We start from the raw sequence: 72,089 nt of genomic DNA on the forward strand, positions 1-72,089 counted from the left end.
AGAAGGGCAGGTGATTGAATGGCTGGCTGCTGACCCGCATTCCTGAGGTGGTTGGTAATTGGTCACTGGAGGGGAGCTTTTCAGGGAGCTGGGCAGAAAACCAAAGAGCAGCATTCTCTCTGGCTAAGGACCAGCCAGGTGATGGCACAGATGTTGGCTACTGTCAACCACTGAGGAGATGCTTTGCTGAAAGCCACTTGCGTTCAGATTATTATTTTTTTTTTAAAAAAAAGAAATCCTGCTAAGCTTGCCATATTGAGCCGTAAAGTTTGGGATTTAAGTGTAGATAGTGAAATCGAAAAGTCCCATTGATACGTTTCAGTATAGCTGTGAAATTTAATTTAAATTAGAAAACATAATTAATTTCACTGAAAACATAATGGCAGATTTCCTAAACAACAGCAAAGTCCTTTTTTATTTTAGTTACCACCAAAATGTCTACTGTGCTATATATTTTAAAACTGTCAGATGAATTTTCATTATCTGTAACTAACTCTCGTCACGCTTATTTGTCATCTCTATATGAATGCAGGGCTCTCTATTGCTAATTAAAACTGACTATACATTATTATCACTTATATTTTGAGCACATTTTTCTTTAGTATAAAAAGAGTTTATGAAATTAGATGTAAGTACTCTGAGTCAAGTGAGTGACTGACAGAGCTTAAAGTCTTGTCGTTGAAAAGGAACAAAGGATGCTTTGAGAATTCTACAAGAAAATACCATATTCTGGGTAGCTTAAGCAATAGAAGATACTTCTCTCAGCTTTGAGGTCTGGAAGTCCAAGGTCATGGTGTTCTTCCGTGTTAGTTTCTCCTAGGGCCCAGATGTCTGGCTTCTCACATACTCTGGGTCCTCATGAGTTCTCTGTGCACATAGGTGTGGGATCTATCTGAAAGTCCACATTCTCTTCTTAGGACAATACCATCCTATAGGATTAAGGCCCACTCTATTGTCTTTATAAACAATACAGATTTTAGGAGCTCTTTCTCTAACTACAGTCACATTCCAACAGATTCAGGGATGAGATTTTCAGCGAAAGAATTTGAAGATATGATTCAACTCATCACAGGTAATGGTATTCTATTTGTTGACTTAGAGAATGGTTTTGGAGGTATGTTAGTTTCTTTTTCTGTTGCTGTGATTAAACATCCTGGCAAAAGCAGCTTAAGAGAGAAAGGGTTTATTTATTTGGCTCAAGATTTCACAGGAAATACAGTCCACAGTGGCAGAGGAGGCATAGTGGCAGCAGTGTGAGTCAGGAAGCAGAGAAAAAGAAAAAGGAGTGGTGTGGCGGTGTTTAAAACCACTTAGTTTGGACCGCCTAGCCGGGTAGTGGCAGGGGTCTTTAATCTCAGCACTCGGGAGGCAGAGGCAGGTGGATTTCTGAGTTTGAGCCTGGTCTACGGAGCGAGTTCCATGACAACCAGGGCTGCACATAGAAACTCTGTCTCAAAAAGCCAACCAGCTAACTAACCAGCCAGTCAACCAAAAGCCCTCAAAGCCTGCTTCCAGTTCCTTCCTTGGGTAGGTCCAGAACCTTCCCAGTCAGCACTACCAGCTGAGGACCGAGGGTTCAAACCCAGGAGCCTATGAGGACCAGACACTTCTTGTTCAAACTCTAGCAGGAGCTTTTCAAGATAATTATTCATTAAGCGATTTAGTCACACTTTGTGGACTTCTGTGATTTTTTTTTTTTTTTTTTGGTCACAGTTTTTAAACACTTAAACTGGTCAGCTGACCACATCGATCAAACCACCATGGTGTTTTGAGTCCACTGTTTTGGACTCTATCAAAAAATAAATTCCAGCTGGACAGTGATGGCAATCCCAGCCCTGGGTGAGGGAGGGCAGAGACAAGTGGATCTCTGTGAATTCAAGACCAGCCTGGTCTACAAAGCGAGTTCCAAGACAGTCAGGACTGTTACACAGAGAAACCCTGTCTAAAAAACCAAAACAAAAAAACAAGTAAATAATAAACTCAATCTCTCTGAGAGTCAAAAAGAGGAATATGATTAGTTGAGCCTACATTCTGAATTCTGTCTTTTTTTCCAGGGAAGGTATGAATATAGTACTTTATACCTGTCACCTCAGTGCTTGTGAGACTTGAGGTAGGCGGATTGCTGTCAGTGAGACAAGCTACCCAGGGCCACAGAGTGAGACCCTGTCTCAACAATCCAAAAACTTATAGCATAGAGTATTTTAGTACATTTACATGAAAATTTTACTTTATACCTTAGTAGATTTTAATGTATATATGTTCATATATGTATCCATACATATTCATATATGTATATACATATATATTCAAATATATACACATATGTTTTTATATATATATATTTTCCAACTGTGTTAATTTAAACTCCATCTCCCCAAACCTGCAGACTTACATGTTCCTTCTTGTGAACTATGAACTACTCTTTGAATCTGCCCAGTGGGCCATAGATGACCCAGTAAAACCAAACTGTAGGATTCAACCAAAGGAGAATGGCATCTCAGTCATGGCAGGAGCTAATGGCAACTGAGGGGTCAGAGAGCATCCACTTTCCCAGGCACCCAGAGAATGTGCATCTACAGAGTAGATGTTTATTCTGGGTGTTCATTTCCACATTCTGCCATTGAGGTAACCTAACATGTAATTGGGTTGTGTATTATCTTATCAAGAAGGAGAAGCATTAGGTTATGTGATCTTTCTTTCTTTCTTTCTTTCTTTCTTTCTTTCTTTCTTTCTTTCTTTCTTTCTTGAAGGGTAAGAAGAGCCTTTTCTTCCCCAGGAGAACTTCCAAGAAGAGATTCCCATCACCCCATTTACTTATCCGCCTGCTCTCCTGCAGGGCTCTAAGTATTGGAAAACACAAATGAAGAGCAAGCAGTTCCTATGCTCAAGAGGCTCTGCCTACTGACAGACAGATGCAGGTGTGTAAACGGGTAATTATAATGAGTCAGGGAGAAGTGGGAGCTGAGGCCAGTCTCTGGGAATACAGAAAGGGAAGCATATATGCAAAGCCATTCGGAAGTGCAGGGGATTCTTCCTGGAAGGGGTTCTGTGCTCACACATAAGAAAGGAGAAATTAATTAGGTAATAATCAGCTGAGGGGAGCCACCCGAGAAAAGCCACCAGAGCCAAAGGCATCTCAGGCTATATGACGGCAGTAATTTCTGGGTTTGAAAGACAGAAATGGAAAATGTGTCTCAGAGTGGTGAAAGCGGAGGAGACTCTTGGTTTATGTAAAGAAGAATGATGCTGTGTTTCCTTCAGCCATATTCACTGTGTCCGTACAACAAGATAGACTTGAGAGAGAAAAGGGAACAAACAGAGATGGTAGAACAGTTAGGAAAGGGCATGAGAGTTTGAGGCTTTACCGGTGTCAATGAGGATGGAGCAGGTTTGTGAACCAGGAAGGCTTACGAGTGATTAAATGAAGGGTGAAGGAGGGACCAAGGATGAGCCAAGGCTGGGATGACTCAGAGGTTAGAGACGAAAGGTTAAGAGCTGTGGTTAGTGACTCAAGGGTCATGCCCTGAAGATGACAAGGAAGGGGTGCATAGGCTCAAGAGACAGAGTGCTCTGCCAGAATGTTTATTAGAGAGAAAGAGAATATCCTCCCCTGCCTGGGCAAGCAGGAGGGTTCTAAGGAAGTACTGGGTGTACTTGCTGACAGAAGTCAAAGGGGTGTAAAAGTGCTTTGTGTTTTCCATTGCATGAAATGACTGGTCTCCTCCCTGTACTTCTATAAGCCTTTATAAGGTGGTTATCTAACGTTTGTTAAGAAGAGGGCTTTGATCCACAGAGCACATGCAACAGACATCGTGAGAGTTTGTCCAAGTGATGATCAAAGTTTCCAGGTAGTCTTCAAAAAGTATAGGACACCTGGAAGCAAGGTTAATCATCCTAGATGGGGCCTGAGTGCGTGTGACATGAGTATTCAGACATGCATACAAGATACATTCAAGAGAGAAGTCCCAGCCTAAAGGACTCGTTTAGTCAGTCTAGTAGGTGGTTAGTTCATGGATGTCATTTGAAATCACGAGAGTCAGAAAAGCAACACACATTGTTAGATTTCTAATTTGATATCCTTCCCCTTTTCCCTTCTTTTCCCTTGATACTTCTGTCCCTATGGTTGGGTAGCTAGACAGATAGTAAGTAGTCTTGGATGCCATTGAGAATGGATGTTTCCCTCATAGACTTTGGACTCAGCTCCTGATTACCTGGTAACACTTAAAAAAAGCAGATGCCTGTTCCGAGCCCCTCCCGTGTCCCCTCTGCCCGTGAACAAGGACACGTGAGGCAGTATTCGGGTGGTTACCACAGACGAGGCTTTACTTGTAACAGCAGAAGCGGAAAAGGCAGAAAGACAGGAAGAGGCACAGCTTAAATACACCCTAGAGTGACGTATTCACTTCTGATTGGCTGTTCACTCATTACCCATAATATGCCCCGGGATGGACAGTGACTTTTGGCACGCTTTTTGCCTTTTGCACCTGCGCAGTCAGTTGTTTACTAGTGGGAGGACAGGATGCCCGCGCCATCTTGGAATGGCGAATGCTGACACACTCACTGCGGCTCCCAACAGATGCCCTTTCTTTGGATTTAAATGACAACCTTAACAAGTAGAAGTGTCTGTGAGTTGTTGGTGCCCATTAAAGAACAACTACTTCCTCCTGGTCAAAAAAAAAAAGAGAATACCTGGGTACCTAAGACACCCCAAGTTGCCTCCTCCCTTTAAGAGTTTAGTCTAGCTGCTTCTGTCAATAAGTTGACTATGAGACTTACCCCCAAGAAAGCTGATTAATCCTTGACATGCTAAGGATGGGGAGGACTAAGTATCCTTTTAATGATACAATGTTTTATCCTTCCAGAAACTTCTTTCTCATTGCTTTTGTTTGCAGAGCTTCCATCTTGTTGCGCTGCCTACCGATTTTTCTGGCTTACTCAGAATATAGTAATGGGATGACTATTCCTGGTTGTCAACTTGACTACATTTGGAATGAACTACAATCCAGAAATGAAGGGCACACCTGTGATCCAGATCTTGAGGCTGGAAGACACAGGCTTCTGACCTGGATCTTGTCGTGGAGGCATAGTGGCTATAAAAAGCTTAGGTCCAGGCAAAGTAGTACATGATTTTAATGCCAGGAGACTGAGGCAAACAAATCTCAAAATTCAAGGCCAGCCTGGGACAACGAAAATTCCAGATCCCAGTGTGGTGGTACCTTGAATCTGGGCCATACCTTCTGCTGGACATTGGAAGACTCACTCTTTGCTGCTTGCGCGTAACTGCCAGCACATCTGTTGGAATCTACCTCTTCAGGATTGTAGTGTATACAGAAGGCCAGCTGAAACAACTAGTCTCATGAAAGTGATCAACTACTAGATTTTGGACTCTCCATTCACAGCTGCCCATTGTTGGGTTAGTTGGACTACAGACTTTTAAGTCATTACAATACATTGCCCTAATATATTGAGATATACCATAAGTTCTGTGATTCTAGAAAATCCTGACTAAAACATGTGACTTTTTCTTTTCCTGATTTTTTTAAATATCTTTTTTTTTTTTCCTAGACACTGGCCAAAGCCTGGACATACTTTGATGCTCTGGGCTTTTCCACTTTTTCTCTGAGGTTCCTGTCTCCTATCTACACTATGTGTCTGCTTGTTGAACTCCATTGTGAAATGCATGCTTTCTCCCTTTCTCTTTTCTCTCTCTCTCTCTCTCTCTCTCTCTCTCTCTCTCTCTCTATCTCTCTCACCTCACGCCACAAGCCACAAGGTCTTACTGGTTACCTTTCTTGTTTTTCTCTCAGACTTTAAACTTGTCCTGGAGCTTCCTCCTCAGCTTGCTTAAAAATTCTTGCATTGAGGAGATTAAGATTAAGGACACCAAGAGGAAGCCCCAGTTTCACCAGTAAACACCATGAAAGGAATATTCGCTATTTTCTAATGAGTTATGGTGAGGGCTGAAAAGGTGATGACTCAGCAAATAAAGGCATTTACTACTGGGCCAGATGACCTGAGGTCATCTGAGGGAACCAACTCTCTCAAATTGCCCTCTGATGTCCAGTAGTGAGCCATGTTCTCTCTCTCTCTCTATTTCACTCTCTCCCTTTTTCTTTCTCTCCCTCTCTTCCTTATTCCCTCCCTCCCCCTCTCTCTTTCCCTCTCTCAATATATAAATGTTTTTAAAAAGTTTATCACTCTTTAAGGAACCAAAAGGTTGTTTTTTATAGCATCTACACATTTAAATTATTTAAAGCTATATTATGCACTCCCAGGCTATCATAAAAATTAATCGTATCATCCTCATCTCTTGGTTGAGATTATTTGGCAAAATTCCACACCCTATGAAGCTAGCCAAGTTTTAACCATCCTTCCCATGAAGTGCACAAAGCACATGCCCAACAATGGCTGTAAATAGTCACTTAGGGGATAATTGCAAAGAAGTTATGTGCCTTTAAACTTTGTATAAACACAGGTGCTTCCTAACAGATAAATGCCATATTATATGATCTGTCTGTCAATATTATTTTCCATTCATTATAAATATACTATATAACATTTTGGCCACAGAAGAGTCTTATAAATTATATCTTTTATTCTCTGAACAATGTGTCAATGCTTAGCTGAAAACATACAATATAAAATGTATTTATTATGGGTATATTAGTTACTTAGTTGTTTCTGAGATAGGATAACTCAACAACAACAACCCAACAATAACACAAAGCAACTTGGAGGAGAAAGGGGTTTCTTTTGGCTTACAGTCCAGAGAAAAGGCTTTGAGCATGAGTGTGTGGTCCTGGAGTTAGCAAGCAGGGCATCCATATTTCATTCACACACAGGAAGCAGAGAGTTAGCGAGAACGGGCTGAGATGGGTAGGCTGGAGACTCTCAAAGGCCACCTTCTGTGAGTGATGTATGTTTTCCAGAGAAATTTGGTCTCCTAAAGGTTCCATCACTCCCCCGAACAGCACCACCAACTGGAGACTAAATGTTCAAATACACACGCCTATGTGGGACATTTCCCATCCAAAGCACAATATCTATGTTTTATATTTGAGGTTGATAATGAAATCCTGTTAGATAGAACCTAATTTAGAACCCTCTTTCTCTTGACAGGTGATATAACACACTGGTGATATAACAATTAGAGACACAATTATGTATATGAAAAAATTATGTTTGGATGCTTTGCCTGCACGAATGAGTACATGCCATATGCCTGGTGCTCATGGAAGCCAGAAGAGAGCACTGGATCCCCTGGAACTGAAGTTGTGAGCTGCCATGTGGATATTGAAAAATCAAACCTGGGTCCTCTGGGAGAGCAGCAAGTACTTTTAACTTCAGAACCGTCTCTCTGGCCCCCAGAGACACTTCCGGAAAGACCTCTACTGCCTTGTTACACAGGAACAATGAATAGAGGGCAGAGGGCAGATGAGCCAGAAGTTATCTGTGGCGTTGCAAACTGAACACCCCTCAGCTCATAACGGCAGTACTCATCACTGGCTCTGATATACCTAGATTCATTTTCTGTTTTAGCCATTTCAGGTTGCACTGACACTCCGACCACTGGATTTGGACTTTACGAACATCTTATCTAGGTTTTACGGTCCAGGATATGAATGTTCCTCATAAGCTCGTACACTTCCACATTGGGCCCCCTACCTGCTGAAGCTGCTTTGGAAGGTTGAAGAACCCCCTAGGAGGCAGAGCCTAGCTAGAAGAAGTAGGTCTCTGGGCTCAGATGTCCTTCTGTAGCCTGGCCCCTCTTCTTGTCTATTTTCTGCTTCCTGTTTCTCTAAGACGTGAGGCAGTGAGGAATTCCAGCAGCATGTTCTGTAATGTCTTCTCTACCACCAAGGGCCATGTCCACAAACTGTAGCCAAAATAAACACTCTCTTCCTTTGTTCACTTTTATAGAGATTATGTCACAGCAAAATATCAAATAAGGATCAAGTCATCATAACTGGAATATTGGCTTGAATAATGAACACCAAATATTTAGATAGTCTCATTTGGAGAAAAAAAATCTTTGCATATGTCATAAAATTGTTCAGATAGCCGAGAAGTGGTGGTGCATACCTTTAATCCCAGCACTTGGGAGGCAGAGGCAGGCGGATTTCTGAGTTCGAGGCCAGCCTGGTCTACAGAGTGAGTTTCAGGACAGCCAAGGCTATACAGAGAAACCCTGTCTCGACCCCCCCCCAAAAATGTTCAGATAATTAAAGATTTTAAAATGAAAAGACCATCACAGATTACCTGAGTAGATGCTAACCACCATCTCAGGCTTTATAAGTGAGAGGCAAAGAGAAATACAAACAGTGGAGCAGACCATTTGTAGAGAGACCAGTGACTACAAACCTAAGGAAGGGGCTGGGTAGAAATATCAGAGGCAGCCTGGATCTCGTCAAAGTGCAGCTCCTCTGGACTCCTGGGCACTCAGCTCTCTGGTCTGTCCATCCTGAGGTTCTGGAATGTCCTGTAAGTTCATGAGATTTCAGCTGTAGGGTTAAGAGTGGAACTGAGAGATTGGTTTCACTTGGGACAGATATAGAACATAAACACAAGGGATTTGTTTCCAGATTGCTCGCTGGGGGGAAGCTTCACTCCTGTCAGGGGAAGGAGGGGACCAATCTACAGATGACAGACGTAAAAGGAGGCCAGGTCCTTTGTTCATGATAGACCACTGAAAGACAGTACATCAATGGTGGGGCCCTCTTTGAGATCCCTTTCACATGTGGCCTGAAGCCTATATTAGAATAAGGGTACAGTTTTTTTAGGAGCTGGCCATAGACACATGGACTGAGGACAAATACTTTGAGAGTTATCTGTGGAAAATACCTGCTAAGTTATAAATTCAAAATAAGTGCAAAAGTGAAGGTTTAAAAGGATTTTCCTTTAAAATTTTTCTATAACATTTTTTTAAGGAAAAGAAACTATCACAAAATACATTTTTTTAAAAAGCTGGTTGATATAAATTTTTTATATATAATTGATATATTTGATATGTTTGAGATTATCATAATTGACACGTTGACATATTTGATATGTGACAAAATCAAGAGAATATGTGCGCCTTCTCAAGCGGACACCCTTCTGCATGTATTTTACTACATTTTCTTGGTTATATTCCATGAGTGGACTTACAGTTCTGCCAGGGTCACACCCATCAAAGATAATAATCTCTGTCAGTTTCAGTGACATCATGGCTAGTAAGCCATTCCTATGAGGCAAGCTAACAATAATATAATAACCCGGCTCTAACAGGAGCCACAGAGGGGTAGCCAGTTTATTCCTATCCAAATGTAATCCTGCCCACTTATTCTTATCCAAATGCAATCCCACCTTACATCTCTGTTAGCTGGATCATCAACATTCTGGTGATCATCTGATGTTACAGAGGTGTCATGTAGGGAAACAACAGTGACAAGAGCTTCGGGCCTCACACAGTTTCAGCTAAAACAGCTGACTTCTGTGGATGCCACAATCCCAAGCCTGATGTGATGTCCTCAGGTCCCTCCAGGGCCTTGAAAAGCAATAATGGAAGGGGGGGGGCAGGGCACTATGGCTGGTGCTTCCCTGTCGTTGTAGTGAATCCTTCTGTCTGTTCAGGGCATCAACTGAACCTGAAGGTGTGATCGAGACAAACTCCCTTCACACGTAAGTCTCTTCCACAGAGTAGAGACCCAAGAACCACCGAGTCTTTCTTCACACAGTCTTTCCACAAAGTATCATAAGATGCTAAAGGAGACTGATAGTTCATGATACCTTTGTGTGATTTGGACTGTGAAAACAGACGAACAGCACTCACAGCCCCCTCCCTTTTCTCTTCCAATGTTCTCTTTGAAATTGTTTTCTGGGTTCTAAACTATCCCTGCATAAAGCAGATAACAGTACTATTGGGGGCATTTCAAAATGGAAACATGCATACCCGAATGCTTCTCGCTCTAATGAAATATCTGTCTTTAGATACACTATTTGTATCTAAAACTTTCAAAGAACTTGGAGCATGGATTATGAAGTGATGTTTAAGCAAAAAAAAAAAAAAAAAAAATGTGCCATTGGAGAGGACATTTTGCATTCCTGGGGACACCCTGCTGATTACAACGAAGGGAAGGAAAGCTCTGTGCTATGGCTGAAGACACAGCTGCAGGCAGAAGCAATCTTTCTTTTTGTTTTGCTCATTTCGGCATTTGGTGGGTTTATTTTTTTCAATGCTGTCTGAAAGCGTGAATGTAATAACAATATGAAAATTAAAGTCTTTTATCCTTGAATTCTGACAAGTTGCCAGAGCTGTAGCATTACTCAAACATGTAATCACTCATGCAAAACTCAGAGGTTTTGAAATACTGAAAATAAATCAGAAAACAGTGGAAATGTGCATATAATATACACCCTCCTTATCTCTATTGATTTATATTCTGAAATTGAAATTACCCTTGAGGAATATACTTTTGTGGGGTTTTTTTTTTTTTTCTGTCAGTACTTACATATAAAAGTAATATGAAGGAAACATTCTCACTTCTTGAGTTATTTTGGAATAAACATCAGTCTGATTGGCTCCATTTTACTAATTTGTGACCATTGAATGTGTGTCTGTGCCTGCACATTTGAGTGCATGCATGCATAAGTGTGTGTGTATGTGTGTGTGCATGCATGCATAAGTGTGTGTGTGTTTACAAACATGTGAACTATGGGACAACCTTTGCTGATCTTCAGATGCTGTATACTTTTCTTTTGAGAACAGGGTCTTTCACTGGCCAGGAACTGATAACAAAGGTTAGGCTGTCCAGCTAGCTGGCATGCATGTGGTACTAAAAATCAATAAGTAAATAAAAAAATAAACAGAAATTTGCTGGAAAACATTAATTCTTTGAAAACTTAATATTTTGATCATATTCACCCATCTCTTCCTAAGTCAGCCCCACTTCCTTATCCCTTCAACTTCATGTCCGTTTAAAAATTTTAATTTGATAGATCACTGACTCCAATCTCTTCTGTCCACATACTTCTGGATAGGGGCCATACACTAGAGCATTATTGATCTACCAGGAGCCATTTAAAAAAAAGCTGGGTTCTTTCCATCCCAAGAAGCCATCTACTGTCTTTAGTTCCCAAGTCAGGGGTAGAACTTTTTAACTCTTTCCCACTCCACATTAGAACATTTTTGGCTCCATCTTGTTTAGGTCTTATGCAGGCAGCCACAACTGCTGAGTCCATGTGAGTCCAGTGGCCTGTCATGTCCAGAAGACACTATTTTCCTCCAGTCCTGTATACATATGTGTGCATGTGTGTGTGAGAGAGAGAGAGAAAGAGAGAGAGAGAGAGAGAGAGAGAGAGAGAGAGAGAGAGAGAGAGGTTCCCATTTGTGACTGAGCACTCCACAATCACTAATTCTCCATACTTTGACTAGATGTGGGTTTCTTCATTAACCACTGTCCACTGAACAGAGAAACCATGTCTGATAAGGTCTGAGATCCACACTGTCTCCAGGTAGACACTTGGATGTAGACAGCAGTTAGATCCTACATCCATTCAACAGAATAATAGGAATGGGCCCAACTGTGGGAGCCGACAGAAGGCAGCTATCATCCTTGCAGCCATCTTGAGCCGTATACCCTGAAAAGAGACTTGATTACAACAGCCTACAACAGCTGAGCACACTCTGATAACATCTTGTCTTAGATACCCAGGATCTTCCCTTGGGTGTGTGAGACTTAGAGATCAGATTTAGAGCCAAGACTTAAGGGCGTGACTTAAGGTGTGATTCAGAGATAAGACCTAAGGGCTTGACTTAGAAGTGAGACATATAAAAGGCGAGAGGCAGACAGAAGAAAAAATGAATAGGAATTAGGCATTGAGGAAGAAGACACTTGGACTAGAGAACTCGGAAGAAGGATTATTAGGTATTAGGCACTTGGAACTTGGAGGCACTAGGGACTAGGAACTAGGGACTAGGAACTCAAGACTTGGGACTTGGACTAGGAAGAGAGACTGAAGAATAAACAGGGTTGAATCACACTCTGTCTGGTCTCCATTCTTCGTGTCCTTCCTCACTCTCTCTCTTGCTGAACCCCGACCCGCGGACCTGAGCAGCTTGAGGGTAGTGCAGGCTCTAACAACTTAGCCCCCAAGGCTTTTGGCAGTGCGGGTTTCAACATTGACAGAGCAGTCCAAGACATTTTGGCCCTCAAGTGTGGGGCAGAGCGGCTCTCAACATTTCTGGCCCTCAAACGTGGCCGGGACACAACATCCAACCCTGTGGTCTGTGAGTTGTAGCTTCTAATACAAAGTTAACAGATGGCAAAATTGGATACCAAGCCATTAAATAGCTTAGCTAAGTATGTATATTAAACTAAACATTAATGTCAAACAGATAAAAATTCTCTGCAGGAAATGTGATTTTTTTTCATGATTTTTTTACAATAAGTCTAATGAAGACATGTTTCATTTCAAGGGCTATAAGTTAGCACTGGGAGTGTATACCTTGTACTGCAAACTTGGTCAAAAACCCACAGATAGGGAGCTCACTCAGATGATGGTGGTGATCGAGGTAACAAAAGTAATCTCAGAGTGAGCTCAAACTATGTATCTGGTAAGGATGACCTCCTCTCCCTACATTTGATCCCTTCTCCGGCCATTTCTATTATCATCTCAGACATAAAATATGTTCCAACAAGACAGAGAAATTCCCCAACCCCCTAATGAAACAGCCTGATTTGAGTTTTAGCCGTGTTTGTACCATTCCACCCCCGAGCTCTCCAGTCTTGGTACACATAAGAATTCTTCCAGGAGCGCAACATACTCCACATTCAGTTAGAACTGGGTCAGTTGTTTTAAAGAACCTTTCTAATTTGCTTCAAAATATCACTATTTTGCATGTGCATGTGGAGGAATCAACGTTAGCCATACCTCAGTAATTGTCAGAGTTGGGGCATGCATACATGGGGTTTGGTATATTATTCATTCTGGTTTTTTTTTTGAAATGTTTCAAATTTTTTTAATAATACTGTCCCTTTTTTTCTCTCATTTTAACTCATGACTCCAATGTATAATCAGAACTCAGTTCCGTGGGGCTTCCACCAGTAACGACTATGAAACAACAGGGAACAAATGCCTATAGAGGCTTACTCTTATAGGACTAATGCTGACCCAGTGACAGGGCTTTAGTGGCATGTTCCCTATAGGTTCAGACATTTGAAAACTTGGTTCAGAGTTGGTGGAAGTTTGAGGGAAGTTTAGGAGGTGTGGACTTCCTGGAGAAAGTGTGCCACTGGGGGTGAGCTTTGAGAGTAGATAGCCTTGCTTTCTATCTCTCTCTCTCTCTCTCTCTTCCTCTCTCCCCCCGCCTCTCTCTGCATTGCACTTTGGGGTTAAACCATGGGATCTTTCAGCTTTTTTCTGCTGCCACACCTCTCTACCATCAGGGACTCATCCCCCATGGGTGGAACCATGAGTTCAAACACACTCTATAAGTTTCCTGGGTCATAATGTTTCATCTCAGTAACAGAAAAGTAGCTAATGTTCCTTTAAAGACCTTTAAAGATCCTCTGGTTTGGTTAAATGGAGACATATGTACCAAGAATTAAGCTACAGTAGTGCACAGGAGTCTGCATGTGGAGAGGGATGGAGGGTCAGTTACACTTCCTGGAAGCATCAGGAACTACTTAATGAAAAGCTGGCCTTTAAAATAAATTTGTAAAACTTAACTATCTTTAAGATTCAGCTTTTAAATCCTTCGTTTCTGTTGAACACTGTTTCTGTTGTTAATAAAAAATATCAAGTTTCCTATCCATTGTATCGTTGGTTTCTACAGTTCATCTCTATAACATCGGATCTTATGTTATTCATTATTTTACCATATCTTTGTTATGAAGAATTGTTTTATTTATTTTTGCATCCTTCAAACCCTTATGAAAATGACTTGGGCATTCTAAGGATCCAATGGGAGTATGCTGCATTAAATAAGATAGATTATACTTAATGACACTCTCATAAACAATCTTGTCCCAGCACTTGAAATGTGAGTGTTCACATGTTGCTTAATTGGGAATCAATGTTAATTTAGAAAAGAGTATTTGTCAGAAAGAAAACTATGGCGAGTTGAAAAGAGACCCCCCCTTTTTTATTCCCTCAAAAATGGACACTATTCTTTTCAAAGAGAGCTATAAATAAACACCCCAGTCTGCTCCCTGAAAGAGGCACTCGGTCTGGCCAAGTACAGCCTTGAATGTTAATTCTGTTCTATTGAAAGCACCTGGGATTCAAAGACTTCTCTAGCGTGGCTGGCACAAGAGCAGTTTTATCTTCCACACAGGCCTTGGAATGACCCAATTCTGTCACTTTAGTGAAACAAATAGAAGAAAGTTAGTCGACAGAGATAAAAAGTGCATGTGGTAGTGGGGGGGGAGGGACAGAGAATCTCAAGAAAAGTATTAGTGGAACACTTTCTTGAGACTATGTTACTTTGCAATGAGGTACCAGCTCTTGCTTTGAAGTGGATAAATTCAGGCCATCCCTTCTGCTTGGTTTTAATGTTTCAACATGGCTCAGAATTATGCCTGAAGGCCTGTGCCACAGAGGAGATTAATGTGTCCAGTAAGCAAGAATAAAGCTAGCACAGGGATGAGGAGTCTCTGTCTATCTCTAGGGTGATTGAGAAAATCCTTTTATTTAGGAACATTGCAGCTAGAGTCCTGAAGCAAGCCAATTAGACATCAATACTACTATAAAAGTGAGCAGAAATTAATGGGTATTTTTTTCCTGTTACCAATAACAAGTCTTAACCCTCCCCCCCAACACATACCTCCTAAATTTCAATGAGGAGAAAACCATTATGCAATGTCTTGAGGCTCAAAATAAATCGGTTTCTTCTATTTTCCCATAAAAATATCATTTGCCAATACCAGAAAATTTGTATTTGCATAAAAATACCACCATTCACTGCAAACTTTTAAAATTACTCTGTCAGCTTTCTGCTCACCAGTAGTCCTGCCAAGAATAATTAGTAATGCCAAATACCATATTATGAAATACCTATTGCAAAGCACCAGCAAGCTACCAGAACATCTAGACAAAGGATCTCACTGCCTGAAACCCACAACCCCTAGGTTTGACCTCTTATGACACTGGCCAGTTAATGAGTGGCACTGGGAAGCTGGAAAGCAGAGCAGACTGGAAGGAAATAAAGATGAGCCAGGAATCTGTTGAGGTCTAACTCCGCCCCCCACCCACCACCCACCCCCAGCATAGCTGTAGCCATTTTGTGCCATGCCTGCCAGCCTTTTCATATTGTTGCTGTAATATGCCTGCCAGTCCTTGACAAAGAAAAATAACTTGACTGAGAGCAAGGTCATGCTGATCACATATCCTGTTATGTTCTGTATGTTTTGTATGAGGTTTTGTTAAGAAATTCTACAAAACTTTGGGCAGGACCCATCAAATCAAAGGTCAATGTGAACTCTTATGTCTAAAATGGCTGAAGTCAGAGCTGACCACTGGGAAGCACTTCCTGCACCTGCATATGAGCTCACTGTGGCTTTTGTGAGTTTTTTTCTTTATAAGCTGACAGAGAAAGCTTATATGATGTTCATCATCATAGCTCAGATTCTGGGTAATGCCCCTGATCCAATTAGTATGGTACATTGAATAAACTGTCCCTGTCTGACTGAGATCGGTGTTCACATGGTTTGTGGAGTGACTTATAGACCCCAACAGAATCCATCAAAGAAGACAGTTCTGGCTTTCATTGAGACTGTGAAAACATGAGGAGCAGAAGAGATGAGAGGTGGACAGGTTCATACTATGACCGCAGGACAAAGCAGCTCTGAAACAGCCCAGCCCAAGTTCAGATGAAGGCCATCCACATCACTGCCTGCTAGAAGGAAAAGAGGCCATTGGGATTCTTCAATTTTACTGAGAAGTTAAAGCCCAGCAGGAAGTCAGAGGGACTGAAGAGTGAGAGAGACCAGAACACAAAGTGACACAGAGAGGAGTAGCTTTGGGAAATCTTCAGACCTAGAGTTTAAATTAGCTATGGCTAATAAATTCAAGAAATTACATGATGAAAAATTTCAGTAGGCTAAAAGCCTGCGTTAAAATATCAAAAGAAAATTCTGAAACTGAGAAGTTTAACCCTTAGTTTGGGTTTCATTGCTAAGAAGAGACATCATAGCCAAGGCAACTCTTAAAAAAGAAAACATTTAATTGGGACTGGCTTACAGTTTCAGAGGTTCAGTCCATTATCATCATGATGGGACATGGTGCTGGAGAAAAAGCCAAGAGTCTTGATCTGAAGACAACCAGGAGAGACTGTCTCTTTCACAAGGGTAGAGCTTAAGGACTAGGAGCCCACAAACCCATCCCACAGTGACACACTTCTTCCAACAAGGTCACAACTATTCTAACAAGGACACACCTCTGAATAGTGTCACTCCCTGTGAGCCAAGCATTCAAATCCATGAGTCTATGGGGACCAAACTTATTCAAACCACTACAATAACTGAAACTGAGAAATAAATATATAGACCCTCTAAACATATAACGGTGTGGGGCTCAGGAGTCATCTGGGACTTCACTATTCTTCTCTTCCTTTTGGGGTGACATGACATATTAGGTGGGGTTCTCTAGAGGAACAGAACTAGTAGACTGACTGTGTGCACACATCACAAAAGGAGACTTACTAGAATGGCTCACAATGTAGGGGATGAGCAGCCCCACACTGGAGAGACAGGGAACTCAGAAGTTTTGCAAGCTACCAAATATTTTAGTGGTATCAGTCTGGGGCTGAGTCTGAGTCTGGAAGATTCCTGGGGATTGGCTAATTTTCAACCTACACTGAAATGCCAAAGAAGCTAGACTCTAGTGTCAGGGGAGGAAAGATGGTGGCAGCGGCAACAGTACCAACATATACTCTCATGGAGAGAAGTAAAGGCCAGCAGGTGGGAAAGCAATGCCCAGGCCACATACCTGGGAGGAGATTCTCTCTCTGAGTTAACCCTTTCTGGACATGCTCTCACAGCCGTGTTCTCTTAGTCGATTTCAGATCCTGCTGGTGATGTTGATGAAGCAGGTGGTTCATGCATCAAAAAAACCAAAACCAAAACAAAAGCAAAACCAAACAAACAGATAAATGCATTTTCAGAAAAAAAAAATGCTTATTTATGTATCATCCACTGACAGTTTCATATAGTCTGTAATGTATTTTGGTAATTTTTACCCCATTACCTACTGCCTCGCATCTACTTCTGAGCCCTCTCTTCTCTTCAAATTCTCTCCTGTTTTCACGTCTTTGCTTTGTTGTCAACTTACTGAGCTGCACTTGGGTTGCTTGTGTGAGCGTGGGTAGGAGGTTATTCCTGGAGCATGGGTGGATTAACAATGGCTACACCACTGAAGAAAATGACTTTGCTCCTGCCCGACAACAATGGATTGCCAGTAGCTCCTTGGGCTGGTTTGAAAGAAAATGGTTCCCGTAGGCTAGCAGGATTGACTCTGTCAGGAAATACGGCCTTGCTGGTGTAGGTACGGTTTTGTTGGAGGAAATGAGTCACTAGGGGGTGGGCCTTGAAGTCTCAGAAGCTCAAAGGACACCCAGCATGGCATTCTTTTTCTGCTTCCTTTGAATCAAGATGTTGAACTCTCAGCTCCTTCCCCAACCCCCACACACCCCCACCCCCCACCCTCTCCCACCCCACCCCCCCACACCACATCTGCCCTACACATTGCCTTGATCATGGACTGAAGCTCTGGACCTGAAAGCCAGCCCCAATTAAATGTCGTTCTTTATAAGACTTGTCTTGGTCACGGTGTCTGTTCACAGCGATGGAAACTCTCACCGAGACACACAGTGAAGAGAAACTCTGACCAAGGGTGAGAGCAGCACACATCTATGGGTGGAAACAAATACTTAGAAGTCAGTTTGACACTGTGTCCTTTTGGCAGAGCAAGAGTAGTAGATCCCTGATGGGGTGTTCGAGCCTGAAGTGACCTCCTCTGATAGGCTGGCTGAGTCGTGACCTCCTCTGATTGGCTGGCTGAGTCGTGACCTCCTCTGATTGGCTGGCTGAGTCGCTGCCATATACATTTCCTTTGCCAAAGCTTCTGAAAGACGCCTATGGAAGGGCAGAGTTTGAAAAAAGGCTGTTGCCCAATATCTTTAGGCTTATTCAAAAGTAATTATTGTTTATCTCCTCCTACTACTTTAAATATCTATCATAGCTCTGACTCTTCCTCTCTCATTTAGAGTGAGCCCTGTGATTGTTCTCTGACCAAATACAGATAATGAAAACAGCCTCAAGATTCAGTAACAGAAAGGCACACTATAGGACCTCTGAGTCAGCTCAAGACAGCCAAGACCAAGTTCTCAACACAAAGGAGAGACTTATTTGCTCCAGAGGGACAGAGGGCAGGGTTAAAGGACAAAGAAAGAGATAGAGAAAGACGGGGAAGGAAAAGAGAATGAGGGAGAGGAGAGGAAATGGACAAGAGACGGGGCTAAGGGATATTTGTCCATCGGGTGACAGAGGACTGCCTGTGGATAGCAAGAAGACCAAAGTGGCACATAGGAAAATGGCCCTTTTACATTTGTAATGAAAGGCAAAAGGAGAAAGCCCAGGTTAGGATGATCTGTTTGATGTTAATTGCACATGTTAATTAGGTCAGCCAAAGGAGCTTTTGATTCCTGGACTTGAATACTTCGATAGCTAGACCTTGGTAGTCAGCCTCAGGAGGAGGTCGAGGACAAATGAAAACAGACCTTGGTTGCTAGTTTAGGAATGTAATCTAATGGTTTAGCAAGGCAGAGGGAGTGGGGTGAAAGGTCTGCCAGAGCCAAAGTTGCCATGCTTGGGCTGCAGAGAGTCCCCTCAATCCCTGCTTGCACTTCATTCATGTCTGGCAGCTCTCTTTGCCCAGCTCAGGGCTGACTGTGAAGGGAGCTGCCTTCTGCTACCTCCATTTCCAACCAATTCTTTCTGAATCAGAACTTTAAAGATGCCTAAGTTACTGCTCCACTGTATTAAAAAAAAAAAAAAACAAAAAAAAAAAAAAACAAAAAACACTACAACTAAGGAAACACACAAGAGAAAGCATTCAGTGGGGGCTTGCTTACAGTTCCAGAGGGTGAGTGTCAGGGAGCAGAGCAGTGGTGTGACACTGAAACAGTGGCAGAGAGCTTACATCTGCAGGCAGGGGCCAGGGAGGGAAGGAAGAGGTAGGCAGGGAGAGGGAGAGAGAGACAGAAAGAGAGACAGAGAGACACACACAGAGGGAGGGAGGGAGGGAGACAGAGAGAGAGGGAGACAGAGACAGAGAGAGAGAGAGAGACGAGAGAGAGAGAGAGAGAGAGAGAGAGAGAGAGAGAGAGAGAGAGAGAGAACTGGGATGGGATGGGATGGGATGGGCCCACCCCGGTGACACACCTCCCCTATCAAGGCCATCTCCAACAAGGTCACAGCTCTGAGTCCTTCCAAACAATCTGCCATCTGGAAGCCAAACACTCAAATAAATTAGCCTGTAAGGTCCATTCTCATCAATACCGGCCCCCTCTCCCCACATGGAGATAAGATAAAGGACCAGGAAAGAAAAATCTTCCACTCCAGGGACTTTCTGTGGACTTGATAGGCATTTGAAGTTGTCTCTCTCTAAAGACCATGTGCAGAGTTTTGTTTTCTTGTTTTTTTTTTTTTCTTTAGATTCCTGGTCATTACTGGAGGGGTCTCAGCCACAGTCCTTGTTATGAGGACATTTTACTTCCTTTAGCTGTGCACCTAGTCTGTGCAAATGGTGGCCCACTCTCTGGTTTGGGTCACTTTACCTTGCTTCAAACAGGCTCTTCCTCAGGCCCAAGACTCATGCTCTGTCCCTGACCAGGTCTGTGATACAAGTTACCGCCGAATGCAACCCTTTGACTCCAGGGTCGGAGCAGCTGCCCAGCCCTCTTTTGCCTATAGCTTCATTTGTCGTCCTCAGCTGAGAACACTATTCCAGAACATTCTTTAAACCTTCTGACACATCTTGTTGTCTTCAAATATCAACCCAATGGGACATAAATAATTCACACCCCTCACATAGTTTCCTGCATGGCTGGACAAATCATAGAAGCCTACCTAATTCACTGCCTTGTGTCTGACTGTGTAAGTGCTCACTAAATATTTATTGAATTACGACTTATTGTGCTAATACAAGCTTGCTGTTGGCAGACATGATTCGGAAAAGTGGGTATGATGGGAGAGGAGACCTTTTCCCTCTGAGGCCTTTCAAATTGGGTGAAGTTATTGTGTTAGAAGGATCTGCCTGTCTAGCCTGAAAGAGACAGTGGGGAGGAGTAGCTCAATCCTGATGCCTTAACTCAGTACCCCAGAAGCGACAGCGGTAAATGCAAAAGGAATCTGGTCACATTGTAGAAGCATTTCTCTGTATCTTACCCTTTCCCAAATCTCATCAGCCAATTCTCAGTTCAGAGAGTTTTAGGCTTTGAGAAAAAGCATCCAAAGCCCCATTCACTGTTACCCTCTGGCTTTCTGGCTGCTAACTAACCCTGTAATCAGTAGATGAAAGAAGTTTCACTTTACCATCAGACTCTTCAGACCCCTGCAGGAAGAAATCAGTCCTCTACCTGTGTTCTCTCCTCATTCTCTCCTGTGTTCTTTATTTACATTTCAAATGTTATCCCCTTTTCCGGTTCTCCCCTGGAATTCCCCTATTCCATACCACTTCCCCCTGCTTATATGAGGGTACTACCCCACCCACCCACTCCTGCCTTCTTGCCCTAGTATTCCCCTACACTGGGGCATTGAGCCTTCACAGGACCAAGGGCCTCTCCTCCCACTGATACCAGACAAGGCTATCCTCCACTACATATGTGGCTGGAGTCATGAGTCCCTCCATGTGTACTCTTTGGTTGGTGGTTTAGTTCCTGGGAGCTCTGGATGGTCTGGATGGTTGATAATGTTGTTCTTCCTATGGGGTTGCAAACCCCTTCAGCTCCTTCAGTCCTTTCTCTAACTCCTTCATCAGGGTCCCTGTGCTCAGTCCAATGGTTGGCTGTGAGCCTCTGCCTCTGATAGAGCCTCTCAGGAGACAGCTATATCAGGCTTCTTTCAGCAAGCACTTCCCAGCATCCATAATAGTGTCTGGGTTTGGTGACTGTGTATGGGATGGATCCCTAGTTGGGGCACTCTTTGGATGGCCTTTCCTTCAGTCTCTGCTCCACACTTTGTCTCTGTATTTCCTCTTCCTAGAAGGACCAAAGCACCCACACTTTGGTCTTCCTTCTTCATGAGCTTCATGTGGTCTGAGTTGTATCTTGGGTACTGTGAGCTTTTGGGTTAATATCCACTTATCAGTGAGTGCATACCATGTGTGTTCTTTTGTGATTGGGTTACCTCACTCAGGATGTTGTTTTCTAGTTCTATCCATTTGCCTAAGAATTTCATGAAGTCATTGTGTTCTTGTAGACCCAGAGAGTCAAGAGAGCCAAACTCCTACCTGCCCACTCTTTCATCAGCCAGAGGGACAGGCAGTTCCAGGAACAAAGAGGGAGGTAGAGAGAGGTAGGAGGACAGAAGGGGGAAATGCGTTCAGGAGAACCAGCCTGGAGATGGCTGGAACTGACTCAGTTGCTGGCTCTGTGGTGCAGATTGTTCCTTCATCTCTTCTCATACATCCTGTGAGATGTCCCATGCTCTGCAGCCTCCACCACTGCCAGAGGCCATGCAGTTTATGTAAAGAATTTAGACTCACAATGAAACACAAGGGAAGAGGAGCCAGCCAGAATCTTTATTTACATTTCTTGAGGAAAGGACACATGAGCTAGTGTTGTCAGCAGTGGGTGACTAAATTAATGTTTAATTGTTTTGATTAATAGTAAGGACTCAAATGTGCATCTTTTATGTGTAGTGCCATATATATTAAGTATGTAGGAGCCTCACAAACGTTAGGGACACTTGATGTCTTTGTCTGTCATTATGTCTAATGAATGTACAGTCAGGTTTTACTCCATAACTAATTCATCCACTTACAGCTCTCTTATGTTTATTCCCCGCGTCTCTTTAGAAATACAGGATGGCAACAGCCTGAGCTATCACAGCTGACCAAGTTGGAACTCTCTCCTTGCTACATGGCCAAAGAACTCCCTCTTCAATGCACCCAGAACTACCTCCATCTGACAAAGACCTTCATCAGCAGAAAACAGCTATAACACCCCGGCCATGAATTTTTAATATCCTTTCGGCATTAGGAATGGTAGTCTCCCGCTGAAGGAATACAATTCCCATCTTCATTTTCAGACTACAAAAGTCATTTCTGCCACTATAAAGGGTGGCATGCCACCTTCTGCAGTAGGCATTTGGACCATCCCCACACGTTGGTGAGAAAAATGTCCACATACTGTCAATCAGTGTAATCCTGCCTAAGGTCAGACCATACTTGCTTTCCACCTACTCTCTCTCCCTATCTTCTTAAGAAATAATCTAACATATGGTGCAGGATTTGTTTTATATATATATTATATATATATATATCTCACATCATATATAACACATCTCATGAATTCTCCTAATTCCCATCAATTTCTGCTGCTCACTTGTTCTTATCTTAAAATGTTAAAATGTATTGACCACTTTACAAGCTACAAACTTACTTGTTAAACAGAATTAATCTCAAGAACATTTTATGACATATTAAGAAAATTCACTCATGTATGTCTGGTACCAACATATCATACTCACTATATGATATACTTCAAAATAAAAAGAATGAATTTCAGGATCATTTCATACCTGCCACATCAAATGAATGAAAAATGTACCTTCTCTCCTTATATAGTGTAAGTTAATAAGCTATTTAGTGATATAGATCAGCAACTACTGGAACTTTCCCATGAGCCTGTGTGAAGGGTCTGTGGCTTTTCTCTCTTACCCCTGTGTAGATAGATGGTCCTGCAGTCAGTGGCTGCAGTGGGGCTGTGGAGGCTTTAGGAAGGGACAGAGTTTAGGAACAAAGCCCAAGGAAAAAAAAGTTGTATATGTGTTTATATTACATTACATTACATTACATTACATTATTATAATAAACCTTGGAGCCAGGCATTGGTAGTGCATCCTGTAATTTCTTTACCAGAGAGGCTACGGCAGGAGAATTATGAGTTTGAAGCTATCCCGTGAAGAAAGAAAGATTGAAGTGGGCAAGGAAGGGAAGAGGAGGGGGGCAGTCTTGGGTTATTTTTTCCCATGAAAATGTAGGTTAAAAATCATGTTTCCAAAGATATCCAGATGGTTAATGTAGTGAAAGAGATTTGCAGGAGTAAAATTTTTGTAGTAGTAGTGAGAATTAAAACTTTGATTTATATACTTAGTATGTTTACTTCGTATTTTCAGTCAGTCTCCAAGTTGCTCAGAGAGTCACTGAATAAGCTTGGTTGTCTTGCCTCCGCCTCTTGAGCAGCAGGGATTGCACGCTTGTGCCATCTGAGCCTGGCAAAACTTTTATGATGATAAATTATATTTGATTTCAAATGGTTTTGGAGAATAACAACCCGTGCTAAGGGTGAAACAGCCCCATTTCTGTCTCACTGCCTTTCGTGTTGTGGCAGAGAGTCTACTTGCTACCTCAGGAAGTGCCCCTCGAGCATGTGAGCGGAAGAAAACCAGGCCATGCCTCCCAGATTTGATGCCAGCTAACTCTGAGAGTCACAGATATCAGCTGTTCCCTGGGGCTGTGGGAAGTGCAGGGCAAATGGTGCTTCAGGAGATGAGGGTGACCTCATTTCGCTGCAGGGAGTTCTGACACAAATTGGCTTACTTCTGTCTTGTAGTTGAAGAATACATGCCAGTTTTCCCAGTAGTGGCCTGAAACTACGCATGTCAATAAAACATCCCCCTTTTTGATGCAAACACATTCCTAATAAAGCTTGATTAATAAATTAGGCACAGTAAGAAATTAACAAAATACAATAATAAAATAGAGCAATCATAACTATATTGCGATATAGCATATATCTCTCTGGTGTCAAGATAAATATAAATGTTTTTTAATTAGGGAACAACGAATTTAATTATAAAATAATTATGGATAACAACAAACCTCTGAAAGACAAATTAAATAGGGGCATTAGCTATAGTTTTTGCCTCAGCATCTGATTAGAGACTTCACCTAATTTTTTGAAACCCAGTTACCACTGGTCACCTTTTGCCCAGGTTAAGATGATTCTATGTGGTTATTTGTGGTTATTTGTGGCTAACCTAACTAAAAACCATCCCACCCGAGCAACTGATCATGATACAACATGATGGTCAAAGAAGTAAGTTTCCTCACATATTTTCTTAGGAAGACAGTCTACCAACTATGGCAGTCAAACACTGCAGTGGCTTAAAAAGGTTCATGTGTTTCCATAAGTTCATGTGTTTCAATGCTTGGCCATTGGTAGTGGCACTGTTAAGTGGTGTGGTCTTATTGGAAGAGGTGTGGTCTCATTGGAGGAAGCATAATCACTCTGTAGGCTGGCTTTGAGGTCTTCTATGCTCAGATTCTGTCCAGTTTGGATGAAAGTCTCCTACTGGCTGCCTTTGAAAGACAGTCTTCTCCGTGCTGCCTTTGGAATAAGATGTAGAACTCTAAGCTCCTCCATCCCCATGCCTGCCTGCACACTGCATGTTCCTGCCATGATGATAATGGACTGAATGAAACTGTAAGCTAGCTCCAATGAAATGTTTGCCTGTATAAGAGTTGCCTTAAACATGGTGTCTCTTTACACCAATGAAATCCTAACTAAGACACACACACACACACACACACACACACACACACACCTTATTAAAGGGACACTCCCCAGGTTCCCACCACATTTCTCATATCTCTATTGCCTCCATATTTCTCAGTGACTGTCCATTGGAACCACTGATCTCTCTGGGAATAGTAAGCAATAAGGTTGTTCTGTTTTGTGCCTTTTAGTCTCATCTTATATTACCTGACATGATCACACCCAAACCAGATCTTCCATCCCTTGATCATCCTCTTCCATGGGTCTGTGTCCCCTCTAAGGCTCTCAAGACCACATTATGAAAACCCATAGGACTGAAGACGTGGGCAAGTGGATAAAAGCTTTAGCAGTGCAATCCTGACACCTGCATTTGATTCTGCAAACCCACGTACAAAAGTCAGATGAAGTGACCCCACATCTGTAATCCCAGCATTTCTATGGTTTGATGGGAGGTGGGGAGACAAACTATTGGGTCAGATAGATTAGCAGTTGCAGTGCAGTAGCATAATCAGCAAGAATGACCCTGCCTCAACAGGTGGAAGTCAAGGACTGATGCCCTAAGGTTGTCCCTTAACCTCTCAACAACCACCGTGACACTTAAATGCCCTTACACACACACACACACACACACACACACACACACACACACACACACCTACATATAACGTCAAACACATTAGGAGAGAGAGACAGAGACAGAGAGAAGAGAGAAGAGAGAAGAGAGAAGAGAGAAGAGAGAAGAGAGAAGAGGGAGAGGGAGAAGGAGAGAGAGATAGAGAGGAGAGAGGAGAGAGGAGAGAGGAGAGAGAGAGAGAAGAGAGAAGAGAGAGAAGAGAGAAGAGAGAGAAGAGAGAAGAGAGAGAAGAGAGAGAAGAGAGAAGAGAGAAGAGAGAAGAGAGAAGAGAGAAGAGAGAGAGAGAGAGAGAGAGAGAGAGAGAGAGAGAGAGAGCACCAGTATAAGTCACAGCAAGTGATAGATACCTGGCTTTATTTAAAAGTGTCATTAATCATCTCAAGGAAGAGCAAACCCACTGTAATTTGTTGCTTGTTTAGCATAAATTGGTCTTGGATTTTAATCACTGTTTTCTTGAAATCATTAAGTAAGATCTGATTATTTACCCCCTCCATCCTGTTATTTTGTTAAATAACTTTTAATAGATTTTTTTTCCTAATGCTAGATGATCCCATGTTTCCTTGGGGCATGCCGCATTCATTCATGATTTACGACTTCCCAAAGTATAATAAGCTTTTATATTTCATTGGGGTTTTTAGATCTATGTCAACAAAGGAGATTAAACTATCATTCTTTAGGAGAAAGACACAGAAGAGAGAGAGGAGAGGGAAGAAGGGGAAAGGGAGTGAGGATGTGAGGAAAGGAGACAGAGAGATGGAGAAACAGAGGTTTCGAAGAAGGTGACACAGTTGGCAGACCCAGCATGGGAAGTTTAGAATACTCTCTTCGGATGCATGTGACTTACTAACTGCTCCTCACCCGAGTAGGACCCTTACCTTCTTAGGATGCTTCTGAATGGCTGAGTGTTGCCCACTGGGTTTGTGGAACGTTGTCAAAGCTCCTGCCCTAAATTGGGTGCATCCCAGAAAGTCCAAGTGCCCCCTGAGACCCACCAGCTGTCAACTTCAGGAGGAAAAAGGGGGTGACCAAGCACAGCAATTCAGATTGTCTATCACTCTCCTAAAGAGAGGATACTTTCTTCTGACTATATGCCAAAGGACTCCCAGGCTGAGTGGTGTTTTCCTAAAAGGCGGAGGCGGAAAGTCTACTGTGTTGAGCTGTCGGGTAGATGAGAGGCTGGTCCAGATTTAGCCGGGGAACAGAAAGTCCGTAGTTGTTAATGCCTGCTCTTACTTACCAGGCCAATGTCACCTAACATAACCAAGAGGAATTAGAGCAGGACAGTTGGAGGGTCCAGAGAAAAACTGATGCTGTGGAAATTTTATTGAGAGCAATCAGACTTTTTATACCTTTAGCAGAAACAGAATATAATTGTCAGGACCAGCACAGTTATAGTCCCCAGGGTATAGCAATGTTTGCAAGGTATTTGGGGCACACAAGATTAACGTCTACAACCAATTGTCCTGTCAAGCTTCCATGCTTTCTTGACTACTACAGGGACACACAGAGAAACATAAAGCAGCCTGAACACTTCACTACCCGAGGGAGTGTGTTGGTCTCTCAAGAACTGGAAGGCACATAGAAGCCAGAGTCTAATCTGAAAAACTTATGATGCATGCCTCTCAAGGCAGCTAGGCGGGGCCAACTCTATGGTTCCTTGCACATAGTCTTCCACCGAGTCTGTGTAGCAGTGTCTATGAGAGGACCCTAGATGCCCTGCCTAACAAGAAAAGGCCCCTTTCACTGGAGATAATGACCCTGTGTGGGAAGGTGTCATCAAACTCTGGGACTTATATATTGGTACCTTTTCTTGATTCTGTCACTTCCCATTCATGATGAGAATGACTGGGGAATCCCAGAGATGGAGGCAGCTGCAGATCAGTGGTCCAAGAGGAACTGCCGTAAAGGCTGCTGCCCATAGGGGTGCAGAAGACACCCACAATACCAGGAACCTGTCATGACAATATTCAACATGGGAAGGGAAATTATTTTAGCTATCTAAAAAGAAAGCCATTCTACAGATTTTACCTTAAATGGTGGAGGAGCTAGGGAAGGAGAGGCTCATCTTCTGGGAAGATAGTGTCTCAGAGAATGGCCACTCTATACTTCCCGTCTTGTGGTTGAAGTGAGCCAGCAGAGAAAACAAGCACAAAAGAAAAACAATCTCACCACAACCACCGAGTATCTGCAAATCCAAGAAAGTGCAATTTAAGGAACTTTTGTCCTTTATTACAGAGCAAATGTCTGGTCTCACAAACAACACTCGTTCTAGATTGCTCACTAGTTTAAAACAAACCCATCAATTCTGGGGAGGGATGTAATTAAGTAAATTATTTACACTTTGTCCTAGTTAGATTTCACTATTAACTCGACAGAGCCTCCCAAGGCCTCTGAGAGAAAAGCCTCAATCAACAAATTACCTAGATAAGATGGGTGTGTGAGCATGTCTTTGGGGGACTGTCTCAAGTTTCAGCTGATATAAGGAGGTCCAGCCAACTGTGGGCGATACCCAGTCTCAAGCAGGTAGTCTTGGATTATATAAAATGGCCAGCTAAGCATGAACTTGTGAGCAAGGCAGCAAGCAATGTCTCTGTAGTTTCTGCTTGAGTCCCTGCCCTGACTTCCTTCAATGGTAGCTTGTTAAATAGAGTGAATTCCTATAAGATGAAGTTGCTTTTAGTCGGAGTATTTTGTCACAGTAATAGGAAGGAAATTCGAATATGTGTATTGAGTAATCATTTGAGTATGGATATATAATACACATATAAAACTAAATAAAGATGGAATTTTGTAACTTGATTGAAAATTGGAAATTCAAAACTTATATAATATAGAATTTAAGTACAGTTCCAGCTACTCACGTGGCTCTGGCAAGGTCTCTTAAGTCTGGAACTCAAGACTTGCATAGGCTATATAGCAAAAACCCTTATGTATCTCAAGAATAGAGAGGTCTTGGAGGAAGGAGAAAGGACAGAAGGGAGCAGAGCAAAGGAAAGAGGTCAGGCATGGATTGCTTTTGTGTCTCTAGAACATTGGTTATTTCTAAAATGTAACAATCACTGATGTGTACCAACAGACGAATCTTCATGGGCTTGGTCAGTGTTGGTATTTGGATAGCTATACTTGAAGATCCCACTAAATTTGAACATGTTAATAACATAACTTTGAGAAAACCATTATATATATATATATATATATATATATATATATATATATATATATATATCACCATGCTTTAGTCCAAAGCCTTGCCTAATTTCCCCATAGTCACAGTAATAATTGTTGGAATATGTTTTATATAGGGCACAGATACTCTGGTAATAAAATAAGTACTTACAAATTATCTTAATACAAATATTGCCAAAGTATGCAATATTCTTGAAAGAAAATGTCAGTATTAATCCCATTGCTTCATACAAGGTATATACACTAATCAAGTTTTTAATATAAAAATTTGGCTTAATAAAATGGGACTGATATAACTTCCCTATTTTAGAGAGTTATGTGGTCCAATGTAAGTTAAATCAGGGCCTTTGAGGATATAATCATGTATCTGTGTACATGTTTATGTATGTGTGAAACATTATTCCTACTTATTATCCACTTGACAACTCAATTTTGCTTATTCCTAAATTTGGGGAAAATAATGAATCTGCTGTTACAGTACTGCAACCTCAGTGCTGTGGTTCCATCTGCTCGAGTCTCAATAGGCAATCCCTAACAGGACTAGAATGAATACTTTTGCTGAAGCAACAGCTGCTGAATGCTCTCCCTGCTCATCAGATAGAATGTGTTGTTTGGTGCCTGTTTCAACAATCCCAGTGCAGCCTCCCTCTCATCCTGAAGGGATTTCTAGGCTGCCTGCAGGGTCATCACACACAATGTTTGCAGGCAAGAACCTAATGGAGTCCACGTTCCCAGAAACACAGGTACAAGGTGACCTCCGTAGTATCCCCTCAAGGAGTCAAATTAGACAAGCTGATCAAACATGAGTGTATCCAATAGTTTTAGCGCTCTGCTTTCTGGCCGCAACAGGCACCTAGTTTACAAGTTTTACATACAGATGAAAATCAACAGGCTCCCAGGTCACTGCCCTGGGAAACCCCTCACTGCAGACACTTTGGCGGCTATTTGCATGCCTCCAGAGTCTCAGACTATTCCGTGCTGCTGTTTGGTTGTTTCGGGACTTCGGATGTAAGATGTTGCTCGTCTTGGCTACATGCCATCCACCACGCGGTATCTGGCTACCTGCTGGCTGCCTTAGATCCTGAGCTTGTGATCTCCACATCCGGTTGTCTATTTTGCTCATGGGCACAGCATGTTCCAAATCATCGGGGTTCTCGAGGTTCTGTAAGACAGGATGGAGAGAAATGGGATTTCTTGGATATGACACTTGAATAGGGTCTTCTCCTGTCCTCTTGCCACGTTGGCAAAGACAAGACATTTGCCAAATTTGTTGGACAGTGTCTAATCTCACATTCCTGGGATACCCGTAGGCCAGGTGGTGTAGCCAGCTATTTTCCCACTACATTTGTATAAAGCTCGGCGATTGGGATGTCTGAGAGGTAGGCGGAGTGAGGAGTAGGGAGGAGAGGAAGAGGAGAAGGCAGAGGAGGAGAAAGGAGAGAGATGTAGGAGCCATGGAGAACTGCGGGTCCAGGACGGCCCAGGGTAACAATTTATATCTTAAGGTTAGATACTGGGAAACAACTCTAATTATGTGGGCATTTTGTTAATTGAGCATTAGCAAAACATATAAAGCCATTGGATAATCTTCAAACATTAGAGTCTTGTTTCTACCGGGTACCGCGTGGATGGCGGGATGGTCTGGGCTCAGCCAAGCGTTGTGGAGATAGCATGGTAGATTGACAGAGCCATCTCCCATGCTGGCGTCTCGTGGGTGCCAGGGCTGGTGCTTCTGGCCCCTCTGAGCCAGAAGCCTGAGCCGAGCAGCAGCAGGAACACGCCGCCTCAAGCCTTGCCTAGTCAGGAACAGGGCAGTCCCATAACAACAAGCCAGTATGGGTGCCGCTGTTTTTAAATATTAACCGTAACAAGGTGGGGTTGGCTACACGAAGAGCAGTGGGCATTTGTAGACCATTCAGATGTATAGCAAATCGCACGGGATGGGGCCCTCTGAGATGCCACCATTTGCATTTCCTTAGCCAGTATGTTTCTTAAGAAGGGCAGGGCAAACAGTGACTTCATGAAATTCGCAGGCAAATGGATGGAACTTGAAAATATTATCCTGAGTGAGGTAACCCAATCACAAAAGAACGCACATGGTACGCACTCACTGATAAGTGGATATTAGCCCAAAAGTTCAGAATACCCAAGATACAATTCACAGACAACATGAAACTCAAGAAGAAGGAAGATCAAAGTGTGGGTGCTTTGGTCCTTCTAGGAAGGGGGAACAAAATACTCACGGGAGGAAATACAAAGTGTGGAGCAGAGACTGAAGGAATGGCCATCCAGAGACTGCCCCACCTGGGGACCCACCCCATATAAAGTTACCAAACTCAGACGCTATTGTGGATGCTGGGAAGTGCTTGCTGACAGGAGCTGATATAGCTGTCTCCTGAGAGGCTCTCCCCGAGCCTGACAAGTACAGATATAGATACTGACAGCCAACCATTGGACTGAGCGCAGGGTCCCTGATGGAGGAGTTAGAGAAGGGACTGAAGGATCTATAGGGGTTTGCAATCCCATGCGGGGAGCAACAGTGTCAACCGGCCAGACCCTCCGGATTCCCGGGTAGTAGACCACCAACCAAAGAATACACATGGAGGGGCCCAGGGCTCTGGCCACATACGTGGCAGAGGATGGCCTTGTTGGACATAAGTGGGAGGAGAGGCCCTTGGGCCTGAGGGGGCTCAATGCCTCAGTGTAGGGGAATACCAGGGCGAGAAAGCAGGAGTGGGTGGGTGGGGGAGCACCCTCATAGAGACAGGGGGGATGGGATAGGGTGTTTCTGAAGGGGAGACCTGGAAAGACAGTAACATTTGAAATGTAAATAAAATTTAAAAAATGTAAAAAAGAAAGAAAGAAAGAAAGAAAGAAAGAAAGAAAGAAAGGAAAAAAGAAAGAAAGAAAAGTAGGGCAGGACTCAGAAACAGCACCTTCCCAACAAGTCGTCACATCTCACGTTTGTGATTGGCCATTATCTAAAGTTTTGAAACAAAATTCTTTAAATATGAAATCAAAAGAAAGAGCAAACAAACAGCATTCAAAATTTTCTGTAACTCTCCTGGTTTCCAGACGCTCGAAGTAAAACCACACACCTCCACAACATGAGTCCTCGTGAAATCACTGCTTTCCCAAAGTTCTGGAGGTCAAACCTGGGGCCTCGTACACACACGAGAGAAATACTCCATCACTGTAGCTCCTCCTCAGCTTCATGGTCATGAGTAGCACCGGTGGTAATCCACACATGCACTTTACTTTTTAAAACATACATTGTGTGTGTGTGTGTGTGTGTGTGTGTGTGTGTGTGTGTGTGTGTGTGTGTTGGGGGCGGGGGTTTGAAAGAAAGACTCAGTAGCTGCTATAACACAGGCACTCCTTTTGAAATCCACATCTAATTAATAAACTCCTAAAGCTCTCTTCCCCCAGGCTATCACCCTCCTCCATCAGTGAGTATGTGTTTTGCCTGTAGATATGTATCCATATCATATGCATGCAGTGCTTGCAGAGGCCAGAAGAGGGTGTTAGACCACCCAGAACTGAAGTTACAGACAGTTGTGAACCACCGTAAGAATACTGGGAATCGAACACGGGTCCTCTGGAAGAGATTCCAGGGCTCTTAGCTGCTCCAGCTTCTTTTCTTGATTTTTAAAGTTAATGAATGTATGACCTTGATCCTCCCCCATGAAAGCTGGGCCCAGATGAAGAGGCATACTCTTGGGCCAGGATGTTTTGTTTCTGATCGGTGAGTGTCCTGTTTGAACCTTCACTTGCACTTGACCCTAAGCCCTTTCAGGTGCAATCTTATAATTTTCTGCTGCCTGTCGGTCTTGCTGCCGGGTCCCCACCTGGAAAGGATCCTCCAGTCCCACATCTTGGACGGCATCTCCCTTTGACACCAAGTGGGCAAAGAGTCAGATATGAGGGAACCAAGGAAAACTGTACCTGTGTCTTGGTCACCATGTCTCCTGAGAATTGAATGCCCCTTGTGATTAAGCATCCTTAAACCTTAAAGCTACAGTTTGGTTGTTCATGGTATATGGAAGCTAACATTCCAGGCATTTCTCTGATCACACTATAATATTTACATTATGTCTTTTTCTCTTCCTTCTGTGGCCTTTCTAGAGAACAATTTAACCTATCCATCTTATGTCAGAGGAAGGGTACTTCATAGTAACACTGATGAAATGTACTGTCCTAGTTAGGATTTGCACTGCTGTGAACAGACACCCTGACTGTGGCAACTCTTATGAAGGATAACATTTAATTGGGGCTGACTTATAGGTTCAGAGCTTCAGTACGTCATCGTCAAGACAGGAAGCATGGCAGTGTCTAGGCAGATATGGCGGTGGAGGAGCCAAGAGTTCTTCATCTTGATCCAAAGGCAGACAGAAAAAAGAGGTAAGGAGGAGGGTCTCAAATCCTACCCTTATAGTGACATACTTCAAGAAGATTACACCTTCTTCAACAAGGCCACACCTCCTAATAGTGTCACTCCCTGGGCCAAGCATATTCAAACCACCACATAAACCTTAAAGGAAAATCCATCCACCATGCCTTGGGTTGAGAGGATGGCCACCTTATTGCATGGATTGTGCTGTTTACTTCATAAATAATTGTAGAGGAGTATTTAAAAGCCACAATGCAGAAACCACTGGCTCTCTCTCTCTCTCTCTCTCTCTCTCTCTCTCTCTCTCTCTCTCTCTCTCTGCTTTCCTTTGTTTTGTTAAATTAAATGCCCCATTAAATGGTCTGTCTTTCAACTGACTTCTTTTCTTTGAAAAGACAAGATCTGGGAAGTCCTTGTATGGCAATGTGGTAACTAGTAATTCTTCCCTTTAAGTCAAAATGTCAGAGTAAACTTCTCTCTCTGTTTACCTAGCCATGGCTGTAGACCTCCACCCAGGGTTACCATGAAGCACTCTTCCTGTGACAAAAGATGAACTGGTTACATACCTTCCTCTCTGCTCAACTCTCTCTTCTTAGCCTGTGATGCTGGTCTAGCCTTTGGTCTACATTCAAATGTGCAACTCTACACATTTGCACTAAATGGTTAAAGTTGCTCAATGGTTAAAATTAATCAAATTGAAAGAGATGGTTGCTTTCAGGTAGGCATCTGTCCCATATCAGTTAACCTCTTGGTTTCCTGAGAATGTTACTGAGCTTGGCTTTAGAAGCTTATTAAACATGCAAAGCAATATACAAGAGATTAGTTTAAGGGAGAAATAAAGTTGGTTTTACTGCGGATGCTAGCAACCTGGAAGGAGGGACACATGTTATTATCTCTCCTCTCTTCCTCCATCTTTGAGGAAGCAGTGAATGCTCATGAAGAAGACCAGGTTAGAGGATGCACGTGGAATTCAATCCCACATTAGACAGGGTTAGTCTGGCACTGGCTACAATTGCTCAACTTCTTGGGGCGGCATTTTGTTATCATGAGGGTAGGCATTTTGCTATCACTGCTTTAATTCTTGTGCTCAGAAGCTGTTATCTGGAATCATCTCAGAAGTATGGGGAGATCGGAAGAATGTGCGGGAGAAGCTTTTGTCTGTGAATAAAGAAGCTAGTAGAGGTAGGTTGAGAACTTCTGCCAGAGAACAGTTCTAACCTGTGTGGTAGCTTGACTCCAAAGTGTCATCTATGGCAAAGCTGGTGAGAGACAAAAACTAATTGCTCAGCTGCTTGACTTCTTATACCAGCGACTTTTAGAGTCGCTAAAAGCAAGTTTACTACAGAGTTTACTCAGGCAGACCCAGGGCTTCACACACACAAGGCCAACATTTACAACTGAGCTGAATCCCAGACTTAAAACCCAAAGTTACACAATTAGAGTTGATGTTACAAAACTGGGCCTCTCCTACAAGTGGGATTTCTGCCTCCACCCTGGGAGTGTTTTTACTTCTGGGTCAGGGGCTCCTTCCCATAGGGATACTTGATGCTGGATTTTGGGCCTATCCAGACAGTATAAGATGATTATCTTGTTTTGAGATAGTGAATATAATTACATCTGCTAACACATACCACCACTCACCAAAATAAGGCAAGGTTTACAGGTTCTAGGACTTAAAGCACAGACACATCTTCTCAGGGGCCCAAGGCAGTCTTCTATAGCCCACTACAAACAAAGAAGCTGAAATGTGAGTTCTCTTTCTGATTTACAGTTAACTTTATGAAGCCTGTGATTTTCATTTATCTGTAAAAACACTTTTTAACTTGCCTTTGAGAGGAAATGTAAAATGGCTTTATTTAAAGCAGGAACCATAAATATAATTTGGTGTTTGTCCAGTTGAAGATAAATTTAAACTGACTTTTCACTACATATAGTAAAAACCATCCCAAACCAGTTGTGTGCAGAGAAGAGAACCATGCCTGTCCCATGGCCCCATCCGGCATTCTCTTTCATTATCCTTTTTCTTTTAGGGTCACCACCTCCTCTAGTCTACACTAAGCTACCTGCCTTAGCCTGCTAATGGCCTTCCTGAAGAAACAGCTAAGCTTGCTTGGGCAAGATCTTCATCTGGTAACTAGAGCTAGAAACACCGACCAAAAGGCTGCTCAACACATCCTTGCTCACTCCAGATACAACAAAAAAATGAACTCCCAACAGGCTTCCCCTCGTGTGCTAGCATTCAAGACAAAGAAAAAAAAATAACCTAAACTCTTCCTTCCCTAATGACCAGTGATGTAAGTTTCTTATAAATATACAAAGGTTTAAATTTATGAAACGTTGGAAAAACTCCTTAATATTATTCACCATCATTTACTTAATTCCAAATCATTGAATTCATTTTAGAACTAGACCTTAGATCTCCAGTCTCCTGATAATATATCTTTGTGCATATCTATGAATATTTTTGTTTTGCAAATACAGGTGAAAACTGTACTTATCCTATTTATGACCCACCCTGCTGTAATTGTGACAAATCCAGTGCTCTTCATCAATTCCTCCTACCCCCAGTTCTGTGGGCTTATCCAAATATGCCAGGAGTCTTATGTGAATAATTCCTTGGCATTTGGTCATTGTGGTTATTGTCAACTGTAGTGGTTGCACAGAAAGGACAGGTGTTTCTAGCTAGTTTTATCAACAAGGTACATGTAGGTCTTGTCGACTCAAGGTGTCCTTCCTAGGGTCTAACCTACCCTCACAACACTGAGGCAACTTTTCTTCCTGATCCAAAATGCCCTTTCAAATGTTTGACAATTAAGAGTGAAAATCTTGGGCCTGGTGGTATAGTGGTAGGGTACTCACCCAGCACACAAAAGAACCTGTCACCCAGCACACATAAGAACCTGTCACTCAGCACACACAAGAACCTGTCACTCAGCACACACAAGAACCTGTCACCCAGCACACACAAGAACCTCTCACTCAGCACACACAAGAACTTGTTACCCAGCACAAAGAACCTGTCACCCAGCACACATAAAAACCTGTCACCCAGCACACATAAGAACCTCTCACCTAGCACACATAAGAACCTCTCACCTAGCACACATAAGAACCTCTCACCCAGCACACATAAAAACCTGTCACCCAGCACACATAAGAACCTCTCACCCAGCACACATAAGAACCTCTCACCTAGCACACATAAGAACCTCTCACCCAGCACACATAAAAACCTGTCACCCAGCACACATAAGAACCTCTCACCCAGCACACATAAGAACTTGTCACCCAACACACACAAGGACCTGTCACCCAGCACACATAAGAACCTATGCTTGATCCTAGTTCTATGAAGGCACATTCACATTAACACAACCCACACACACATAAATAACCCCCTCCTGCCTATCCCCACCTGTCAGGAAGCATGGCCAATATTCTGCCCATAAGCCACCACCGATTCTCTGGTCAGACCTCAATCTCAGGTCAGGCAACTCTGACATTACTCTAACCCCAAGCACCATTCATTAGCTCCTATCTTAAACAAGATAGATGCTTTTTAAAACCTTTTCTTTCAGCTCTGGGGAAAAGGAAGCCACTGGTCTTTAAGACTTAAATTATCACCAAGGTTGAACTGTGTGGGAAGGACAAATTCTCATTATTCCACTTTTCATACAAACCAAACAAACTGGGGGAAAAAGAACCAGCAATAAAAAACAGACAGCTCTAAAAATTTAACATCTCAGTAAAATTGCCTTCATTTTCTGTATAGTTCTGATTTATTTTCCAAATCTTATGGGTAACCCAAAGTATATACTAATCTGATTTTCAAGATTGGGTTTATTTCAGAAAAAAAAATCTGTGTTTATGGGGGAGGGAGGTATTGGTGTGAATGTGCCTTCATAGATAGTACTGGGACCAAGCATAGGTCCTTGTGTGTGCTGGGTGACAGGTTCTTGTGTGTGCTGGGTGACAGGTTCTTGTGTGTTCTACGTGAGTACCCTACCATTATACTACCAAGCCCAAGATTTTCACTTTTAATTGACAAAACATTTCAAAGGACATTTTGGGTCAGGAGGAAAGGTTTAGGGATGGCAGCAGTGACTCTTGCGGCTGCGGTTCCAATAGAAAAGGATCAGGGGCCCCTTGTTTCTCCTTTCCTGCTCCCCACTTGGCAACGGCCTTTCCCCAAAGCTTTAAGCATCACCACAGGATTTAAAGCTTTACCAGGATCGGACCTATTATCTTTCTTCCTTCAAGGAAATTATTTCGGGAAAAATATGAGAATTAGAAAGTATATTTAAGAGCTTAATATGATTTTTAAAATTCCATCTCCCTTTTAAAATCAACTTCAGTATTCTCAGAAAAATGTAGAATCCCTACAGCGCTGGCGATAAAATCTGCTCTTAGCCACATTTTGCTTGTGTTGGACTTGGCAACGCGGCTTCCTCTTTTTGAGTTATTTCAGGGAACTGAGTGAGGATCTAGGAGTGGGTTTGAGAGCTCATTTCAATCTCACCCTTTATAAAGATCCACCCCCAAACAGCGCTGCCCGGTGTTGGTTGAATAATTCACAAATGGACAGATGGAAGCAGGCTTAGAGAAACTGAAGGCGGCGCCACTCATACCCAACCTTTTGTCGAGCGATTCCTGATTCATTTCCACTGTGGCTAAAACAACACAGAGAAAGATTTAACAAAGCAGCTCACTAATAGACCTTTTCCATGTGGATTTATTTAAAAAAAAAAACAAAAAGCAAAACAAAACAGCAACATCAAAAACCTCTTCTTAGTGACATGTTAAGACTCTAGAATCGGATGGAACAAGCAAAGAGTAAATTGAAGCCCAGGAGTTGTATCACAGAATAAGCATTCTGTGAAAGGCTTTGGCGATGGTCCTCGTTCTGTTTCTTTCTTCCTTTTTAAAAACTATAAAAGCATGGTGATTGTTTTGCTCATTCAAAAGCGCAGAACAGAAAAGTAGAGCTGAAGTCACCGCCACTGCCTTTTCCTGAGCCTGTCAGGCAGCCCTCCTTTGGAGCCTCAGGGGCGCTGTGTGACTTCGCAAATTAAGCATCTTGTTAGCGCCCCGAGTCTCCATCTAATTTTCAGTGACCTTGTGAAAATCTCTTCAAGTGTTTGAGTTTGTGTTTGACTTTAAGGTGTGGAAAATAATATCAGCCTCCTACCACGAAGGGACGGGAGTGAGCTCGAGTGAGCCTCATTGAAAGTGCATTGTTCACAATGTGTGAAGCGCGGACACAGTACAGGATGACTGATAGTTGATAAAACACACACACACACACACACACACACACACACACACACACGCGGTGGGGGAGAGGGAGTGGGAGAACTACTCTGTTATCAGGTTTGCACTGTACATTGGCTACAGCTTGAGAGGCACTGGCAGCTTTGCATGGTCTAAGAGCAGAAGTAGCTCGCGTTATCCTATAGAAACCAAGAGTTAACATTTGCACCACCAGACATTTTAACAAGAATTTGGAAGGAATGTAGCTAATAGAGTTTGGTTTGGCTTAAGCCCCTCAAGGCCTCAGAGGCTGTTCAATCCACCCCTTCCTCCTCCCTCAGCTGCCTTCGTGGTGCTGGAACTACACCCAAGAAGGGCTGCTCTCCCTCCTGATGTGTGTATTGGGCCGCTGCTCCTGACTGTGAGTGGGAGTCTCCTTCCTTCCCTAGCCTGCACCATGGCTTAGCCTATCCTCTGGTGCAGCAGTGTCAGTCTGCTCATTTTTCTGTCAGACAGACTTTTCGAAGCCAGAACTTCCATTTGGCCAGACTACTGTCTTCAAGAAACATTTCCACATCTACTTATTATATAGCCTGGTGCTGACTCAAAGTCTCACTACCAGCGTCATCTTCTTGTAATTCAAGCTTTCTTGTTATTGTTTCTCTTAAAACGTTGCTTTCAAAACCAGTCATGGCCCAAAGAGGTGAGTCTAATCGTTCAAAGTACGATGAGGTCTCTCTTACTTATCTGTCTTCTTTTCATTCCGGATAGCTTGAAGAGCTAAAACTACATTTCCCAGATTGCTTTGCTGTGGATAAGATTCTGGGTAGAAATTACATTCTGCCACATAAAAATAACTCAGATAAGCCTTTGCTACATTTTTTTAAAACCTGAATAGAATAAAAAGCCTTTGAAGGATTTTCGGTAGTTCTCCAGTTTTGTAGTACAGAGTTTATACAGCCGATAAGGCTAACCTCTTTCAATGAGGCAGAGCTTAGGATCATTTTATTATTAAAACAAAATAAAACAAACAAAATAAAACCTTTCTGTGGCAAATGGGCTAAATCAAACTAAAAAAATAATTTAGGAAGAGATCTTTTTAATTTTTTGTCTTGGAAATATTTTTCTTCATCCATATATATTTTATATTTTTAATAGATGGGGTGATATACAAAATGTGGTAGTTTATATTGATTGTTAACTTAATTGGCTAAGCAATATGTAAGAAATCAGTAAAGTGCTTGTCTTGTCTAGATAGGGGACTGGTATGCGGGACAGCAACTGAGGAGAAAGCGCTACCCTGTGTATAGGCAATGCATCCCAAAATGGAGGAGGCCTGGGTGAGACCAGAGTGGAGGCAGTAGCAAGCCCACTAGTGTGCCAGACCCCTTCTCTCCTCTCATGGTTTCTAAGATGCTAAACTCTGCTCCCCACCTCTCTTTTGGCCCCAATTTACTTAAATTTTGTTTGTTTCAAACTCACTAGCCAGCACAGGCTACCCTAGAACTCTCAGCTGCTCTCCTGACTCATGTCTTCAAGTGCTGGGACCGTAGGCACGAGCCACAAGCCAGAACTTGCCCCTGCCTTCAAACCTAGCCATCTTATGTGGAGCTCTGATTTCCACACTCTATTGTTCTGGACTCAAACTATAAAGCTCTCTGTGACTGCAGGTTCCACATCTGCACATTCAACCAAGTACAGACGGGAAGTGTGCCCAAAGGAGTCTGAAACTCCCAAAATAAAATAGCCGTTAAAGGTAATCCTGTGTATTTAAGATCGGAAATGTGATATCTATCTATCTATCTATCTATCTATCTATCTATCTATCTATCCATCCATCCATCCATATCATCTATTTAATCTATCATCTATCTACAATCTATCTATCTAAAGAATATATCCATATCATATATCTTATCTATCTATCTATCTATCTATCTATCCATCCATCTATCCATCCATATCATCTATCATCTATTATCTATCTATCACCTATCTATCATCTATCTATCTATTGTATCTATCATCAATCTATCACCTATCTATATCTATCTACAGCTATATTATCTATAGATCTCACAATCAAGTTAACTAACATAAACCTCCTATGGTGTGTATACATGTTAAAATAGCCTCTATTCTTTATTCAAATTTCTAGTACATCAATACACCATTATCACCATGGTACACATTAGTTTTTCAGAACTTATTTTTAATGGAAAATGCTCTTGACCCACAGCTGCCATCTCTAAAGAGAGGAGACAGAAAGCCAACCTGCAATATCAAAACAAAGTGACTCCACTTATATGAAAACCTTTAAGGGGTCAGCAAAGCACAGGTTAGAAACTTGACAGTCAGTGAAATGGCGTCAGGTCTGTGACTTCAGGTCAGCAGAGAGTGCACACTGTCAGGATGTTTCCAGATGCACCCTGAAGGGATGTCTGCACTCTGACTTTTGTGAGGATGCTGCGTAAGCACGGCATTGTGTAGCCTCCAGCTTTCTTGGACACTAAATCCACTCTGCTGTGTTCTGCATATCCCCTTCTCTCTGGGAGCTGGACCGATGCTAGGGCATAAGTCACTAATGTTCATGCCTGATCATCAAAGTATAGACCTTTACTCTATACTTCATTCCTTGCAGTTAAGTGACGTTTTCTTTCCTTGGAACTCAAAGTAGCAAGATACTCTTTGGGGATGCCCTTTCCTCCTTTAAGCATATATATTTGTGTAGTGCTGGTGATCCAACTCAGGGCTTGCTGCATGCTAGGGAAGTGCTGTTCACTGAGCTGCCCTTTGGGGACTTTCTTAGCTTGTTATCTTTGTCTATACAGTCCTACATGTTCCTTGTTAGAACAGCTAAAATGTCACTTTGTAAATACTTCAGTACTTATTATGAAATGGTCTCTTCTATATGTGTGATTCCCTAGTGCTGGTCAGAAAAGCATGATTACAGACTATCTCAGCAGCCCTCCAGAACTACTCAGATTCAACCAAATCTTAAACATCTAAGAACACCTACATTGGACACTGTCTGAGTTAGAGTTTCCATTGCTATCAAGAGACACCATGACCAAGACAACTCTTATAAAAGCAAACACTTCATTGGGGCTGGCTTACACGTTCAGAGGTCTAGTCCATTATCTTCATAGCTGGAAGCATGGCAGCTTACAGGCAGTCATGGTACTGGAGATGCTGAGAGTTCTACATCTTGTTCTAAAGACAACCAGGAAAAGACTAACTTTCAGGCAGCTATGAGGAACATCTCATTGCCCACCCACACAGAGACACAATTCTTCCAACAAGGCCACACCTACTCCAGCAAGGCCACACCTCCTAACAGTGCCACTCCCTAGGCTAAGCATATACAAACCACCACAGACACAGTTTAGCCTCAGGTTGGGTTCATACTGCCACCTGCATTATGTTTGAGCTTCAATCTTAGATTGGAGGAAATCTTGGAAATGACTGAAAACATACCTACAAGGGGCCGAGTTTGCTGAAGTTACACGTGGTGCAATTTTACTTCTACTTGGGTTAAGCCAAATGTTAGAATATCCACTAATGTGGGAGAATAGACTCCCTGTATCCTATTTAACTATTGCTAGTCTCAGATGGCTTCAGAGTTGCCATGAATCCTTACTCCAGAAATGCTGGACTCAGCTTTCTGCTTAAACCCCCTTTTCACTAATAGAGAAAAATCATATGGCTTTCAGGACATCAGCTGGTTTCTTAGATTCACCCAGAAAGTCTAGATTTTCCTTCGTATCTGTCTTTTCTATTGTATATACAATGGCTGTCATTCAAACCACAAATTTGATTCCCCCCCCCCACACACACACACATACACACAGCAGATGGTCTTATTTTCTGCTTTCTTTAGGTTCTTCTCTGTGATCCCTCTGTAGTAGCCACTCTCCAGGCCTGCACCAGCGGCACCTCCCTTTCCTAGCTACTCCTCATGATTGCATAAGCAGGGATCTTTTATCACACCACATGACATAACAACAAATCAGTCAGTAGGTGCCAGGTTGCTCCACACCCACCTCAGTGTCTGTCTTAGGGTTTCGTTGCTGTGAAGAGACACTGTGACTATGGCAAGTCTTATAAAGGAAAACATTTAATGGGGGCTGGCTTACAGTTTCAGAAGCTGAGTCCATTAACAGCTTAGCGAGAAGCACAGTGGTATGCTGGAGGAACCAAGGGTTCTACATCTTAACCTGAAGGAAGCAGAAGGAGACGTTGTGACTCACCGGGCTGCACCTTGAGCATACATGACCTCAAATCTTGCCTCCACAATAACACACTTCCTCCAACAAGGACATGTCTACTCTAAGAAGGCCATATCCCCTAATAGTGCCACTCCCTATGGTCAAGCATCCAAACACAGTCTATGGGGGCTATTTCTATCAAACCACCACATTCCACTCCCTGGCCACCATAGGCTTGTAGATACAATATAATATAGAAATGCATTCCGTTCAACTTCAAAAATCTCCATAGTCTATAACAATCTTAATCTTTATAAAAAGTCTAAGGTCTCTTCTGAGATTCAGGCACAGCAACATACTTCCTCTAACAAGGCCATGCCTACTCCAACAAGGCCACGTTTCCTAAGAATGCTACTCCTTATGGCCAAACATTCAAACACATTAGTCTATAGGGGGCCATTCCTATCAAGCTGCCACAATGTCCTACCTATTTCTTTTCCTATTGATCATTCATCACCCCACTGGAGTCTAGTACAGGTTCCCTTGCTTTTCCAGAGAAATTGCTCGTTCCTGACAAATCCAATGGCAAATGCAAGTCTTCATCTTCATTCAGAGTTCTCCTTGACACTGCTGATCCTTGGCTCTCCTCTCACCTGGCTGGAAGCTCTTTCCTAATCTCTTCTGAGACCCCTTCTTGACCAGTCTGTGTTCTTCAAGTTTTCATTGAGGGCCTGTTCTGTCCATCATTCCCTTGGGTATACAGTCTTAAAGCCACAGTTACCATCTTAAAGTCCAGTGTGACTGAAATCAGTTTCTGAGCCATCCCTTGGTATCTTTAAAGCCTCTGTCCCTTCCTCATTTCCCTAGCCATCTTTAGATTCCCGACATTTTCCACAGAAGACTTGGGTCCCTTGTTGTTTCAGGGATGGGATAGTGCATTTTCCCATGGAAGAATGATAGACAGCAGATGGAATAAGCAAAGCCAAAGACATGATTTATAAATCATACATTCTCTATGTGACCTCAGGTTTTATTTTCACCTATGTACAGTAAGTATCACAGTTATCCTGACAGTCTCACAGAAGACTTTCGCTGGCTTTCAGTGGACTCCCTCCCTCTGACCCTGGCTTACACTATTCATTCAAACTGGTCCTTCTAAAACAGATGTTAGCAAATCTTTTCAGTAAAGGATCAGACAATAATTATTTTAGACTCTGCAAGCCCTATTAACTCAGTTGCAACTCTTAGTGTAGCACAAGATTGACCACAGGCACCATTAAGTAAATGAACATAAAATCAAACAAATAGGCACAGAGGTGATTCAATACAACAAGGTGAGAGATATAAACTTGATCTTATCCTTTCCATCGAGTTTAGCATAAACTTCATATCCTTCCAAATAGTTTATAATGCCAGTTATCACTGAGTATCCAGCATGAAAGCTGTACTGGAAGACCTATACTATTGCCTTGCATTTCTATCTGCACCTAAGTAGGTCTGTCTGAGGAGGACATGGATAACCAGTGATTGGGTAGTTTATATAATGTAGCATTGAGTTATAGCTCTGTCCTTAGGAAAGCTGTGATCTTAGACAAGCCTCAATTTCATCACTTGTGAGAATACATAGCAATATTAACATTGTTTTAGAAAAAAAAATACTATCACCCCTTGTGAAATTCAGCTACATACAAAGTAAATAGCATAATAAAAAAAGAAGAACAAATGTCCATGCTGCCTATGTAGACTTGGCTGGTTCATACTTCTCCCTTCCCCTCTGGGTCACTATCTTGGGGTCTCCATGTTTGCCTTTTATTGACACAGGAGGTCAGGAACAGCTCAGTGGATTCCTAGAGGATCCATACCACCTGCACCTCTTCAAACATACTCACTCATTCTCTTGTGATGGAAGCTGACACCCTACTTAAATCAAGCCTAAAGTGGGAACCATGGCTCCTAACCTATTTCTGAAGTCAATCACACCTCTCATGAAGCTATATAGAAATAATTCTGGTGCCTGTGAGTGATTGTGTATTTAAAAAAAAATGTCACTTTGAGTGTGTAGGTGTATGGTTGTGAGTGTGTGGACATGTGTGTAATCCTGAGTGTGTTTGTGTAAGTGTTGGGAGAGTGTATTTTTCCCATGAGAGAATGATAGACAGCAGATGCAGTAAACAAAAGCAGGGTGTGATTTATAGATCATATATTCTTTGTGACCACAGGCCTTATTTCCATGTATGTGCAGAATCAGAATATGGGTCTAGGCTTAAACATCAAGTAGGGAATTCTTATTCATACACTTGCTGCCTTTAAAGTGCTCCTTCGTGCAGCTTTGGTTGCCTCATGACTTGAAGAATTTGACTTATTAAGGCTGTTATAATACTGCCCCAGCCCGCAGGGCAGTGAGCTTGGACTGGGGGACCACCTGAAGGAATGGGGGAACAAGGGGTGCAAAGAACAGACAGCAAGTCAAGAGGTCTGATCAAGCTGTCAATTTTAATTGCTCCCACACAGGTTATATACACATAGAAGCAGGATATGGGTTTGGGGGGTGACATAGGGTAGCTTCCTCTCTGGGGAGCACAGGTGTTCTCAAGAACAGGATGTTGGTTGGGTGAAAAGTTCAGCAGAAGGAAAAGAACAGGTTGCTAGGTACCTGTCCATAAGATCTATAGTTGTTTGTTCTTAACTAAGCTAGTACTTTCACACATAAGCTACCTGTCCACAAGATCTATAGCTACTTGTTCTCAACTGGGTTACTACTTTCCCACAGAGGCCAAGACTTTGTGACAGTAAGCACGTATGGCTGACAAAGCAGTTAATGTTTAAGCAAGGTCGCTCCCGACATCTCTCCCCTGTATTCTTTGTATAGAGGGACCGTGGCAATTTTAATCTTTGCCAAGTTGGAGATAGAGGCCCGACCTCCAGTAATTAAAGGGGACCTTGTAATGGCTCCAGTCCTCCTGGTGTTGTCCAGCGAGGCATGAGGGCCATACCTATCCTGATGTCTTTTTCCTGGAGAGGGGATAGTTTGGACATCAACCCCTATGCAGTCAGGCTTGTCCCTCAGGGAACCCAGAAAGATATTTTTAGTTTTTGTTTTATATACCCTTGCAGTGCTTTGCCTTGCAGCCTAAGCAAGAACTTAGATCGACAGTCAGAGGGGGTTCTGGGTGGCCCCTCTCTGCTTGGTCCAGGGGTGGAAGTCCTCTCTTTTAGTGAACTTCCTTGCTTTAGTGGAGATAGGTTTTGGGAACACCCTGGGTGGAACATCAACCTCATCTTGAGTCTCTTGGTCCTCTATAGCTTATGATAATGTACCTGGATAAGCTTTGTTGCCAAATTATCTATCTGTTGCTTCACAAAATTGAAGAGTCTGTTAAAGGCCCAAGGGCCAAAACCAAAAGGAGAAGAAGACCGACCACAGGACCCTGGATGGAAGGGAGAAGGGTGGTAAGCCAAGTAGAGGCAGAGAACCAGTTTTTAAGCCACACCTCTTCTAGTTCTCCCTGTTTCTTTTGCCATTCTAATCTCTCTCTGATCTTGGCCTTACTATCTCTCACTACCCCAGTGTGGTCAGTATAAAAACAGCATTCCTCCTTGAGGACAGCACAGAGTCCCCCTTGCTGAAAGAAAAGCAGATCTAGCCCTTTGTGTTTTTGGAGGACCACTTCAGACAGTGAAACAAGAGATTTTTTCAGATTAGTGATGCCAATCTCTAGCTGTTCGATGTCCTTGTCAATGGCCCCTCGAAGTTCTGAATAGTGCAAGTCCTGAGGCTGGCATCAGGATTAGAACCTCCAACAGCAAACACCATGAGTAGCTCATTTTTACCTGGAAAGGAAAAAAGAAGGGAATTCTCAGGGAGATCTCTCTTCCCTGGATGTCAGTTGTTATTCGTCTTATCTATAACTGGGCCTGGCTTTGTGGAGGTTATCTATTTGTTTCACTAATCTTTCTGGCAGCCATCTAGCTGTGCCTTCTTTGGTATCAAACATCGATCCTCAACCCCATATGAGAACTGGGTCCAGGCTGTTCCATTTAAAGGTAAGAGGGTCCTTTCACCTAACTGTGGCATAGTTTTTATTGATCCCAGGGTGCCAGAGGTGATCGGCAGCAGACTTGCCACGAGCATCCAGATTTAGAAAATTGAGAATTAACAAGGCCTGATGGAAAATATTTCTGGGAGACCCCTTCTGGGGGGTATAAACCCCCCTCTTTTGTTTTTAAAAGCCAATTTTCAGAGTTCCTTGTAAAACCAAGGCAGAGGAACCAGTAGCTGCTCCTCCCACACTCAGAGAGTTATGAAAATATTATTTTAAAGTTCTATGCTATCTGTTTTACAATACCTTCTCCTTGAGGATTATAAAGAATCCCAGTAATATGTGTAATATTAAATTGTCAACAAAACATCTCAAATATCTGACTGCAATAGCCCATTCTATCTATCTTAATCTGATATGGAACATCAAGTATAGAAAAATAATGTAGGCAATAACTAATTACATTTTTAGTTGTTTCTCTTGTTAAAGCAATTGTAACTAGAAAGCCTGAAAAGGTATCAAATCACATATACATATTTTAATGTTTTAAAATAAGAAATAAGTAACATCTACTTATCATAACTGATTTGGTATAAGTCCTCAAGTATTAAAATCATTGTGAAAAAATTGAGGACACTGAAAACAAGTTTTTGTAATTTGACTTGTGCACTCTCTAGAAATACCAAATTATTATCTCAAGCTATTATTATTAAACATATATAAGAATCAATAAGCAATAGCACACCCCTTTGGAGCAGATCTCTGCAGATCCACAAAGATGTACTGCCTTGTGGTGATGTTATATAGACAAATAGATGGCTTTTTAAGTCTTAATGATGATCCTATAAAAATTCTTAAAATTATATCAATGATTATTAAGCTATTTTATAATGAGACTGTTATTAGGCCCTTCTCTGGTAGTCAAAATTGTAATGTGAAATCTTTCAGTCTCCCAAGTGTCATCAGTTAATTGTTCTTAGATAGTAACCAGACTTTTCCTACTCAGAGCACATTCTAAGAGGTGTAAAACAATTAGCCAAAAGTCATTAAAAGGGAACCAATGATTTACTATAGGTGTTAGAACAGAAGATAAAATATTGTCTGGGCTTATCTACACAAACTTTATTAATAATTCAGTTATAGTTTTAAACCTTCAGTGAACCTGTGGAGCTAGACAGGTGATGGATGTTTAGCCAGATAATTACTCCTAATGGATATGCCTGTAAACATTCTCTGTTGTAAACTTCTATTTCAATTTATGATTTGAATTTTGGCGTAAACTTGTCATGAACTTTGCAACATGTGATCATGTATTCTGGAAGATGTATAAATACTGAGGACAAAGAGATGAGAGGCAGATAGAATGGAGAAGTAGAACAGAACTCTTCGCCTTTCCCCACTTAGAGTAGCATATAAAGTAGAACTTTTTCCTTTTTTCAGATAGAATAGAAGTTTTCCTTTTCTGCACTTAGGAACTTTCTACTTCTCCCCTTAGGTAGCTTTCATAGAAAACTTTTTACACTTAGTAATAAACTCTATAATAACTTTTCTAAATGTCTATTTTGTGTGTGTGTGACCTCAAACTAGCAGGCATAAGTTAGAGCCCAGCAGTTCCTGTTGAGATAGAACAAAGGCTGTTTACTTAATCTTTGGCTGTTTTTAGAATGAGGTGCTTGCTAAGTGGCAGAAACTGTAGTTTCTGGCCTCAGAGGATCACAGAAGGCAGGTCAGTGCAAAGAATAAGATTATATGGCCAATTGTTTTTGTAAGGCCTATAATCTGTCTGGTATACAAATCTGTTGTGGTATTTTCCTGGGGTCCAGGCAATTCAGTATGAGCTCTTAAATGTCATATAAAGTTAAGGAAAAGTACATATTTCTTAAATTAAGCTGTGTTTGGAAAATTTAAAAATTAACAATATCTAAAAAAGAAACAATTTGAAGTAATTATAAACCATGAGCTATATACTGGCTATGAGTATACAAATTAAAAGCTTGATTTTTTTTTAGCATTTTAAACAGTGACTACAGCACATAATTCAATTATTTGTGTTGAAGCAGAGGGAAACTCAAGAGAATAAACATGTGATCTAATTATATATACTATCTTCTCATTAAATGATCTGTCTGTAAATAGAGTAAACACATTATCTATGGACTGCATGTATAAATTTACAAGAAATATGAAATCATGCATAGAGGAAAATTGTCTTTTGGATAGTGATTATCAAATTTATCTAAAAAGTTGGTCATGTAATAGGCCAAATATCAGTATTCTTTAATAACCAATTTAATTGTTATTTGGAATAAGGAATACTTCATTAAGTTTTTTCTCAAAATACTTTTGTAATCCTGACCTACAATTCTGTATTAACACAGCAACAGCTTTAGAACAGGGTGTTAAAACTTTCTTTGGAGATACGAATCTACATTAATGATCTCTTTTATCAAAGGACTTCTGTGAAACAGCCAACAACTGATCAGTCTATATAATGTATCTATTGATAACTAACAGCTTCCTCTACTTTCTACAAAGCTATTCCTCCTTCATCAGTTAATTGTTGAGGGGAATTAGGATTTGCATCCCCCTTGAGAACATCAAACAGAGGCTTAAGTCCTCCTGTGGTGAGCTTAGGGGGAGGTCTTAGCCAGTTAGCATCTCCTAGGAGCTTTTGAAAATAATTTAAAGTAAATAAACTATCTTTTTTTATTTGAATTTTTTGTGCCACAATTTGTTTAGGAATATAACTAACATCTCAAATATTGAGAAGAATTTAGCTGGTGTCTCAAATATTGAAAAGATATTGCCTTTGAATGTTTTCTGGTGCAACAAACACTCCCCAAAATTTTAAAGCTGTATGAAAGGGATCAGCTAATAAGCCAATTGTGTAACAAAAGGAAGTGTTCATCAGGGCCTTGTTTGATCCCAGATAAAACTCTTACTGAAATCTCCTTTATACATCTGGTTTCTGAATGACTCCAACCCTGAGTTACCAGTTTTAATCCAGCTTTTTGTTATTAAAGTTATAAAATTTTAATCATACCCAACAACTTACAGGCTAATAATGTATAATCAAGACATGCAGAACATATTTATACTTTTAAAACCAGTCAGAAACAAAAATGAGGTAGATGCACATCTTATATATTTTATCCAAACACATTTTTTTCTTACCTTTTCTAGCTGTAATTTCAAGAGAAAAGCACCTGTCACTTGTTAAACCAGAAAAACAACTATCAGTTCCTTTACCATAGAAGCCAAAAGGCTGCTGGCTTCTCCCAGAGCAGCTTATGCAAACAATCAACTCCAGCCAGGGCTCCTCCTGCTGTGCCTTACTCTCAGCCACAGAGCAGGGTAACTTACTTATCAGCTTCTGTTGTGTAAATTGAGACTACTTTTCAAGCAATTTTTAAGCTAAATCAAGAGGTGGATAGTCAGCAGTTTTAATCATTTTTTTTTCTTTTGAACATGAATCATAGAACAACAATCATTCAATCAATGAAACAAAGACAAACAATTGACACACATGGACAGATTGGCGTGCCAAGAACAGACAATAGACAGAGAAAGCAGAAATGAGGATCTCTCCAGTAGGAGCCATAGAGAAAGCAGGACATCTCCTGATTCTCTCTTGCTCTCAGGAGGGCTCTGAAATAGGCTTTTCCTCTTCTTTTGTTAATATGTCAGAGAGCAGACAACTGTTTTAGCCTTTTCTCTCATTTTCAAGGTTTAACTTTTTATCTTTTCCTTAGGAGGTATAGCATTTTTTAAAATCAATAGTCCCCTCTTGGGAAAACAACACTAATGAAATCAAAGAATCTTTAAAGATCCTTTTTCTTAACCCTAGTACCTCGTATCCTGATGGACTTCTTGAGCCCTGTCACTGATGGACTTCTTGAGCCCTGTCACAAAGAGTGACCATTTAGAAAATTCTTGTCCCATATCTTACCTTAAGAGCTTGCTGCTCTATGATCCTCCTCCAGACTGTCTCATGGAAGGTTGGACCATGGCGTCTTGCCAAATCCAAAGTCGCTTTCAGGAGCCTCGGGAGTTGCTCTTGGGTGCTCTGGAAAATAAACAGGTAGACCTACCCTCCTCTGAAGAGCTGCGTTCTCTCCTCTGCCACACCCCCCTGGGGGGTGTCCCTGTTTAGGCGACACTTTGCCTGGGCCCCTGGCACAATGAACTGGGACTGGGCGGCCACCTGAAAGAGAGGACAGGGGTAGGGGTGTGCAAGGGGCGTGAAGAACAGACAAGTCAAGAGGTCTGATCAAGCTGTCAAATTTTAATTGTTCCCACACAGGTTATATACACATAGAAGCAGGATATGGGGTTGGGGGGGTGACATGGGTAGCTTTGTCTCTGGGGAGCACAGGTGTTCTCAAGAACAGGATGTTGGTTGGGTGAAAAGTTCAGCAGAAGGAACAGAACAGGTTGCTAGGTACCTGTCCATAAGATCTATAGTTATTTGTTCTTAACTAAGCTAGTACTTTCCCACAGAGGCTACCTGTCCACAAGATCTATAGCTACTTGTTCTCAACTAGGTTAGTACTTTCCCACAGAGGCCAAGACTTTGTGACAGTAAGCACGTATGGCTGACAAGGCAGTTAATGTTTAAGCAAGGTCGCTCCCGACATAATACTCCTTAATGAACATTTCTGGTAAGCATCTAAGGCTCTGGGGACCAATCTTTTGTGTTTGTAAGGAACTTTGGTCCTCACCTCACATCAACTACACAGAAGGACCCTATAAAGCAGATGCAATGGCTCCAAGCATGGCAGCTCTGTCCTTTATTGCCTGGGGGTAGAAAAAATTGCTTTTAATGGGGATATCTAGAGAATGCATTAAATGCTTTATACAAAATTCACCTTTTGGGGTTACAAAATTAAATTCAATTACTGTGAATGGCACCTCTTACAAAGCATCCTTTGTATATACATAAATTACACCCTGCAGCATTTCCACAGAGAATGACGTTCATGCAGGGGATCCTATAAATGATCACATGTCAGCTTAGAAATTCATCTCAGTCTCTTAATTACTTTTTTTTTCTGTTTAAATTTTTTCTATTGTTTTTATGAAAATTAATTAACTACACTGAAGCTTTTAAATTCTCTATCATAATGACTTTAATATAAATGTCAAACACTCTGTTAAATATTAAAGTATAAAACATGTCCAATCTATTTATATATTTTCTGCAAATTTTGGATAAAGGCCTTCTAGTTCCTCTCCTAGATTGCTTCAGCTTGTATTTGAGTGTTCAGAGTTTGCTGAGAGCATGTGGGTTAGAGTATTGCTTCAATCCAATTGGCCTGTGGGCATGTCTTTGACAGATTTTCTTTACTGAAAATTGATGTAGAGAGCACAGTTCACAATTGGCATCACTATTCCTATGCAAGTGGTCCTAATCTGCATAAGAAAGTATAGTCCACTCTTGGCATCACCATCCCCATGCAAGTGGTTCTGAGCTGTATAAGAAAGCTGGCTGAGCAGAAGCTAGGGAGCAAGGCAGTAAAGAACATTCCACTGTGGTTTCTGCATCAAACTCTTGCCTTGATTTCCTGTTCGATCTTCATTCAAGATGGACTATAAGATGGAAGTATAAGATGAAACAAACCATTTCCTCTCCAGGCATTTTTTGGTCATGGTGTTCATCATAGCAATGGAAAAGGAAACTAGATTGGTCCCTTTAAGTCTGAGTGAAAACAGAGAGTCTTCCTTTGTAAGGAGGTAAATTAATCTATACCCACCTACTAACAAAGCCACCAAATATATATAGCAAAATGTGATGAAACTAAAGGAATACATAAATACTCAATGATGGTTCAGATACATCCAGACCTCATTTCTGACAGTGGACCAAAAACTATACGGAACATGAAGGAGATTGAAGAGTAGACTAGAATAAGGCAACAGAACCTAAAAAGCTATGTTTAAAAAAATCTACCCTAAACCAACAAAATACACATTTTCCTCAAGTGCGCATGGGACATACTCATGGGCTATGAGACAGATGGGATCGACCATATGTTAAAGCAGAAAACAAATCTCAATAAATTTGACAAGTTTGCAATCACCAGCAGAAATCAATAATAGAGAAAAACTAGAAAATCTACAAATTGGAAGAAATTAAAGAACACATTCTAAAAACAATTCAATCCATCACAGGAAGAAGTATTGGTCTTTCTCAGTTCCAGCTAGTGCCTGCTGTTGCCCAACTGAGTTCAGGTGGTGTCCCCAAAGCCAGTCGAATGCTGCAACTCAGTGGCTCTATGTGAAGTGGCTCTGTATGAAGATGTCAGATCCTGTTCTTTTCACACACAGAGTCTGGGAGATTTCCCAAATCAGGAAGCAAATCTGATCAAGTCATGCAGATGCACAAACTGACAGTACTTTGAACAAAGCCATAAAAATTCTGATGAAATAGAGGCTTCCCAGAAAACATGGGGAGGGAGATAACCCCATTGGCAAGCACTTGTCATACAAGCATGCAGACCCGTGTTTGGTCATCAGAAAAGCTAGGCCCAGGCAGTCCATGCCTGTAGTCCCAGTACTAGGGAGGCACAAAGAGAAGCTTGGAGCTTGTTGATCAGATTCTGTCTGAAAAAATAAGATTCTCTACCTTTAAAAAAAAAATAAGCTTTTAAGTGGAAAAGATACCCAGTGTTGACCTTTGATCTCTGCATATACTTGTTCAAGAACCTACACACACAAACTCAGATGAAATGAATAAAGTTCACATGGAGAAGAGTGAAGGATCAGAAGTGGCTGGTACAGCAAGGCATAGTGTCATCAGAGGCAAGTGCTCTATCATCTTCTGCCAGGGAAGAAATGTGTCAAAGTGCATCAGCAAAGGAACACGCCATGACCTAAATAGTGAGTACCAAAGTACAGAGAAAAATGAGTTGGTTTGTGGAAAAGGAAAGAACCATTTTTAAAAATATAAATAGCAGAGATAGGGACGGTGCCTATAACAGAACATATGCGTGTTCATAGAAGCATATGGAAGAATGGGCTACATTCAATAAAAGACCTGAGACAGTAGTATCGGGGAAGTGATGAGACAGGGCATTATCCCAGAAGTCCAGGGAACAGAGAGCCTCAAGGAAACATGGTACCCAAGAAGAGAAAAAACAAAACCAATGCCAAAAGAGGCTATGGTTAGCACTTTTAAATAAGAGGTAGTTAGATTGTGGAAAAGCAGAGTGAAGACACAGAGTGAAGCAAATTGAAGCAAAGATGGAAGGAGCAGACAGCATAGAGGACTCTGTCAAGATGCTTGACAGGAACAAACTTCTGTTTCCTCCTTTATAAAAAGAAGACAAATAAAGCTTCCTTCCCATGGCTGTGAAGATTAAAGGAAATGATGTTTGTGAAATGCTTATCATAGGGCCTGAACAAAATGAGAATCACATTACTGTTGTTGTACTGTCATTTCCTAGTTAACAGACCTGAAGATTCCAAAGGTGACCAAAGTGCTCAGTCAACGAAGTCCCCAGCAGGCTGAAAGTGTACTGAGAATTGAGGAGACAAGATGGTGAGCTCTGTAGAAATGTCAGTTCTTCCCAAGCAAAAGGAATCCTAAAAGTTAACAGTGGTTGGTATTCATCAGGGTGTCTGTGTGCTGGGAGCTGGGACTCATTGACAGAAAATTCCATCGTCTTGAGTTCTGTCTCTTGCTCATCTCTCTGCGTTTGTGTTTTATCTATTCTGCATGTCCCACGAATCGCCATCTAGTTCTACTTTAGTTCTCATTGTATAATATAATTTAAAATCTGATTTAGGTATGGGATGTGTATAATAACACTTCACTTCTATCGCCCACAACGTATTTCTTCCTTTATATTTCTTTCAAACCCCATATCTTTAAAGTACAAATTATGTATGTCTAGGCACTAACCCTTTTCTGTGTCAGCCCTACTGCTGTTACATACACACACACAACACACACACACACACACACACACACACACACACACACACACAATCTTCATATCTAAATGGCTCTGTTCATTATGGTGGTTTGAAAGGAATGGCCCCCAAAGACTCATGTTTTTTAATGTTTGGCCCATAGTGAGTAGTGCTATTAGGACGTGTGGCCTTGTGGGAGTGGGTGTGTCCTTGTTGGAGTGGGTGTGTTCTTGTTGGAGTGGGTGTGTCCTTGTTGGAGGAAATGTGTCACTGTGGAGGTGGGCTTTGAGAATGCTCAAGCTACACCTAGTGTGACACACAGTCCCCTTCTCCTGTCTCAGTTCAAAAGGTAGAACTCATCTTTCTCCAGCACCATGTCTGCCTGGAAGCCGCCATGCTTCTCGCCATGATGGTAATGGATTAAACTTCTGACGCTGTAAACCAATTAAATGTTTTCTTTTATATGAGTTGCCATGCCCATGGTATCTCTTCACAACAATGAAAACCCTAAAGAAGACAAACATAGCTTTCCAAATTGAAAGATTTTTAAGAAAATGATCTTTCTCTATTTCCTTTGCAATCTCTCAGAATCAATGAATGGTTTACAAACCATAAGTTCATCATGTGGGGTGTGTGTGTGTGTGTGTGAGAGAGAGAGAGAGAGAGAGAGAGAGAGAGCTAGAGAGAGAGAGAGAATAACAGAGAAGAAAAGCCATGGGTAGGGGAGGCAATGTAGGAGGAGTTGCAAAGAGGAAACAGAAGCAGGGAATGATGGAATTATATTTTAAGAAAAGAAACAATTTAAAAAGAAAAAGGTGAGAATAGATCAGAGAGTGATAATGAGTGAACCCAGATTCTGCCTCTCAGCAGGCATCGATGTCCACTCTAACTGCAACAACAGCAGCTTTATTCCTGTCCCCTCTCTAGCTTTTCCTTCCCTTCTTTGCTTATCTTCGTTTATGGAAGCATCGCTTCCAGGGTATCTTGTACATAGACCTGGGGAAGCAAAACACTCAGTGCAGGAAAGCATAGACGTGTGACATTTGACTCACTGCTCAGAGCTGACAGGTGACAGGGTCTTTCTACTGCCTGGGAACCACTGAGCTTGGTTCTGCTGCTGGTAATTAGCAGGCTCTTGCTCATCCTTCTTCAGGGACACACACACACACACACACACACACACACACACACACGCCTTTTTGTGCCCCTGGTTGTGACCAATCATAGCTCTTAAAGAGAGCTTAGTCAAATCCCAAGAAAGAAAGTATAAGAACAGTTCATAGTAAATTAGGGCAAGGAGAAATTCTTCTGTAAGGAGTTTAAATTAGGAAATACAATAGATTTAACTGGTGTTTGGGCTCATTTGAAAATACAGTGGAATGTCATTAAACACTTTCTATTCATTTATAAGGTGCACATATATGCAATTTCTTTTTAAATATATAAAATGTATGGTTTGACTAAAAACTTGGCACTTTGAGATATAAGGACTTAAATGAGAGAAACAAATATTGTTAACTATACTGGAAGTGTAAACTTAAATTTGACTTTAAAATTACATGTCTAAATTAATTTTTTAAATTTAAATTAGAATTAAAAGGCTTTTCTAGTTCAACCAATACCTTAGAAACATAACAAGTACATAATTTTAAAAATACATAGAAGTAAAACAAATATCAATACTGTCGTTAATATTTGGCTTCATATAGACATCGCTCTGTTCTCTTCTAAATCTTTTGAATGGGGAGTGCTTAGACTTCAAAGAAATAAAAACACCTTCATAATGTCATAGAAAAAAAACAAATGACAAATGCTGAAGAAGATATAGACAAGATGATCACTTCTATACTGCTGGTGGCATTGTAAAATAGTTTAACAATTATGAAAATCAATATGGGGGAATCATCAAAAAATTATACATATACATGTGTATGTATATAGTGTATATGTGTGTGTGTGTCTATGATACAACTCAGTTATATACCTCTGAGAAAACATTTAACTAAAGCTTGTTTACAGTTTCAGAGGTTGAATCCATTACCATCATGGTGGAAAGCATGGAGGCATGCAGGCAGACTGGAGAGGAGGCTGAGAGTTCTACATCTGTATCTACAGGCTGCAAGAAGAGAGACACACTGGGCCTGATTTGAGCATTTGAAATACCAAACCCCACCCTTCAGTGACGTACTTCCTCCAGCAAGGCCACACCTCCTAGTTCCCAGTCAAGCAGCTCCACTCCCTAATGACCAAGAACTCAATTTATGAGCCCACGGGAGCCATTTCTAATCAATTCACCACAAGTCATCACATACCTCTTAAGATATTTAAAGAACTTGCACATTTAAATTAAAGCATTTTAAAGTCCCGTGTGTCTTCTACTGTACTGAAATGGAGATAAAATGTGCGGAAGAATCCTCTTGTTTGGTTTCGGTGAAGTGTACTGATTAGGCTGTGATATTCGCTGTGAATAAGGGTAAGATAATACCACAGAATTGCAGCATCCAGAATTTGGCTGCTTTGGCGGCTCTTACCCAGGCAGGTCCTGTAGCCCAGGTCTCTGGAGAGATTTTCATGGCTGGCCAATGAGTCCTATGCAGTTGCTGGCTTGTCTTATCTTTTACATTTCCTTCCGTGTACTGTGTCACCATGCAATGTCAAAATCCCTTGTGCAGGTCTCAAAAATAGCCCTACCGTCGTTAAGGAGACCCCCAGGGGCAAGCTACACTCATGATTTACAGTGATGATGTCTATTCTCAAATGCCCTCTAAATATAGCATCTACTTGCTTGAAAAGAACAAGACGGGTTTCTAGTTTATAAGAGAGTAAAGGGGAGCTGAATGGGGAAATCTGTGAGTCAAGCTGGCTGTGCCTGGTGCCAGCACTTCAGGGTGTGTTGGAGTCGTGGAGGTGGAGGCTTGCCTGTGTGGCTGGAACACGCCGTTGTTGTTTACAAGCAAGAGCAGCTAATGGAGAACCTCTAGCTGTTTTCCATCCTAGTTTTCAGACACTAGAAATTAACAAAAACAAGTGGGAAGGGCAGAGGCGCTGCCGTGACGTTTCATTCAAGTGAGTAAGAGGCAGCCTTTTAGCGCAAAGGCGGCCTAGGTGTGCCCATGGGAGAGACATCAAATTCTTTGGTGTCTTCTAACTCCTAGAATTGCATTACTGCCCAGTTCAATCATCCAAGATATCTTCAAGGGCGTGTGTGTGTGTGTGTGTGTGTGTGTGTGTGTGTGTGTGTGTGTGTGAGTGTGTGTATGTGTGTGTTAGTGTGTATGTATGTGTGTGAGTGTGTGTTTGTGTGTGAGTGTGTTAGTGTGTGTGTGTACGTGTGTATATGTGTGTGTGAGTGTGTGTATGTGTGTGTTAGTGTGTGTGTTTGTGTGTGAGTGTGTGTATGTGTGTGTGTTAGTGTGTGTGTTTGTGTGTGAGTGTGTGTATGTGTGTGTTAGTATGTGTGTGTTAGTGTGTGTGTGTGTTAGTGTGTGTGTGTGTTAGTGTGTATGTGTGTGTGTGTATATGTGTGTGTTAGTGTGTGTGTGTATGTGTGTATATGTGTGTGTGAGTGTGTTAGTGTGTGTGTGTGTTAGTGTGTGTGTGTGTGAGTGTGTGTATGTGTGTGTTAGTATGTGTGTGTTAGTGTGTGTGTGTTAGTGTGTGTGTGTGTTAGTGTGTATGTGTGTGTGTGTATATGTGTGTGTTAGTGTGTGTGTGTATGTGTGTATATGTGTGTGTGAGTGTGTGTATGTGTGTGTGTTAGTGTGTGTGTTTGTGTGTAAGTGTGTGTATGTGTGTGTGTTAGTGTGTGTGTGTATTTGTGTGTGTGTGTGTTTGTGTGTGTGTGTGTGTGTGTGTGTGTGTGTGTGTGTGTGTGTGTAGGAGGGCATAGAGAAGCTCAGGTAGAAAGTATTTTGCTACACAAATGTTAATCCCGACCACTTGCCTAAAATATCTGGGCATGGTGGCCAGCCCTGGGGCTTGCTGATTAGAGTCTAGCCCAGTTAGTTGGCCTCAGATCTCAGTAAGAGAGTTTGTTTTAAAAATAAATTAATTAATAAAAATTAAAAACAAAAAGAATTAAAAATTTAAAAGTGTGTCTGTTAGGTCCCAAAATTCTGAAAGGCAGTGCATATATCCAGAAAGGAGTGTAGGCTCAGACTGGGACTACAGAAAGATTTCTGGTAGTTAGATAAAAACCTATAATCGGCACGTAAGACAGGTTTCTATCTGTCAAGAGGATTCACTTCCATCCTTCCATCTTTCCTTGACACTGGCAAAAAGGACATATGGCTCCCCATTGACATCTATTTACCTGTGGGTACAGATCAAAACCCATAGAACCTTCCAAAGGCTTCTAACCTGAGGTACTGTAGGCTTTACCTTTTCTAGAGCTACTCCATCTCTTACTGAGAAAGACAAACTTATGGACAGGTTTACCTTTCAGACAGGGTTCCCGAAGACAAAGGTAAACTCCCTTAAACTAGGTAAACTGTGGTCAATGAAAGACAAAACTCAAATTACAGTGCTATTGTTATTTTAAAACCTGCTTTTACTATTTTTTTATTTGAAAAAAAAAATTGGAAAAGCTTTTTGATCAATGGCTGCTCTCAGTAATCAAGCACCCTCTGTGTCTCGTGGTAAATGATTGGATATTTCCAGAAGAAAGGAAAAGTAAAAAAAAATTAAAGGTCTGAGGAAATGATTTAAGGTATGTGAATGCAAACTGTGAGGGTCTGAGGGAGTGATTTAACGTATGTGAAAAAAATGAGACAGACAGTACATAATGGTAAGACTTCAAAAGTTCAGAGTTTACACATATTAATCAATGGAATTCTGTTAAGTTTTTAGTTTGACTTTGGTAAAGCATTGGCTACTACTTTAAAAAATATCATAGTTACAGGCTCAAAAAAATTAATTTCTTGGCTGCTTTCTGAACATAGATTTAAAAGTGCTTCCTGTTGTACTGAAAACATTTCTGTCCAATCTGTACCTGTCTAGTCCTTGGACAGAGGGAAGAGCATTCATGGTTTTCTTCCAGACGCATCTTTTGGGTTCTTTTCCCCTTGGTTCTTTTTCCTGTCAGGAAATCTCTCATCTTATGATGGATGTTCATGTTTGCAGCAGGTTAACAGGCTTCACTTCTGCTATGGTTCAAAGGTATGCATCTGCTCAAGCTGCTTAGAAACACCTATCTGATCTTTCTCCAATGAGAATTTTAATGCAGATTATAGACAGTGGTCATGCTAATCTTTCTAAAACGTTTATCTTATGTCAACTTTAAAGGTGTCACGTGAACTTTAGGGAGTTGCAACTTGGATCCATCTGCCACAGGTCAACTGGACCTCTGCCTCCAGTTGGGTGTGTGTTCTCTTTGTTGTAAAAACAGGGGCTTTTCTCTGAAATGCTCTGAAATAATGAAATGGAGAACTTTATATGTATTAATAATATGCAGGCTTTATAGCTGGGCAGATTCTGAGCTATTCTAACCCAACAATGCTGACCTGGCCAACCTCCCAGCCACATGCCCCATTACCGGCTGCCATCTTAGTCTTGCCTGGCACCTCCTTCTTCATTCGTATCTGATGGCAACTCCCAGATTGAGATTCCTATGGTTCCCACCTGAGACCCTCTCCTTTTCGCTGGGTATAGAAGTCCTGTTTTTTCCTCTCCTACACAGCTATAAGATGTTCAACTCTTTATTGACTAATCAGGTGATGAAGAACAATGTTTTACAAAATACTGAGTCATGAGATGCCTCATAATAATGACAATACCAAAGTCTGGACTGCAACTTTGTCTCTGGGTACGGAAATGAGCAATTAAATACAAAGTACAGGAAAACAACCCCCAACATTTTGTTTTCCAGACATTCCATGCAAAAAAGACAGATCTGGAGTAGCAAATAAAGATTCCCCCTGAACTCCTTATGTTCTGTCCCTAGTCTGTCTGTCCCAGCTGATTTCCACGGAGCTGACAAACACCATCCAGGCATCAACCCTAACCCTGTAACTGCTCTAAAAGAAGCTCATCTCCATAGCCTGCCTCACTGTTAGACATGAGGAAAACATTTCCATGACTGTCTGATCAAAGCAAGCTGTATTTAGAAGTGCACAAGGGACTGGCCAGACTACTGCCTCCCCTCAGCAGGGGTTTCAGAGATTAGCCCTTCACTGGCTTTTAAGATTCTTTTTATTTGGAAAGTTTAGGGTCGATAGAAAACTAGAAACAGAACAAAGATAACAACAGACACAGTGACAGTCATAATTGTTGTCATTCCGAAGTTCAGCAGCCTGACCAGGAGCATTTAACAGATAGGAGTCTGGTTCAATTGTCTCCATGTACAACCTTTGAACTGCCTGATGTCCCCACACTGGGCCTTTCCAAATTCTTGGTTGGCTCCAGTGTCCTGGGGCATACTAGGCTTGTTGTGAAGCTTAGGCATTGGAATCCTCCCCCTTTGTCAGGGTTTCAGAGAGCAAACTCTTACTGGCTTTTGAGGTCCCCTTTTTGTGGGTTAAGGTTAATAGAAAATGGCTGTTGAGATAGTTGGCTAATAGCACCTAGACAGAAGATTGGGAGACTCAGAGCTCAAGGCTGATTGTCAGGTAGATAAGCATGAAAATACATCATGTGGGTGGGGTGTCATCACAAGTATTCAGAAGTTTAGCAAGGCAAAGTGGTGAGGTTACATATATAAAATGTATATAATTTGTAACTCCATATACCATGGGGTTACAGGTTCAGCATAGACTGAACAACATAATTTGCAGAATACATTATACTTAGGAAGGAGAAACTTATTGTAAAGTACAGAGCTGTGATAATGATCTACAACAGTGTGGTTCTTATGTTGGCTTCACATTGTCTCAGTGGCCCCTCAAAACCAGAGAGCCCTGGAGTTCTGATAAACTGATGTAAACAAGTCCCCAGTGTGAGTTAGTCCATCAGTGTGCTTGTCCCTTCAATCTCCTTCAGGTGAAGTTACTTGTATTACCATCTCAAAACAAACAGCACTGAAAGAAAACCAAGGTGGACAGCTCCAACAGAATATTGTCCCGGGTTGACAACATCACCAGATTCTCTTCCTACACCTCACTTCTTGAGTTTGAGTCTGAAAGAGCCAGGTCAACACCTCACCCATCTCAGGAACAGGACACAGAGATAGGAGAGCCTTTTGCCTTGTAATTTGACATCATGACAGCTGCTTAAGGGCCTCGGAATTCACAGGGATATCTTTCTGCTCACTGTTTCGCAAACTGACCATGGTAATTTAAGAAAACAGTTTTAACTGAAGAGATTAAATCTGGAAAAGGAGGATGGCTGCTGTCTGAATTGCTTTAATAAATAGTAACTAGGATTCCAGTTTCAAAGAATCCCATGTTAATGTAGCCTCCTTTGTCATTGAATATGATCAAGTCTAATTTAGCTTATTTTGCCACCTGGGCTCTTTCTACACAAGAAACTTGGCAAATTTATTTTACTGTGTCACATCGGCTAATGTTTCTATTCTTTATGATGCTACGTTCTATGCTATTACTGTCAGTGGTTCCCTCTGGTCTCATTTCTAATTTTGTTGGTAATGGATTTAGCATCCTTCCATTTGAATTGTTCCTTTTATTTAGAGAGTGTGGATTAGATAGCTATGACTAGGTTTTCTATCCTGCACCACATTCTTACTGTGGAAATACACCTGCTTCTGTTGTCACAGTGGGTGGAATAGACTGCTGTGATTGATTGACATTTTGGATGGACCTTATAATAGTGTGTGGTCACTGAAACGTCAACATACATGATAATAAAAGCTTTTAACTAGCTTTTAATTTTCACAAGAGGAGCACATTGCAGGTGTCTGGAACCCCTTCATAAAGATCTGGGGAAGAAAATATGTGTAAAGAAAAGGATTCAGACCAGAAATAGCTTTTACTTAGCAAATCCAAGCCAATTGTAAATCAACTAAGCCCTGCTACATATAGACCTGTGGAGATGAAAGAAATGTTTACTGCAAGCTGTTCGAATCTTGAGTTTCTAACGTAACAACAGCAGACTCATTCAGACAGTGGAACTGGATGTTGAATCCAAGTTACATGTGTGCATAAGTGTGCAGGCATATACACAATCTACACATGGTAATAATTAAGTAAAATTGAAATTAAAAACACACCTTCTGGACGACATAACATATGCAAAGGAATCATAAGGAAGTCGAGGCAGAATATTTGCAGCAATGAGTGTGTGGCTGTAAGAAAGAAATGGGCCCAGCAAAGGACAAGACAGTTTGCCAAGAAAGGAAATGGAGAGCTCAGACAAGAGAGAAGTGAAGAATGAAATTGCTTCTTGCTAAATAACAGCTGTGGTTATGTAGAAGTAGGTAACAGCCATATGAAAGCTTAGATCTATAGCATCAAGATTTATAGCATCCTGTAAATTAAAAAAAAAAAAAAAAAATGAAAACCTATGGCTGTCCAGATTACCCAGTGGGTAAAAATTCATGCCATTAGGCCTGATGATGTGAGTTTGATTCCTGAGATCCATGTGCCCCCGCTCCCATTAGCTGTCCCCTAACCTTCACATGTACTCCACATATCTATGGCATGTATATGCATTCATGCACCTGTGCACATGCACACACATGAACACACACACTATTTTAGAATTCTTAAACAAAAAATTAAAAGAATGCTAGAAGAGCATTATAATTGTTTCCTGGGGGGCAGGGTGGAGAGATGGTTCAGTGTTTAAGAGCACTTGCCAGTCCTCTAGAGGGCCCAAGTTCAGTTCCCAGCACCCATCTAGAATTCTAGCTCTGGAGGATCTGACACCTCTGTCCCCCTCAGATACCTACACTCATGTGTGCATACCCACATGTAGACATACATACCTATACACAGTTAAAAATAATTTTTAAAACCCTATTTAAGTTCTTATGGTAACTTATTTAAAAATAGTTTGTTGAATCCAGAGTTGGAAAGATATTCTTGGGGCTATCCAATGGTCCATCCAATTAAGTACTTATTTTACAGACATGTATAACTAAGGGTGGTGGGTTGAGAACAGTTGTGCTCCCAGTTCGAGAGAGAGAGAGAGAGAGAGAGAGAGAGAGAGAGAGAGAGAGAGAGAGAGAGAGAGGAAGAAGAAGAAGGAGAAGGAGAAGGAGAAGGAGAAGGAGAAGGAGAAGGAGAAGGAGAAGGAGAAGGAGAAGGAGAAGAGGAGGAGGAGGAGGAGGAGGAGGAGGAGGAGGAGGAGGAGGAGGAGGAGCTGGTAACTTATAGCCAATGAGTCAGCCTGTCTCAAAAGAGGTGGACAGCATATTTGGGAGAATGACATTTGAAGTTGTCCCGCCTCTAAATACACATAAACTTGAACATACACATCTATGCACACATGAACATCACATTTATCTAAAAATATGTATTCTTTCATCTTCTAGAAACTTCATAGTTATAATTTTCATATGTAGGTTTTTCTTTGGCGTGGGAAAGTAGTGAAATTCAATTTTTAAAAAATAGCCAGTCGCCTCACCATTATCTATTGAAAAGATTTTTATCTCTTACACTGAATTTTATTAGCAACCTTATTGAACATGGAAAAACAGAGCCTTCTCTTCTGATCCATTGATCTATGACTTCAACCTTGTCCCAATTTGCCATTTTAATTGTGTTAAGCCTTGGAATTTTCCAGTGTGTTTTCTCAATATTTCCTTGGTTCTTAAGGCTCTCTTTTTGTTTTGTTTTGTTTTGTTTTGTTTTGTTTTGTTGGAGACTTTTTTTGTTTTCCTGTACACATGCTAAAACCAGTTTATCAATATCTAGAAGAAGCAATGGCTTCTTTGCAACAGCACTTTGGGATTAGAACCAACAACTTATTGACACTCAACACGGATTCATCTCTCTATTTGTTTAAGACTTCAATTTCCCATCAGTAAGTGTTTCCTTTTTCAATACAGAAGACTTTATTTCCTTTTGGTGAAATTATTTCTATGTGTTTTCTAGTTTTAAGCTATTGTAATAAGTTACTTTAAGTTTGTTGATGTATATATGGAAACATCATTTACATTTTATATTTATTTATATTTGGTGACTTTGCTAAATTCATTTACTAGCAGTAAAAGTATGAGATTAATTTGAATGTCTTCTGTATACAAATGATCCACAAATAATTTGTATCAGATTTGCATTTTTCAATATTTGTAATGTACATGGTTATATTATATTTTCTGTAAGTTGTGAGTGGACATTCTTGCCCTCTTCTTGATATTATTTAACAGTATATTAGTTGCAGATGTTTTTGGCAGATGTGTCCTACCAGCTCAAGAAAGCTTTATTCTTGACCGAATCTGTTAATCTGTCTTCCTTGCTGAAAAGTGTTGAGTTATTTTTACTTCTATTACAAAGCCTTGTCTCCCCTTTATTACAGAGATGTCACCAATTTTCTAAGGTTAAGCCAATTTTGATTTTTCTGGGGGCAAATGCCATTAGGTTACAGTAGAATATTTCTTTTATGAACCATTGCATTCTAAAAATATCTGTTTATGAGAGATAGGAGCCTAATCTTCTTTTTCAATAACATCTTCCCTGGGCTTGGGGGATGGTATGTGCTAACCTTAGAACTCAAAAGCTTCGTGACTGTTCTCCTTTTCTTTAGTCTCTGTGAGAGTTTGTGTGGAATCAAAGAACTTTCCTCCTTAAATGTTACCGACTTCTCCAGGAGACCAGCTCAGCTTGGATGCTTTTATTATGGAAGGGTTAGCAGCTGAACCTTGACTTTCTCTAAAGAACATACAACTCCTTAGTTTTGTTTTATTTATTTATTTGTCTCGGTGTTTTGGAGAGTTGCTTCTTTCAAGAATATCTTCCTTTTTATCTAAATTTTCAACATTATTGGCAAAGGCTTATGTGTAAAACATTATACATCATCTTAATATCTGTCCACTGTGACCTAGTGCTCACCCTGACAGTCTCGTGGGGATATTGATGGGTTTGTTCGTTATTTCCTAATCAAACTTTTCAAGATACCAAAGCTCTCATAGAGTTTCTCTGTTGTTCTTGAGTCTTACAGCTTTCCTTTATTAAGTTTATTTTTCTTTATTATTTCATTTTCTTCTTATTTCTTTGAGTTTGTCTTTTTCTAGATCCTGAATATTAACATTTGGATAAACAATTCTTTGTTTTCCAGTACATACAGCTGTAATTGCAAACTTCCTTTAAAGTCTTATTCTAGCTGCATCTCATAATTTTAAATGGTGTATTTTAACTTCTATTCAATCGAGGATGTTTTTTAAGTTTCATTTTTTTAGTTTGCTTTTTATAAACGTGTTGTTTTGTTTTTACTAGTACTTATGCAAATGTGTTTATATATATATATATATATATATATATATATATATATTACTATTGTTTTCATTGTGACATTTTCTTACATGTGTATAAAGAACTTTACTCATTCTTCCCCCTTACATGCATTCTCTCTGAATAGTATCCCTCCTGCTTGCCAGCCCTTTTCTGTATCTAGATTCTACATATGAGAGAATGTGATTGCTTTCTTTCTTTCTGAGACTGGTGTATTCATCATGTCTCCATGTCCTGCTTTGAAGCAGAAAATGTGTGACTAACCAGATTGGGTGCCTGTAGACAACTTTCTAAGTATAATTTTTGAATACAATAAAAAGTCTATTATTTAACTCAAGTCAGCAATTCTCTATCACTTAAAAAAAAATCATTGTGCTTCTTATTTAGTTAATAGAAGAGATACACTCTTGAGTTAGAAGGCTAGAAAGCCACATGCTCAAACTGTCTTGAGTATCCTTTGTTTGCCTGGTAAACCTGTTTATGTGGCTCTGTTTTTAGCATATGGGACAAATCTCTAAATAGGTATAGCTGTCATGTTCATCTATGCATTGCTCAAGTAAGTAACAATTTATCTCTTTGGTTGCCCAGGCTGTTTTCCTGCATTAGAAGGTAGGTTGCTGGGATGTCTGGAAGGGCTCAATCCATCTTTCTCACATTGATGGCTACTGATGATAGCTGTCTGTCGGGAGCTTAGCTGGTGTTACTGATTGGTGACCTTGGTTTCCTTGTCAGTGGACTTCTTCACATTGTCTGGGTTTCCTTCCTGTGTGGGAGCTGGGCTTCACGTAGAAGCATTACGGTTTAGTCCTAGAATTTCTCTCCTGCAGAATTCTAGTGATCAAAGTCACTCTGGTTTTAGAATCCTGTTGATATTCTGGGAAGCAGAGTGAAAAGTACATGGTTATCTACCACATCATATTTTCAACTCCTCTGTAGTTTAAATGTATCATAGACCAAGACATTAAAAAGAAATAGATCACAGAGTCCAGCCAGAATTAAGTAAAGAGGAAACACACTTCATCCTAAAATAAGGAGATGACAGAGTTCTAAGAGCTAATCTTGGCTGGGCCTGGTGGGGTACACCTGTAACTTCAGCACGTAGTGGGATGAAGGAAGATCAGGGATTCAGTGTTATTTTTGGATGCATAGAGAGTTCAAAAACATTTGGGGCTTAATTGAGACCTGTCTCAGAACAATAACAAAAACCATGCATAATGACACCATTTGTCACCTGCTCAGTGGGCTTCACAGTCAGTTTTGTACATTGTAAGTATAAAATGATTTGGTGTGTGTGTGTGTGTGTGTGTGTGTGTGTGTGTGTGTGTACATGTGCATGTACATGTGTGGAATATGTGTCAGTCTGCCTGTCTACCACGTGATCAATCTATTGACACTTATTAGTCTTGGGTAATTTTTCAGTATAAACTTGAAAAATCTTCCCTTTTCACATTTGAAACAATTTTGGTCATTTTCATTTGTACTTACGTAAATCACGTTTTGTGAAAATGGTCACAAAGTGTAGGTTGTTCCAGACCATGGAGCAGTCATCGACTGCTAGGCCACGCTGACCCGGAGACAGAATTGTCCACAGAGTGAAAACTGTAAATGATCTCAAGTGAGCAGTGTTTTGTTGCAAGCAACCAGCTCTCTGGATAGCACACTGTATATTGTAGTGGAATTTTAATCCAGTAACATGGCTGCTCTGGAAAGGGATCACATCCAAAGACCTAGGTCTATGTGATCCAGCTGGAATGCAGACACACCATATTAGGCGGTGTTAGACATCTGCCCGCAGCTTAGAACAGACCACTCCAGACCACACGGTTGGGGGGGGGGGAGGGGTTGTTATTCAGGAGATAGGGCAAAGGTGGGGGAAGAAGATGAAAGAAGAGAGAGTAGAAGAGAAGTAGAGGCCAGCCATGACCACGTGGAGAGAGGGGAAAGGGAAGAGGGAAGGGGGGAGGGGACAGGGACAGAGAAGCTAGAGGCTAGAGAGCAAGAGATTAAGAGATTAAGAGAGAGAGGAGGGGGCAAGCAGCCCCTTTTATAGTGGGTCAGGCCTACCTGGCTGTTGCCAGGTAACTGTGGAGGCGGAGTTTAGACAGAATACTAACACACCACACACATCTAATCCCTCTGGTTAGAATACAGACATGCCCTTAGTACATACCTTTAATCCCTAATAGTGAAAGTAAAGTTAGTTTGTAGAAGAAAGCAGCCATGCTTGAAAATGACGTCTGATTGAGGGGCAGATAAAATGACAAATCAGGGAAAGATTTGACAGACTGGGTCAGAGATGGGATGCATTAAGCTCTCATGAGAACAGGCAGAAAAGAGAAGCTACTTAAGAGCAGAGCAGAGCAGAGAGAGAGAGAGAGCGAGAGAGACAGAGAGAGAGAGACAGAGACAGAGAGACAGAGAGACAGAGATGAGACAGAGACAGAGAGAGATAGCGAAAGAGGGAGGCAGTTTTTACAGAGACAGGTTGTAGACAGAACAAGCTAGACACAGGTATAAACAGAATGAGCCAGAGAATAAGGTGCCAGAAGATTAGAACATATTGCCAAAGTTAATATAAGATCAAGCAGAGAAATTTAGTCAGAAGCTAAGAGAAGCCAGATTGAATTAGTCAAGTTGGAGAGGAGTTTTGAGCTAGAACAGCCAAGTAGAACTAGCCAGCCAGAGTTCAGAAAGAACTAGAAAGAGTGAGCTTATTCAGCAGTAAGCCTCTAAGATGACAATTATATCTGGTGGATAAAGGTTACATTTACAGTGTATGAACTGCTAGTCATCGGTGTTGATCTGTGATGGAGCTAGTGCATCACAGAAGGCCACTCACTGTACGTAACACTCAGCTGTGATCTTCTGTGCCTCATTTTGTAACATCTCAGAACTCATCTACAGCTGCCTTGACTTTCTGCCTCAGCCTTCCATCCAGTAGTAATATGAAGTGAGGTTCCAAATCCATTTTCTCTTCTTTTGATTTTCCTTCACACTCCAGCATGTAAATACAAACATTTATGAGAACAGAGCAAGGAGCCTTGGCATGGGAATTCTGTTTTATTGCTTAGAAAGCTTCAAATTCACGGGCAAGATCTATGTTTTATTTCTTTTGTCCTATCTGTATCAGTTTTAGTATATGGAATTTTCAAAACTGAATTGGAAGTGTGAAAAAATAAATTGAAAATACTTCCCTCTTTTTGTGTTCAGCAGTCATTTCAGCAACACAATGATCATCGAGCATCTGACAGTCAGATAGAAGCGACCTGTGTGCAGAATCACCCAGGTGTGGCAAAATTGTTGGAAGTCGATCTTGAGTCATTTTCTTAATTTTTTTTTTTCAGTGATTACTGTTCTTTTCAACTTTTCCACTGAAGTTGATTTTTTAAATTTTCTACTTCTCAGAACATCATCTATTTTACCCTGGTTGGTAAAATGCTAGCCACTACAAGTGATTCCTCCACACTGTGCTATGAATAATTTAATGATGCATAGAGTAAGTCAACCTTGAAGGACAGGGAGGACAAAACGAACACATTTTAATGGCACTTAGGCAGACAGAGCTTGCCCTGACTGTTGGACAAACTGTTTTAAAGCAATTTAGCAATTTCTTACTTCTAGGGAAAAAATTACAAGGACGGTTGTATCTTTAAAAATAAAGTTTGCGAAGTATCTTGTTACAAAATGATCCCAGCTCTCTGCACTTGCACCTTATGAGACACAATCTCCTTTGGCCTGAAATAGAGGCAGATTCCTGATGGGCAGAAAAGTGGTTATTATCACTGGGGAAGCCAGTGGTTTGCAATGTGTTTACAATTTAGGGAGAACAAGTGGGGTTGAATTAGACACTTAGAGTTCTGTCTTGGGCCTAAAATGTTTTCTTGGTTTCAGACTCCTCGGGATCATAATGTCTGTCTGAATACAAACTCAGAAAAAATAAGACTTTTCTGATGTTTCCTGTAAGACAGATAATGATTCATTCGTAGGCATGAATCTCATTTGTGCTGATCATATCATTACTATAAGCTATAGTCCCCCGCTCCTATAATTCCATGAACTTTTTATTTATTCAAACCTTTGCCACATTGTCCATGAGTTTCTCAGGAGTCAATCAACTGCCTGGTCAACCTGTTTAGCCCTCTCTATGCCTCACCATTTTGATAAAAGACAGAAAGAAAAGTAGGATTCATAGAGAATAACATGTTAGACAACTGCAGACTTCTTCTCCTCCATATTACTGTGCATATTAACATGCTTAGATTGCCTTGCTAAAGAACCAGATTCTGGGGGTGGTACCTAAATCGTACAAGTGTATTTCCTCTCAGTCCACTGAGTAATGAATGCACTGGAGGCTCTCTGTTGCTATCTGCCATGACAGGCTGTGACAGACTCTTAACTACTGAGCTTATCTGGACCCCCCTGCCCACTTCCTGGCAATGTCCTCCGTACACCCACCTTTCCATGGTACATCATTCAGGATGCATTCTGCTCAACTCTCACCAAGCACTGTTGCTTTCCTCCCACTGGGCAGCCTTCTGAGCCCAAGGTTTTGTAAGATGGAGCTCACAGACGCAGGTGCAGAAAACACACATCCTGCTTGATGTGACTGGCCCAGCACTTTCTTTCGTCAGTTGAACCAATGCACCCTCTGACTCAGATAGCTGCAACGTAAGGCCACACCTCCATCTGATGCCTGCTGTCCCCAGACTCAGTGCTCACATCTGCTTCTCATTTAGTTGACTTTGTAGAATTGAGTGATCAGTGTCATAGTCGTGACACCACATGTACTTAGAAAGCAGCTGGAATTCATCTGTATTCCCCTCTTTCCATGCGTTCTGTAGTAGGCATGATTACATGACAGATGAGGAGAGGGAGGATGGAAGAAACCGGATAAAATTCCAATGTTAACTTTGAACGTACAAGGAAGTATTTATTTATTATTAAATAAATTTATATAAATAAATTTATTAAATATATTTATTAAATTAAATATATTATTAAATATATTTAATATATAAATATATTAAATAAATTTATATTAAATAAATAAATATTTACTATTAAATAAAGTACTATTTAGTAGCAAATCCTAGCTACTCAGTACCAAATGTATAGAGTACTTAGCTTGATGCTGCATTCATCAAGTAGTTATTACGGGGATACTGAGTTCTCCTCAATTCTACCATAGAACAGCAACACACAGACCCACATTTAAATCCCAGGCCAGCCCAACACACTATCATCAAACTGAGATAATTTCTATTAGGACCCATGCATAAAAAAAGAAAGGAACTGGATATTTCTCCAAATAATATCTACTACACTGCCATTGGCTTTGTGCATAATAACACTGAATAGTGTCACCATGACAACACACTGTCCTTAGTCATATTCAGACCATCAGGTATATGTCATAAATAGAACATTCATTTTCATCCTATCCAATCGTGTCTTTACTTTTAATAAAAGAAATAGTAAATGGCTTATTGGCTTTTTGCTCTGAAACTTATTTCAGAAAGTTCTTACTAAATAAGTAACATAACCACAAGAGGCATACAAATTTTGTAGTGTTCTTTAACAATTTCAAGCATCTGTGTAATGTATTTTGATTGTATTTACTATCCATTACCTTCTTTGATACATCTTCCTCATCGCTTGCTAACTCTTTTCTTCTCAACAAAATATCCTTATACTTTCATTAATTTTTTTTGGTGTCCCACTGGGTTTAATTGTCATTACTTGCATGATTGTGAGTGGGAGTTTATTTACTGGAGCATGGATGACCAGTGGCTTCACTAGTGAAGAAAATGACTCTCCTCTGACAGCAACCATAACGGCCAATAGTTCTTCAGGGAGGGGCGTGGCCAAGTAAAACCCTTTCTGTCCCATAATGCAATGCTGACAGGCTCCTGCAGGTGACCGTGGCTTTACAATTGACATTTTGTGCCCTGAAGACATTCTTTTGTAGGTCCTCTTCCCTTTGTCTGGCTCTTACACTCTTTCTGTCTCCTCTTACACAATGTTCCTGAGTCTTGGAGGGAGATATTTTCACATTTAAAGCTTTTCTTGCTCCCTTAATGAATAATAAATAGTCCATATCTGTTAGGTGAAAAATTCTGTGTAGAAAACACAAAGATAAGCAGGGATAACTTTCTAGACCTCGAGATATGGATAACACACAAGCCTATGTTCCTAAGTATGTTATGAATGAATCTGTAAACCTAAAATTGGAGATCACATGACCACATAGCATGACTGCCATTCGCTGTACAGCAGACACAATCAATTACTGACATCTCTTTACATTTGTGGTTTGTTCTAGATCTCATTCAGACAATCTCTGCCTGTCACAACAGTGACGA

General features: G+C 41.2%; 1 long non-coding RNA gene across 1 annotated transcript; it reads right to left on the reverse strand.

Annotated features, from left to right (window-relative positions):
* Positions 1-28,810: 28,810 nt before the first annotated feature.
* LOC143440705 (uncharacterized) lies at positions 28,811-43,913 on the reverse strand. The gene is made up of 4 exons (XR_013108181.1): positions 42,916-43,913; positions 42,357-42,437; positions 41,338-41,433; positions 28,811-29,742 (listed from the first exon to the last, which is right to left on the reverse strand). It is a non-coding gene; the product is annotated as an uncharacterized LOC143440705 (long non-coding RNA).
* Between the last annotated feature and the right edge of the window lie 28,176 nt (positions 43,914-72,089).

This window comes from Arvicanthis niloticus, chromosome 30 (assembly GCF_011762505.2).
Source record: "Arvicanthis niloticus isolate mArvNil1 chromosome 30, mArvNil1.pat.X, whole genome shotgun sequence".
Classification (NCBI taxonomy): Eukaryota; Metazoa; Chordata; class Mammalia; order Rodentia; family Muridae; genus Arvicanthis; species Arvicanthis niloticus.